The 72,089-nt window shown below is 38.6% G+C and overlaps 1 protein-coding gene across 5 annotated transcripts; it reads right to left on the minus strand.

Moving 5' to 3' along the window:
- Nucleotides 1-325: 325 nt before the first annotated feature.
- Nucleotides 326-25,238, minus strand: E2F8 (E2F transcription factor 8). Of its 5 annotated transcripts, none has more exons than XM_088145824.1 (14): nt 25,130-25,238; nt 23,204-23,308; nt 16,488-16,748; nt 16,098-16,254; nt 14,183-14,482; nt 12,797-12,958; nt 9,455-9,592; nt 8,957-9,157; nt 8,351-8,429; nt 7,571-8,063; nt 5,661-5,873; nt 4,353-4,446; nt 3,662-4,032; nt 326-1,939 (listed from the first exon to the last, which is right to left on the minus strand). In XM_088145824.1, the coding sequence occupies exons 2-14, from the start codon at nt 23,219-23,221 to the stop codon at nt 1,856-1,858; spliced, it is 2,571 nt and encodes an 856-aa protein (XP_088001950.1). In that variant the 5' UTR covers nt 23,222-23,308; nt 25,130-25,238; the 3' UTR covers nt 326-1,855. The 5 variants fall into 5 exon arrangements, with proteins under 5 accessions (XP_088001950.1, XP_007430551.1, XP_088001952.1 ...); XM_007430489.3 differs by lacking the exon at nt 25,130-25,238 and adding an exon at nt 24,887-24,976; XM_088145826.1 differs by lacking the exon at nt 25,130-25,238 and adding an exon at nt 24,941-24,960.
- Between the last annotated feature and the right edge of the window lie 46,851 nt (nt 25,239-72,089).

Genomic DNA, 72,089 nt, shown 5'->3' on the forward strand with positions numbered 1-72,089 from the left:
AGAATTAATGCTGGTTTGAAGGCAAAGGGTAGTCACACCAAATATTGATTTGATTTAGATTTTTCTTCTGCTTGCTCACTTTGCATTTTGTAAATTGATAAACATAAACAATTACAATATATATTTTTGAAAGCATTCTTTACAGCATTTTTTCATACCTGCCTAAAACGTTTGCATAGTACTGTATGTACCAAAACAAGTCCACTGGTTCCTAAACCCAGGTACATAGAATTGCAGCAAAGAATGGAAACCATATAACTATGTACATTTAAAAGTTATAATTTAAGTAGCTCAGGAGATATCTAGTAATGTATAGCAGACTTCTTTACAAACTTCTTTACATTTATGTAACTGTAACTTCTTTACATTTATCCATGAATACATGAGTACAGGACACTTATTCATCATATATTTTTCAAACTTGAAGGAATAGTGTATTCACCTGCATCATTGATATAATATTTCAGCTAGCAAACATGTACTATGCAAGTGATCAATGTATTACAATAAGAGTCACCAGAATATTACATACATCTTTTTCCCAAGTGAAACAGATAAGCACCTAAATAATGTAATCTATACTGTAGTCCTAAGTGGAAATGCAGACTTACTTAAAAAAATGATAGAAAGTGCAAGATGCAGTTATTTGAGTTAACCAAACATGCACACAACATATATCATATAAATGATTGAAAGCAGCATATCAAAAATGACTTCATCTGTCCTCAAAATGACTTCATTGGTCACAAGATCATGTATCTTCGTAAAGGAATTCAACCAAACTAGATAACTTATAATGTCACTTTCATGATAGGCAGCAGGAATTAAAAGCAAGGCAGAAATACGTATCACAAAAGTCATACAATATACAAATAGGGAAGGAATTGCAGGTGGCATTTCTGTTTAGGAATCAGAACCGGAATAGTAATCTACAAGGACATTCTTTTTGTTCTGTAGTTGATCTTATAAGTAGTATAACAAACACCAATTACTGTGGTTTTTTTCTCCAGAATAAGGAAAATTTGCAGGAGTTAAAGATGCAAGATATTTCATGAAATAAAGCAGAGGAGTAATTCATTAAGCTGTTGCATACTGTTGACATCCAACTACTTAAACCATGTTGAAAAAGGCACAAAGGATAGTTGACCAATTATACATGGAGTAGGCCCAAACCAAGGGAGACATTTCAAGCTGAAATTACAATTTTTCTTTGTGTCTAGAAACAAAATTTGGGGAGGTACTACAACAAACAAGACAGAAGATACTGATTATGAAATAATTAAATCTTTTATCATGAAAACTTTAAAAAATCAGATTCAATTTTTAATTTGAAGGAAATAGATTAAATAAACATTAAATTATCTATTGCATTTAAATTTACATTGACATGATTAAGATACCAACCTTACAACAAAGAATTACAATGGCATTTAAGACCTAAAGTAACTAGAACCTCTATACTTTTAAAAACATTGCATTCTATGCTTGGTATTTGGAATGTGCTGTTTGTGTATTGTTATTCACAAATAAAGAAAAGCTTTATATTTCATAAAATTATAATCAGATACCCAATGGAATTCTAAATTACTTATTTTACAATGTTGAGGTATATCCTTCATTAAAAAAAAAGAGTAGCTCAATAAACTAGATAAAAGTAAAAAAAAAAAAATCCAGCATGAAAAATCCATCCCTATGCCTAAAAATAATTTCAAAGTACAATTTTAAAGTATTGCAATTATATTTGTTTCAGGTGGGAATGCAATATTTTCTTCCAGAAAATATGTGTTCAGTTGATCCATCAAATTCTCTTCAGAATTAACGTCTCTTGGAAAATTCCTTCTGATTCACAAGAGGATCAATGAAAACCAGGATCTAGGCCTGGCTCACTCGGCGTTTCACTGCCTTTCTTAAAATCTTTGAATGTCACAGGAACAGTGGTCTAGATGAAAGGAAAACAACGTTATTTGCAAGCTAACTAGCTGAAGTAACTTACTTTCTTTAACGTGAAATAGACGAGAGGCATATCTAGTTTATTATTACTATTAGCATGCAGATCATCCTATATGGGACCTAATCAGCAGGCTGCTCTGTCTTTCTTTTTCACCACCAGGGAGATGTGGAATTTTTGAACAGTTGCTTGGATGCACGTGGGCAAACATCCTGATGCTTAGTCCAAATGAAATGCTGTGGACAGGTAACAGTCAGTCTTGGAAGGAGTTACAGCTGAAGAACCAAAGTCACGGCTACGAGTTCGGCTAGACTTCAAATTGTCTATGGTGTGCAGGTATCATTTGTATTTAATCACCTTTGTCTCTTTGTGAGAAGCTTAGAACTGTGCTCAGTTAGCCATCACTGATGTCATGCAGATTAGATTTGCAAAGGACTTTATGCAGGGCTGTCTTTAAAGACAGCTGGGAAATTTCAATTAGATCAGAATGCAGCCAAATGGATGCACGTTGTGGCCAAGTATTAGTAGTATATTACACAGGTATTTTATCAATTGCGTTAGGCTTTGCTGCATTTCCAGGATCAATGCCAGCTCATTGAAACAAAAAGCCTCAGGTTTGCTCCAGAACTGGGAAGTCTTGTGGACGTCTCTCCGGCATTGGTCTAGCAACTTTTCCTTACTACAAGGGAATAAATCCCCTTCAGAATAATGTTTAGGCTTATATATACTACAATTAAATAAAAGGAAAAACATTAAAAAGGAATAAATGAAAAGAACTGTATTTTTTTTATAATGCTCCCTCAGCAGAATCCATTCATACATTTGATCGCATGATCAATTTCTATTTTAATAACACTGGCTGTATAAGTTATATGCCAACTTAATTCTAAAAATCAAAACATGCCAGATAGGACTTGTAAAATTTCCAAGGATACCCAGGTAATCGGTTGGCTCACTTCCCTCCCTTAAAGTCTCCAATAAAAATGACTATAAATTATTAAGAGAACAGTGGTCTCATTTCCCTTGAAGCTAGTAAAATATTGTCAAATTTGGCAATAGTATAAGGAATTGTTTATGTGTTTTTTCAAACTCCTTTATAAAATCAAATATAACTGAACGTGAGGTAAATTATGGGCTTATACACAAGTATATACAGAATATACAAGTACTTTAAAAAGTATTACTGTATATACTTGTTATCTGTTGGGATGCAATGGGAAATGCTGTGCAGGCTTCCAATTATAAAACTGCAAAGCAATTAAAATCTTCAATTTTTCCAATGGCCTTCTTGTTGACTTTCTCAGAGTCTGATATGTTTTATATGGTTTTTATCAGATAATTTTTCTGAGACAAGTATTTCACATTCTAAGAGCCAAAACAAATGACCAGCCACTTAAAAGCTCAAGGAATACTCTAGTATTCTAGTATCATATATCAATTTATAGGATTCTGCAAATCTTCGGAATAAAGCTTGGATGTACTTTCTCATTTTCCAGGGAAAAAATAAAACTAACCGACTGTGCACATGTGCGCACACACACAAGCAGAGACAGCCAACAGCAATTTCCAAAACAGCTTTGCAAACCTGGAAAAGGATGTGGCTTTTAATTATTTAAAGAGAGGTGCTTTGTATGTGCTTCTCTATATTCAGAAATACCTCTTTGGAAGGATTTGCAGAGTCCCATTATTTAATTTTTTAAAAAATCCTCTTACCTCCTGAGTAGTAGTTGGAACCAACTCTTCAGGTAAGTCACGGTTATCCCTTCGTAAGGCATTCTTCAATACAGTCACTTGCTGCAATCCTACACTTACTGGGACAGGGCCAACATGTTCTGCTCCCTGACATATTAAAGCAGATCGATGTACGTGATCTGCAGACTTCTGTACATTGGCTGGCATTATTCCTAACTGTTGTAGCACAATGTTCAGAACTAAGGTGCTCTGAGACTGGGAAGGATTAACATGGACTGAAGCAACAGCACTACTATTCCCTGAGGTTGTGGTCTCTACAGAAGGTGGTGGTAGCATTAGGTTAAGAGGTGTTATGTGAAAAGTAGGGAAACTAGATGTCACTGGAATTCGACCTATGGCAAAGAAGAAAGAGAACACACTATTACAAGAGAACATACTTTATGCCATGGGACTTGTATGAATATGCAAAAAGCAATTTAGTACAGCCAAATACTGTGAATGTGGAGAAGGTGGCAATTAAGCATCAAGAAGCAACGGGTTTGAGAAGAGGTACTGACCAAGGCTGACCAAATTTCTCTGCAGCCAAAAAGCTTCATATGTAAATAATTATATCTGATTTCCATATCTCAAACCCTGCATTCCTTAACTGTTGATAGAAGATGTCAAAATGAATTCCCTCTGAGTAACTGTGGCGTGGTCAACATATACTTACTTAGAATAGAAGAATCATAGGATTTCTTTTCCATTGCACACAACTCAGTTTTCTCCTTACTGGACACAGCAACTTCACTGGAGACTTTAATGTCCTGAGGAAAAGGTAAGAGATAATATGGAGGAAACAAAATCTAACCCCCTGCCCTACCCCCACCCAGTATTATGTACTATATATCTACAGTCTAATCACTGTCATCATTTTTCACTTTTCCTCTGCAACCAATTGCTCATATCAGTGTTGTCCAAACTTGGCCACTTTAAGATGAGTGGACTTCAACTCCCAGAATTCCCCAGCCAGCATGGCTGGCTGGGGAATTCTGGGAGTTGAAGTCCACGCATCTTAAAGTGGCCAAGTTTGGACAACACTGGCTCATATCATACCTACCTGGTCTGCTGTTCGCCACTTTGAGAGAAGAACATTATCCCTGCATCCCACCAGTCCTAATCCATTTCAGCACTGCTGGAGATATTTTATACCAAGAAAAAAAATAATCACCTCTTGTTTGGCCCAAAGTATAATATATTTCCAGGGGCAACTATATTGCCTATAGTCCCTTTCCCACTCTTCATTAACAAATCAAAACATTTCTTTCATTAACACCCAGATACAGCAAAGATAATTGGGAATCTAGAATCAAATGAAAATGCCACGATTACTTTAGATAGATAAGGACAACAATTATACAACTTATAAGCAATTCTTGGTATCATTACAACAACTGCATAAACAATCATCTCATACTTGTGTCACATTTTTTTTATTTGCCTTGTTTCTTTCCTTCCATAGCCACAATAAGTGACAAAGGACTTGTGCATATGAAGCAAACAGCAGATAATGTACAGTATAATAATTGACCATAGACCATCTAATTAAGCAGAAATATTTGGGCGGGGAGTACTAGAGATAAAAGTAAAATGAAATATGTCTATGAACAATACAAAGGAGTGTTTTTGTTCTGAGGTGATACAGATCTTAAGGTAGTGGAATAAGAAGTCAGCAAAGACTTGTCTATCCATTTTACTATAAGTATCCCACATTACTTAAATGAAGCAAATACAACTAGTCTTCAAGATGTAAGCACAATCTGCATGCAATATACTGTAGTATAAAACCTGAGCAAGATTCCTAGAGAACCAAAATGAGAGTATCTATGGCTGCCAACATTGCTCTCTCCTACATTAATCTTGAAGTTACCTTCATATTTTAAGTTGGAATGAAAAGAAAAATCTTTTAAATGTGTATTATTAGACCACTGACCCTTTCAGAAGAGCAAGATATCAGTATAATGTTTGATAGGAAACATACCTTGGGTATAGGGGCTGCAAGTCCTGGAGGCATTTCCTGTGGTATGCTGACTTTATCATATTTAAAAACATCTCCCTGCTTCTTCTGTTCACATCTAAACTCCACTTCTGTGGGTACATGTTTATTTTGCTTCGTTACTGGTGAAATTAAGACTTCCTGATTTAGATGCAAAGCTACAGAAGCCTGGTGGTTTTTATTCTTATCAGACTCACCCTGAAAAATACAGAAATTTAAAATTCTGCTTTAGAAAGTTTAGAAACACTCTAAATATATAGTATTTTGGTTCATTTGTCACCAAGAAAGCTGCTTTCATGTGCAAGAAAAATTAATGCAAAGGAGAGTCAAACATAGTTTTCTTTATGTACAATCCTGTGCTCGTTCCTGAATAAAAACAATTCAAACCTTCTGTCTTATTCTACCCCACATGCTTTGGCGTTATCTAAAAAATTCCTATTTGTTTATGTTACATGTATCTTAAAACATTAAAACTGCTTATGCTAATATTAAAGTTGATATTTTCTTATTTTTATTTTCTCTTAGCAAAGTGCTATCAGGATGATAAAGCTAGCAAGGAACCCCAACAAGAGCAGTGGGGTGTGTGTGTGTGTGTGTGTGAAAATAAAAGCAGCACTTGGAGGTATTTGCTTGACCCCCAAACTTTTCCCTTCCATATTTCAGATTTCCCTCTTTTATTTAATATCCTTGCGTTTACTGGGTGGAGAGAGGGGCTATAACACAAGTATGTAATTGCAGCATTTGCATGATATGTCATTACATGCACGTCACCATTTCAGCATCAGGACGATTTGCTGCCAATGCCACTGAGAAGGGCAGGCTAAAAAGATACTCTTCATTCACTGGAGCATCTGTATTAAATTCACTTGATGAACATGAATCACTACTACATTCCTTTGTCATCATGAATATGCTTTTCCACCTAAGTAATTATGGAGTGTTGGATACAGGCTACGGTATTAGAAACTAATAGCTGCTTAGTGAAAACAGCAAGCATTTCTCAGTATCACAAATGAGACAACAGTTTCACATTTAGCATGCTAACAGCTAAGTTGGGCTTACTATTGCAATAGCTTAATATTTACAATTATTAGTGACTGAGAAATCAACAGACTTGATCCAGAACATACATTATAAATTATAACCCACAGTTCAGTAGCATTTAGTATAACATTGCATTGACTAAAGGCATAACCTTACTCCCACATCTGTAAAAGATTGCTTTTTGAAAGTGAAAGAATAAGAATTATCCATCCAGTCAGAGCAGCCAACTATGACAGTCTCTGTTCTATAGGTGGAAAGAAACATAACCAGAGTGGGACTAATTCTACAACTTTCAGAATCTATGAAGGTAATTAATGAAGGTAATTAGACAATCTAATTCAGACAGAAAACCGAATTACTTAGTAAAGAATGCCTGGAAAAGTTAAGGCCAGAGAAGCAAGTCATGTCCAAGCACAGAAAACAGCTTTATTATGGATAAAGCTGAGACAAAAATTGCTTCTATTTTTGGCAAATCTCAAGTTAGAGAATTCTTGAACAGGTGGCAACTTAGCTGTTGTATTGTTTGGTGTATTGTCATCAGATTCATGGCTGAACCTACCAATGACTTCTTTTTGTTTTTTTAAAAAGCTAATTTCCTGTATATTCAATTGAGGAGCCCATCATCTTTCCCCACAATGCCACCGAATCATACAATTTCCGAGGCTTTCTTGGGGAAATACAGAAACTCTAGTGATTGGGGCACCAGAACAGAGCAGCTGCCTTTATTAAAAACTTTCTTCTTCATGGGCTCTACTGTCATATGTAATTTAAGAATGACTTGTGAAATGTTCTCAGACTTTTCTGCAACACCCATTTAATACATGGAACAAGTACACTTCAAGACAGCTTACCAGCAGTGAATCTTGAAGCTCCACCTCTTCAGTCTTACATTTTTTAATTGGATTATCTTCTAATAATAGTTTAGATCTTTTAAAACATTTCCCAGGCATCAAGTCATCTGTTGTTCCATTTGGTTCCTTAGTTAGCCAGAGTTGCAGATCTTCAGCTTTTCCCCAATTATTAGAACTATCTTTAGTAAAGGTTCCAGCAGGAGCTACCTGTAAATTAGCTTTCACAGGAGACTTAATTTCAACCACATTACTAGTAGAAACAGGATGTACCATGTAATTTGGACGGTATGTTGTCACTACCTGTACTTGGGACGGATTCAGATATACTGCACATGGTACACTAGAAAGGACAGAAGGAAGTATTGCTGGAAACTTTGAGTTGGAGGTCAGGGATGAGGACATAACTTGAGAAGGCACCAAGCCTGCGCTGGACTTCAAACAAGATTCAGAAGGTGAAGTGTGTTCCAATTTCTTTTTTACCTTTTCAAATTCCCTAAGAAAAGAAATTCAGTGTTAAAAATCTTTAATCCAAATTTTCTCTGCTGAAAGACAGCACAACACAGTGGAATTAGATCTTTTTACTTAGGAAAAAACATCTGGCAAAGCATTATCAAGTGCATAAAAATCAAATGGACTTCAGATTTTAGAAACTGTAATGATATTACTCTGTGTCATAATTATGTTAACTGTTGGTATAAGCAAAAGCTATGAATTGCTGATTTCAACAGATAGTTTAATTTATATTAATTAGCAATCACCATGCCTTACATAGAAATATACCTTGATTGTTCATCTAATTGTTGTTTGCATATTGCTGCAAGTTGAGCCATCTTGTTTGGAAAAGTTGAAGGATTTGGACCTTTTTAAGAAAAGAAAAAAGGCATTTAACTTGGATATTATTTAAGACCTAGCAGCTCAGAATCAGCTGAATCTCCTAAAGTCCATCACTGATAGTGCTTACGTGATTCGGCTTATGGCCTATTCTTACGGTCTAGATCAGTGACACTGACCCAGCCTGTGCTATGAAAACATGACAGAAAACTGTTGTATTTATCTCCTTATAATCAGTTTATTTTATGTATGTACCTAAAACCATTAAGTTCTGGCTTTTCTGAACCTCCAAGTGCAATGTATACACATGAACTGGATTGTCATAAAACAAACAGTCAAAAAGACCACTCAAAAACAAGACAGCAGACTTGGAAATTGCACCCTCTGCTTATGAAACATATTTGTTTTATTTATTATTAAATTTATATGCCATGCATCTCCCCCCAAGATACTGCAGGATTTGTATCCTGCAGTAAGAGATGAAGTACAAATACCACCATTCCTTATTTGAATAGTTTCTCCAGAATTATATGAAACATTTTGTATCCTACATACCTGAATGTTTTTTGACAGGGCTGCTTGGAGCAGAACGACTCTTTCTCTGTTCATTTTGTTTACTCCTTGCCAGTTTTATCAGAGATGGATGCCGGGTGAAATTTTGTTTGTTACTAGTAGGGAAGAGATTCTTAGAACAATGTTCTTTACAAGATTTATCTTCCATAGGAGGTGATACTGCATCCAGTTTTGGCTGGGTATCTGTGATACAATCATACACAGAACTCTAACATTAATGTACTACATTCGTGTTCTTTGCTTTGATGGAATTGTCACTTTTAAACACTCTCTCAAAACAAGTAATTAGTACTCTAATTATGAATATGCAAGATATTATGTTAGTAGAGTGACAAATGAGCCAAAAGGAGAAATAAACCATCTTAACTCTGATATGGCTTTTATAGGTTGGGAGTACCACAAGTGAGCACAAATTAACATGAAATATAGTTCTAGCTCAAAAATAATCTAAGTCTAGTTCAAAAGTAATAATGTACCTACCTTTAATATCAGAAAAAACATCTGGTCCTATCCACTTAAATGCTGGTTTGCGGCTCTTTTCTTCTCTGATATGAACCTTCTCGATGAGCTCAAGGCTACTAAGGACATTAGCAATATCATATAGTCTTCGAATTTTAGCTGAAATAAGTTAAAAAGCTAATGAAAAATACAAAAACGGAAATTCAATATTGTTAAAGCTACAGTCTCTCCTCTCCTTCCTGCTATGCTGTTCTAAACGTAGATGCAACAGAAATGTTTCCATTTGAAGGATCTATGACACAAAGCATATAAACAGGTCAGGGTGGACATTAATATTTTGCATTCCTCTACCAAATCCCATATTTCATATTTTTAAAACACAATTGCTTTCCCCCCCTCCACAGATGTGGGGGGGGCGGGAATGTTTGATGGCAGTGATGATTTGTAAACAGAGAATTCAAATGATTCAATACAGGTTTTAGGAATATGGATCCTAAACATTCCTCCCAAGAATGACCTCTGGAAGATCACTCTCAGTTCAGGTTATAATGATTTGGATGCCATTTTTAAGCTAATATAGCATGCATCACTTCTGTTTTATTCAGTGAAAACTGGGAGGAGGACTGAAAGAATCAAAAAGAGCAGAGAAAGAAACAGTGCTGTGGGAAAGCTTTCTTCTTTGAAGCTAAGGGAAGCAACTTCAATAAGCAATCAAACACCTGTAATGATGGCCTGGACAGTTATGTCAATCAGTCAGAATTGCTGTGGAGTGCTGTCTCTGAGGTTTTGGTCAATTATCCTAGCGGTCTATCACAAAGAAAATGAGATGGCTTGGTATCATTTCTGCTGCTTGGAAAAAGAGCATCTTGGGGGAACAAGCAGATAGAGGGGAGCAGGTGGTTACAATAAAATGAACATTAGATACTTCAGGCAATTTTAGTAGGGTTTCATCCAGTCTGTAAGAAAAGATTTCTTAGAGATGATAATAGATAAGTTAAACCCAAAGAGGGATCTATTTTAAGATGAAGGCTTTCTGAGCAGTACAATTACTCCCATCACATTGACTGCAGTCACACATCTCATAATGCAGTTTGTTTTTTACCTCAACATGTTGTGAGAATGCAGCCACTGTTTTATGTAAAACCATGGTTTACCATGGCAGTCCACAATCCATATGCAGCCATAATTCATATACAGTTTTACCATGGCAGTCCATAATTCTCATGCAGCCCCTCAGCACCCTGCCACTGAAATCTGGCAACAAAATTCTGACCAGTTTTTCAGGTGAGAATGGAGAAGTTTGCTTCCTAGTAGGCAAGGAAGTTTCTTTGTATAAGCTTATGGCTCACTGTGACTTTTTTCGTCACATTAACTAATTCAGGTGTACAAGACAGCACTTTTCAGATGAAAACAGATGAATACAAAGACAAAGTTAGAGAACTACTAGACCCCACCACATACAGAAAACTAAAACGGGATCCAACCAGCAAAATCATGAAACAAACCAACACCCTGACGAGGAGCTCCTCCCTTCACCCCAACGTACTTCAACGCATATGCAAGACAGAAGCCCTTACACCCAGACTATACGGACTCCCCAAAATCCACAAAGACTCGATCCCACTCAGACCCATCGTAAGCGCCATTGGCTCCCCGACATATGAATTATCCAAACATCTGGCCACCCTTCTACAGACCCACGTTGGACAGACTCCAGCCCACATCAGAGACTCAGGACATTTCATCGACAAAATCAGCACCCTGAAACTCAACCCCATGGACAAACTGGTCAGCTTTGACGTGGTCTCCCTGTTCACCAAGGTACCAGTGAGGGACACCCTGGCACTCATCAAACAGATCTTCCCAGAAGACATAACAGCCTTATTTCAGCACTGCCTAACAACCAGTTACTTCCTATGGGATAATGAGTACTACGAACAGATGGACGGTGTCGCCATGGGAAGCCCCCTGAGCCCAGTCGTAGCAAATTTCTACATGGAACATTTTGAAAAACGGGCTTTAGAAACCGCACCCGCTACCCCAACAGTCTGGTTCCGATTTGTGGATGACACCTTTGCAATTTGGAGTCAGGATGAAGAAGACCTAGAGAAGTTCCTGAACCACCTAAACAGCGTCCACCCCAATATACAATTCACCATGGAAAAAGAAGTGGACGGTCAACTTCCATTTCTAGACACGTTGGTCATACGCAAACCAGACCTCAAATTAGGACACAAAGTCTACAGAAAACCCACCCACACAGACCGGTACCTACACAAAAACTCCAACCACCACCCACGTCAGAAAAGAGGCATTATCAAAACCCTCATGGATCGTGCCAATCGGATCTGTGAAACCCAATTCCTAAACTCTGAACTTAACCACCTTAATTGGGTCCTACAAGTGAATGGCTACTCCAAAAATGAAATAAAAAGAGCCATCAAACCAAGAAAGCAACATGCGACTGAAGAAGAAAAACAGCCACCCACCAACAAAGTATTTTTGCCCTATATCAAAGGGGTCACAGACCGCATGGGAAAACTGATGGAAAAACACAATTTCCAAACAATCTTCAGACCCACCAGAAAAGTACAAGAAGTGCTAAAATCAGCAAAAGACAAAAGGGATCCCCTCACCGCCGCAGGAGTATACCGCATACCATGCAGTTGCGGGCAAGTATACATCGGGACCACAAAACCCAGCATCCATACCAGGATAAAAGAACACGAAAGACACTGCAGACTACAGCAACCAGAAAAATCTGCAGTAGCTGAACATGCCCTCAAGCACACTGGACACAAAATCCTATTTGAAAACACAGAGATATTGGACAACACCAACAGCCACTATACCAGGCTATACCGGGAAGCCATTGAGATTCACAAACACCAGCACAGTTTCAATAAAAAAGAGGAGAGTCTAAAAATCAACAAAACCTGGCTACCAATCCTGAAAAATACAGCCTGCAAAAGGTCAACAAACTCAGCTCAACCACCAGGACATGTGAACAGTTCACACAATGAACTTGCTAATCACCCCCAGCAGCCCCTCGTTAACAATTCAATAGAAGAAAAAACCCTGCCTAATCCCCAGGAAGATACACACAGATGCTGACACCAAAACAAGCAGCCACTCAGTAACTCAACCCCCCACACACACCCAATCCCCCCCCCCCAGATCTCTATAAATACCCACAGAAGGGTCACATCACCCTGGGCACAGAGAGAACTGCTCCTGTCTGTGCTCCTGCACTCTGAAGATGCCGGTCACAGGTGCTGGTGAAACGTTAGGAAACAAAACTTCAAGAACACGGCCACACAGCCCGGAAGACCCACACCAGCTACAGCACTTTTCATTACTTACTTTTAAACTTGCTTTTATCCAATGATTCAAAATGGTCTTCGCCAATCAAACTTTTAGCAGCAACTTCAAGGCTCACAAGTTGGGGAGTTGACACAAGAAACAACATCACAAATTTCTGACTCATCACTCTTAAAGACTTGTCTTTACGACTGTTTACTGAAGCTGTTCAAAGAAAAGAGATAATAACCAAATGTAGAAGTAAATCCAAATCACTAATAACTGGAGATGGCATATTTCAGTAGGGCCTGATTTTGGTCAATTACTAGGATGTATTTTTACAGTAGTTTATCAATTAATTGCTGAAATTTGCATTAATACATTGCATACAGGTAGTCCTTGTTTAGCGACTGCCTTGGACAGTGAACGTTTGCAGTTATGATTGTGATGAAAACGTAACTTTGCGACCAATGCCCACATTTACAACCTCTGCAGCGTCTGTCATGTATTTGCCATTAGTCAGTCAGTATACATTGTCCTGTGCCAGAACTGTTTTTTTTCTTTTCCCCTCATTGCAAATAAATAAGCTTTCTCTTCCTGAGCTGCTTTTCTCAGTGTAGCAGGTCCCTAAAAAGTGATAACCACAAGTTAACAAGCTCAGCTTTGTGGCCTTAATTAATTGATTAGAACCCTCTGGCTTGCTGGCACTGCTTCCTGACACTGACAAAACCCTAATCAGTTTCACACTAAAGGCTTTCTTTTGCCTTCTAGCAAAACACTAGCCAACATTAGCACATTCCTTTCAATGTGTATTCCCCATTCGGTGCCTGCTTACTCTCTTGTAATCCCTTCCACTCCAATTAATGTAAACACAAACATCAATTCTCTTCTTGCAGCACCAGGGTGAGCATTCCAAAGGGTGGGGGAGTAGGGAAAAAGGGCTATCAGATTTGCCCTTCTACTTGGCTTCTGTGTGAGTTGAGTTCTGGAAACTTTCCCCGTCTGAACTCATATCCTTCTGATGCTGTAAAGCAAAGGAAAGCCAAAGTAAAATCATAAGCACAGTTGGGGGTCACATGATTTTTCATTTAGTGACTGCTTCAGTTAACGATGGAGTTGCCAGTCCCAATTGCTGTCACTAAACGAGGACTACCTGTATTCATTTTCAGCAAGATTATTTATTGATTTTGTAATATTTATATCCAATCTAGTTCCTAGCTGACTCTGGTTGGGGATCACACACCATACCAGATGTCATTTTAGAAAAGGCTCAAGGAGAAGGTGAACACCTTTTAGGATAGTTTTCCCATTAGCAATTTTTCTGCGTACTGGTAATAAATCGCTTTTAAAAATAGTTAATCTAATTAATGGATTACACCCACACCCTACATTTTAGCAGATGGAATCCCAGAACATATCCACCTAACAACATGCCTTTCCCAGAATTACCTGCTTGAAGCTCCGTCCCAGGAAGCTCCACAAAGTCTGGATGATAATTTGGCCTAGCATCCTTTGGCATCGATTCAAAGTTCTGGCCAGTATTTCCGGTCTCTGGTTTATTTTTTCCTTTTTTAACCAGTTCGATTTGTTGCAAATACTTGTTTTTCTCAGCTGCTTTTTTCAAAACCTGCAGTGTTTCTTTAAGATTATGACGCCCATGCCAGGAATACCTGTTTTTGGCAAGTCGGCTCACCATGTGAAGACTTTCTAATACATTCATTATGTCATAGATACGCCTACGCTCAATATCTGTAATGATGAAAACATGACAAATCATTTTCAGTTTCTTTTTCAATCTTATCAATTCCCTAAGGCTTGCAACTAAAATATTTTAACAATCAAAATAAATTACAGGGGTTCAATTATGGAAAATATAATCATTAATATTATTAACATTCAACACAATTTGAATGTAAGTTATTTGTGGGGAAGCAAAGGAGGAGAGATATTAGAATAGCCAGAAGTGCTAATCAGGTATCATTCCAGAATAGGAAAGTATATAGACATTGGTCCTGCTGCCAACATTATAACTAGACTCTTTTTAAGTACTTGGTCTCTATACATTGTCAAAGTCTGAAAATGATTTTTCCTTGATTGCCAGAACATATGAATACTGTTTTATTGGATCCCAGTTACTTCTATTGTGTTCAGTTAACATAAACATAAGTTCCTTTCAAATCACCCAGATGGGGTGGGACTGATACATTGTGCTCTAGAAGAATATGCTTTTTAAGAGATCACTAAGATCCCTGAAGAGAGTCTGGCCAGAACTTGTTAGATTTCTAATAAATATCCTAGATCAGGGTTCCCCAAAGTGGTAAATATCAACCCTCAAGGGTTGATGGGACTATCCAAGGGGTCAATTAATAGCTAGGGGTCAAAATGGGGTCAGTAAATGTCTGGGGATCAATAAGTGGTTGGTAAATGATGGGAGGTTGATTGGGGTCAATTAATCCTTTGGAGTCTCTGTAGAGCTGCATGCCAGTCCCTAGTCCTGAAGGTGAGGTGGCTAGCAGCAAGACAATGATACCCAGAGTTGGATGGTCAGCTGCCAGCGAGAGTGGCCTTGTCTTTATTATATTATTGTTATAATTTGTAGTACTATTAGTTGAAGTAGTATTTATTAAATTATTTTCATATGATGTTTGGTGGGGTCGATGAACAATCTGAAACTTCATGAAGAGGTCGAGCTGAAAAGTTTGGGGACCCCTGTCCTAGATCTTCTAGGAAGATTTTTTTTTTTAAAATGTATTTTGCTTGATGCTTTCTAGCTGTGTTTTCGCTTTTTTAATTGATGTACACTAGTTTCCAAGGCCCTATATCTTGGGCCTTTTTAATATGCATAAGAAAAAAACTGAAAAGGGAAAATGAAAAAAAATGATATTGACCTTCCTAAGAATTTTAAGATACCAGAGAACAAAATATACAGCTGATCTGTGGTTTGAAAGCCCAATTATATTTTCACTACTCTGCAATAAGCAAGTGGTAATTCTTTAGAGATATATATTTTAATTAAACCGTTTAGTGTATTTTACACACTAAACAGCATATAAAACAAAATACAATAAAATTATTACCATTTGAAATAAATCTAAAGAATAAAAAGTTGATGTTTGGAATGCTGCTTCATTTGATAAGTAAATCTTCCAGACATGATGCTATGGACAAAACAACCTTGTTTAGTACCACTTTCAAAAACTGAACTGCGCCAGAACAGCATGGCTGGGAAGAGATTCTGCACAGCATGGAGGGGGAATAGAACATTCTGTTCTTGAACTGGTAAATTTTGCACATCCGTATCACCTTTTAGTAGCTGTATGTTTTCTCCAGCACACACAAAAAAAAGACCCAAACCCAAACTTACTTAGATCTTCTGCTACCTCATCAAGACATATTTCATTATTTTTAGAAAAGTTGGGATAACTAGGATAGCGGGCTAAGAATTTATGACACAGCAATCCAAGGCTTTTCTCTTTACGGCTTAGTTGAGATTTTTCATATTCATCTTCTGACAAATGATCCTGCAGACAGAAAGGGGAAAAAAAGCTCTATGACAGCTCGTAGTCCTCAAAATTTAACCTGCACTCCAAATTTTAAGTGTAACACAGGAGAATTTATTAACTCAATACCTTGTCAAGCAATGTAGCTTCCAAATACATATTTAAAGATTGGCTATAATTTAGTCTTGTTTTTATATTTATAACAACCACCACAACAACTACTACTACAAAATGAAACAAGAACAATGTTTTACCTCAAGGCTTTCATTTTTGCTATCTGACCATTTTTTTTCCTGTTCTCGATTTCTAATCTCAGGACTAGCTGCACTAATCAGCATTTTAAGGTTAGCGGTCGGGGTCCATGGATCACCAGAAGAACTTTCATTGGGCTTTGGTGGTGTTGTCAGATGGTCAGAAGCAGTAGGCTGGACCTCTGCCAAAAGCCAATTGGGGGTAGCAGTTTGTTTCAGAGGTGTTTTCACTGGGCTTTCATGTGCTCCAAAACATTGATTTTCCTAAGCCAAGAAAGAAAAAAATGTGACTCAAAATTAGAACAAAGTTGAGCACTAAAATGTTGACTGAAAGCTTGATCATATTTAAAGACATACTTTTTGTCAAAATTGACACTTACTTATTTCTGCTGGATTTTACAGAATTCACTTTTATTTAAAACAGCTTAGCTACCTTCTTGGTCACCCTGAGCATTTATCAGAACCCTAAGCTTGGCCAAAGGTAATACAAAGATCAAGAACATACTTTTTTTTTTTTCAGATTTTTTATCATGCTTTTTCTTTTTTTGCTTAGCGTAATATATAAACAGCCCCATTATGACCTAGCTTTTCACTGCATACCCAATTATAAAAATTCCTGGATTGTTATATGCGAATGCAGCCAATGTTCTAAAGGAAAATGTAAAATGGACTACAGAATACTGCTGGTGAAAACGTAATATATTACGTCTCTTAGAATGAAAATGGATTGGTATACTGAATGCTCAGAGCGCATTTATATAAACTGTTTACAAGAGGACTTGGAGTTTCTATATTCATCCTCTGTCTGAACAGTAACAATGTTTATCAAAGGCACGGGACAAATTTGGAAGCAGCTGACATCAGTTCAAATAGTTAGACAAAGTTGCAGAAGTCAGCTGCAAGGCCATAAAGTATTATACAGTATAACTCTTTGAAACACTTAAGTTTCTATATAGCTGAAATTACTGACTTCACTCTTTTCCTCACTGTTATTATGAACATTGCAAAGGCCACTGTAGCATAGTTACTATGTTTGTTAACTGTTCCAATCAAACATATTGCGTTGTCAATGGTATAGAAAGATGAGATACCTGAATAAATAAAATTACATTGAAGAATACATACATCTGTTCTTAACTGCAATAATTTTTGATGTGGCAAAAACTGACATTTTGTTTCTACTAAGTATAAGATCTGCTACCGCCTTTTCCCCTACCTTCATAAATGGCTTGTCACTATCGGGCTGATTGACTGATTATGTGCCATCAAAATGTGTCGACCCTTAGCAACCATGCACACATACCTTCTCCAGGATGATCTGTCCCCAACCTGGCTGTTCCAGTCTTCTATCAGTGCATCCATAGCCACTATAATCAACTCCCCTCACCTTGCTGCTGGTCATCATCTTCTCTGTCTTTCCACTTTTCCTAACATTACAGACTTTTCAAGATAGGTCTTCACATGTATCCTAAATGTTATAAATTGAGCCTGGTCATTTCTGCCTTGAGTGAAAACTCTGGATGAAATTGTTCCATGATCCATTTGTTTGTTTTCTTGGCTACCCATATTATTCCCAGGAGTCTTCTCCAACACCAAAGTTCAAAAGTATCAATACATTTTATTCTGCTTCTTCAAAGTCCAACTCTTGCTTCCATAAACTATCACAGGGAAATCCATTCCCAGAATAATCATGATCTTTTAGTATAAACACATCATGATATTTAAATGTCTTTTCCAAGGTCTTACAGGTAGTCCTCACTTACCAACTACAATTGGAACTGGCAATTCCATCACTAAGTGGCGTAGTCATAAAGTGAAATGTCATGTGACTACAACTGTCTTATATCAGTTCTGGCTGTGGTTGTTAAGTGAATCACTTGCAGTCATTAAGCACAATGTCACACACTACTTGGAACTTCCAGCTGGCTTCCCCATTGACTTTGCTTGTCAGAAGCTGGCTGTGAAAGTCGCAAATGGCAACTGTGTAACCTGGGATGCTGTGACTGTCATAAATGTGGCTGGTTGCCAAGTGTCCAAATTGCGCTCATGTGACCACAGGGACACTGTGATGGCCGCAACTTTGAGGACCACTCGTAAGTTTCCTTTTTCAGTGCTGTCCTAACTTCAAACAGTTCCTAAACAAGTGGTTGGTAATTGAGAACTACCTGTATTTCTACCCTACCAAATGGTAGTCTTGACTGCTGGTTCACTTACTGTTGCTAGTTTATCATAAAAAGCAGCAGCTATCCACCACTTCAATATCTTCACTGTCAATTCTAAAACTGGTTGTTGTACCTGTTGTCATTAGTTTTGTTTTCTGAGTATTTAATCTTAGTCCTATTTTTTCATTGTGCACTTTGATTTTCATTACTAGAGCTTTCTATTATTGCATTTGCATTTTCAGCTATTAGTGTCTTAAGCATAACACAGATTAATCATGCTTCTTCCTTCAATTTTAATTTCATCTTCTTCCAACACAGCTTCCCTCCATATACAGTATATTCAGCATACAGATTGAATGAATGAGAGAATATATAGCCTTATCTCACTCCTTTGCTGACCTGCAGCCTCTCTGTTTTTCCATTTTGTGTCCGGACTACGGCTTCCTGTCCTGTATATATATTTCTCATGAGGACAATGAGATGTTCTGGAATTCCTGTTTCCCTAGTAGCTTGACAGGGTGAACATAATCAAAGGCCTTTCCATAATCAATGTAGCACATATTGACTTCTTGGTATTCTTTGCCTTTCACAATTATCCAGCAGATGTCAGCAATGTCTCTTACTCCTTGGCTTTTTCTAAAACCAGCTTGAACATTTAGCATCTCTCTTTTCATGCAGGCATGTAATACTCCAGGAAGTCTCAAAGAACCCCAGGATAACGTATAAGGAACTAAAAGCCTCTCTTGCATTGGTGAATGTTAAAGTTCATGAGACCACCATTAGGAGAACACTGAACAACAATGGTGTACATGGCAGGGCTGTAAGGAGAAAGCCACTACTCTCCAAAAAGAACATTGCTGCCCATCTACAGTTTGCAAAAGGCCATGTGGATAAGCCAGAAGGCTACTGGAAGAATGTTCTGTGGACGGATGAGACCAAAATAGAACTTTTTGGCTTGAATGAAAAGTGTTGTTTGGCAAAAGGCAAACACTGCATTCCAGCATAAGAACCTTATCCCATCTGTGAAACATGGTGGTGGCAGTATCATGGTTTGAGTCTGTTTTGCTGCCTCTGGACCAGGACAGCTTGCCATCATTGATGGAACTATGAAGTCTGAATTGTTCCAGCAAATTCTACAGGAAAATGTCAGGCTATCTGTCTATGAACTGAAGCTCAAGAGAAGGTGGGTCATGCAGCAAGACAACCATCCAAAACACACAAGTCATATGACCAAAGAATGGTTAAAGCAGAAGAAATTTAATGTTTGCAATGGCCAAGTCAAAGTCCTCATCTTAATCCTATAGAAATGTTGTGGAAGACCTGAAGCAGGCAGTCCATGTGAGGAAGCCCACCAACATCCCTGAGCTGAAGCTGTTCTGTATGGAGGAATAAGCTAAAATTCCTCCAAGCTAATGTGCAGGACTGATCCACAGTTATCAGAAACATTTAGTTGCAGTTATTGCTGCCCAAGGGGGGCACACCAGTTACTGAAAGTAAAGGTTCACACACTTTTGCCACAAACAAATACTGTATTTATCAGTGTATAACATGCACTTTTCCCCCTAAAATTTGGGGCTGAAATCCTAGCTGTATGTTATATGCCGATATTCAAGCGGCAGGGGTGGGAGAGTGGAGCCTTCATTTGAGCCAGGGCTGTAGCCAGGGCTGCAACCACAAGCTTCCCACCTCCTCCTCCAATTGATGGCACTTAAATCATGCCTCCTCTGTTTGCAGTCTTTAATAACATCACCTGCCTGGTCCGGCACTCAGTGTGTCCGAGCATCTTAATCCTATAGAAATGTTGTGGAAGGACATGAAGCAGGTAGTCCATGTGAGGAAGCCCACCAACATCCCTGAGCTGAAGCTGTTCTGGCTTTGCTCTGACTCATTACTACACGCCAGACCACACAGGTGATGTCACTAAAGTACTGCGAGCTTCCCTCCTCTCTTTGCAGCGTTCCAGCATGTAGTAATGACTCAGTGACACACTGAGTGCCAGACTGCGTGGGTGATGTGAAACACTACTTGTTTCAGTTTCTTAAAACTACCAGTATCCCTAATGGAATCAAAACAAAAGTGTTTAGCACAGGGGTCCCCAACCCCTGGGCCGCGGACCAGTATCAGTCCATAGCCTGTTAGGGACCGGGCTGCAGAGCAGGAGATGAGCGGCGGGTGAGCAAGCGAAAACCGCCACTCCCCATCGCTCGCGCTGCCACCTCTCTTCATTCAAAGAGGGGCTTTTTCTTTCATATTACGTATTTACCTTATAAGTGGTATAAATATTAATCAACAAAAAGTTCAGAGCTCCCTTTGTTTTGTTTCCAAGTCATTTATTTTAAATTTAAGTTTTTTTACTCAAACTTCCTTCTTAAAATTAAGGTGCATGTTATACGCTTGTGCGTGTTATATGCCAGTAAATACAGGTATGTAGTTTTGGACCATTTCCCTCAATAAATAAATGAACAAGTATAATGTTTTGAACTCATTTGTTTAACTGGGTTCTCTTTATCTAGTTTTAGGATTTGTGTGTAGAACAGATCACATTTTAGGTCATATTTATGCAGAAATATTGAAAATTCAAAAGGGTTCACAAACCTTTAAGCACTATTGTATATACAGATATCATTTAGGTTGTTTGAAGACTGTGTTAGCAATGAAGAAATCATTGTATTAGCAGAAACTGATAAATCATTCTCCTGCCTTATTCCTGTTTCCTAGGCCTTAAGAGTCCAACTATATTTTCCTCATTATTTCCAACATTGGCATTCCAGTCTCCAACCACAAGCAGCACATTTTGCTTGCATGTTCTATCTATTTCAAATTGAACTTGACAATAAACCTCATCAACCTCTTCCGCATCAGTGGTTGGAGCATAAACTTGTTATATTAAAGGATTGTCCACAAAGTCTAAATGATATTATTTGGTCATCGACTGCATTGTACCCAAGTACTGTTCTTGGTATATCCTTCCTGACTATGAAAGCCTTGCTGCTCCTTCGTTTTTTGTGTGCTAGTAGTAAATAGTATGATCTGCTGATGGAAACTGTCCAATTACAGACCATTTCAATTCACTGATGTCTAAGATGTTAATGGGTGGTTAATTTGTTTCATCTTTCACTGTGTTGAGCTTTCCCTTGTTCATGCTTCTCACATTCCATGTTCCCGCTGTAATTCTATCTTTGTAATGTTGGATTTTCTTTTCATGCATGGCAATATCAACAACTAGATGTCCCAAAGGCTTTAATTTAGCCACGCCATAAACACTATTAGTATTCTAAAAGCTTCTCAGCTCTTCCTCACTAGCATGTTGAGTGCCATCTAACCCAAGGGGCCCATCATCCAGCACTATATTGTTAATCATTTTATTTTTTCTATCCATGTAGCTTTCTTGATAAAATAAAAGAGTGGTATATTTTTATTTTATTTTATTTATAGAACGTATATGGGTGTCAATCTTATACACAATAATCCTAGGGAGCTCACAACAAAACCCATAAAACAGCAAAATCACTCTTACAAAGGAATATCATGCTCCCCAACATGGCATCATAACATCCCACCAGCTCTACATATGCTGGCTTATCCCCAACTAGCCCAATGCTTTGTGGGGGGGAGGGGGAGCCTGGTCTTTATGGCTTTCTGAAAGGCTAAAAGGGTAGGAGCCCTGTGATTCGCAGTTAGGAGACTGTTTCAAAGGACCAGGCAGCTATGGAGAAGGCACACCTCTGAGATCCCATCAGATAACAATGTGTAAAGGAAGGGGCCTGGAGTATGCCCACCTTATCCAGCCTGGTGGGATGAGCAGATGCTCTCTAGAAGTGGTACCCTTGCCTTTTCGTGCATAGTATGAAATTATGCCTTTGTTGTTGTCATTAATGTGATTTCCTGCTTTCATTCTTTTTTCAAAATTTTATTAAAAACTGTAATTACAATAGTGTGATTTTCTGCTTTCAGTATCACCACTGCTCAATATAGATACCTGCTTGCTTTAGCTGGACAGCTGTGTGACCTTCATGCCTTGGTGACCTTGCTGGGATTATATATTCTTGGCATACAGATCTGGCATTCTTTGCTCATCCCTCTCAGAAACACCTCCCATGATGAGGCAACCAAGCAGGACATGGGGGAGGGGGGCAGTTTCTCAATGCCTATTGCAAACCGTCTGCCTTGATTTCTGTGCACATATAGGTAGAGTGCAACTTCCTCTTTCCACAAGGAAATGACAATATGCAACTTTGAAGCACATTATACTTGACAATAATTGCTGTAAAATTGTCTTAAAATAGACATGGGCAAAAAAAAAAAAAAAAGACATGAGAGGGCACCATCAGATAGGGAGGGAAAAATGTTTGACTCTAGTAAGCTATTTCTTATCTCCTTCTTTTATGTCAAGAGTGACATAAAACCATATTGCTCAATCAAAACACAGGATATCTAAAACATAACAATGAATGACCCTTACTATTGCAACTTTAAATGCAAACAACTTTGGCCTATACTTTGAATATAAGTAAAAGAGATGATAAAGGATAGTTTGAAAAGGCTCTGATAAATTACCTTGTTTTCTTTATTCATATTGCCACTATTAGCTTCAGTCTAATATATATTTGTTTCAATTCAATTTAATATTGGCTTGGTTGGTGGGATACCATTTTTATCATTCTGAAAGAGAAAAGAAAGAAATATAGAGAAATTAGTTAACACATGAAGCTTTAACAAAGATATTAGAATAGGAAAGAAATCTGGACTTAAAATGACTATAGGTATCAACATTTTTGCATGCGGCATATAATAAAGGCTGGTATCTCTCTCTCTCTCTCTCTCTCTCTGATTTATATGGCCGCCCATCTCATGCAGGGTGACTCTGGGCAGTAACCTGGTCCACTCCTTCCCAAGTTTACTGAAAAGTATTATATAAAAGACTCATTTCATCATAGCCATAATGGGTGGTAGATGTTAATATTTATGGGCCTATGATATCCACGGTATGGAAGATTTTCTATGCTTTGCATAATGTTGCTTGCTCTGAAAGGCAATCGTGTGATGGTATACATATATGTATTCAGAATACAGTTTATATCACATTGAAGGAAGATCCTTCAAATGAAATGCTTTGGGCCATTCAGTGCATAATACAAGTGTGCACAACATTCAATCTGAAAACAAAACAGCCAGGTTCCAAAATTTTTATCTTCAAACTCACATCAAAACACAAGAATTTTATATTGAGCACCGGGTAAGACAAAGTAATTTCAAGTACATTATTCTGAGTGCTTAAAATGCTGTGATTGGCCTTGTGATTCTTAAGGCACTGTACAAGGTGCTTTATTCAAAATATCACCCTTCCAGTATAGTGAGTGCAAGATGATCATTCTGTCCCTGAAAAACATACCAAACAAAGACATTTTACTGATCAGACCAAGTATTTTTGCCTCTACTCAGGAAGCCAACAAGACAACATGGATTTAAAAGGAGAGCTGAATGCACAGGGTTCCTCAGTTGGGAAATAAATAAGGGCTATGATACTCTAAAATAAAATGCAACACTCTCAAAGAACAGTGTTGGCCATTTTGGCTCTTGAACAGGAGTTAGCATTTTTCCACATTTCATGGAAGATTTGTTGGGAGTGAATAGAAATGGCATCCCACAGAAGTACAAAACTGGATTGTAAGTGTACCGTAGGAGGAACTAAATTTAATTCAACAGACCTTGTATTACCTTTTGAGATCAATTTTACAAGGGTCTGTTTTTGTACAAGAGAAGCTGCCTTGAGTCTGTTGTATGACAAGCAGCTTAACAATACAGTAAAGCCGACAGGACTTATAATAACACAAACGTTTCCAGCGTGGTGCTGCTTCTGGAACAGTGCAGCTTTACATTCATGTCCATGACATTAAAGTGCATGCAATGTCACGTTTGGAGACGACGGTGGTCGTGCTTGATTTTGTATCTCCTGTCTGCAAGTGCCTCCACTACGCTATCTACATAAACACCGATTACACTGGCTGAGGCTACATTAACAAGAATCAGACAGCCCCGTGCACTAGCTAAAACAAGTCCACTAACAGCCACCGAGGCAAAACTCCACAGATTCATCTTCACTCTGTCCTCGCTGCTTTCTACATTGCCCGTATCAGCCCAACTTCTCAATGCTTCCACGAACGGTTTTGATATGCCAGTCGTGCCCAGCAATCCTCTGCTGCCGCGGTACCGCCCCTTCTCCAGAGCCCACTCACCTACCTGGGCGGACCAGCCCTCACACCCTCCACCAAACTGCCCTTCTTCGCTTCCAACCTGAGAACTCTACCCGCGCTGCATCGTTCGCGCTGGGCTCCTCCCCATTCTTCGCAATCTCACTTCCGATTGGCCCTTGAGAGAAGGGGGCGGAGGCACCTCGCCGCCCCGTTCAAAACATTTGGCGCCACCGGGCTCGTCAGCTGAATTTTCCCTAACGCTCCGCGATACCCGCTCTTCTCTATTTACCTTGCTCCGAGACACGAGAGCCTTAAAGGCACAGCTACCCCTATTCAGACCAAACGCGCGCCTTTCCTTCTACCTGACTGCTCTTCCGTCCCTTCCCGGGAGCGATTTGAATTCAACAGGCAGAAGAGTAGGGTGTGGAAGCGAGGGGGAGAAATGAAGTTCTCAGCCAATCAGAACCCAGAAGGTTTCCCGCCTTAGCCAATCAGTGTTCTTTCTTTTGGACTGGGAGGGAAAGGGGGGGAAGAGAATTGAGAACTCGTTCGGCGGCGCCTAGAAAGAGCGGGGAAGAAGCGTGACTTCGTGTAACTTAGGGAGTATTTTGCATTCCTCGGTCTTCCGGGTTGGCCCTTTGAAGGAAACTAAGGCTTTTAGGCTCAATACCGGGGACACAACTAAACAAGTACGGCTGAATACGTGTGAAGCGCTTCCTCTCCTTTCATGCAGAGAAAAAGGCAGATTTTTTTCATTAAGAGAGTCCTTAGTATCTCTCCCTGATTTCTTTTCTTTTTAAAAGGAGGAAAATGTTGGTACAGTAACATTGTTCCTCCTCCCCAAACGGGAGTGAAGTTCATAATATGCAGAAGCCCAACAAATGACGCTTTTCTGTCCCACTGTTCTTGTGGCATTTATTTATTTACTTTCGGTATGTCCCATAGTTTTTGAACTGAATGTGTAGGAGGAGAGAAGGATAGAAATACTGTAAATAAAGTATGCCAAACACAACACTTTTGTATCTTACTTTATGTATTCATTAGTTGATAGACTGTCAGTTGTAAAGAAAGACTGGATTTCAAATTCATAGTCTTGGGCTAATCATAATCCAGATCTACCTCTGGTTTGTTATGCTGATAAAATGAGTTAACCCTATCATTTATGCTTGATCTCTGGAGAAAGGGCTATAAATGAAGAAAGGGAAAAGGAAAAATAAGGTAGTAGCCTATCAATGCAAACAACAATTTTCTTGGTTTCCATTTAAGTTTTAAAACATCTGCACCAGGCAGGCATTTGAGAAATTCAGCTATCAACACAACATAAAGATACTAAATGAAAGCAAACACCATCCAAATAAAAATGTGTACCAAAATTTAATATGAATTCCTATCATATGGTGATGGCAGTTTTTCCCCCTTCTCTAGAAGGTGTTTTGGGAAGGGGAGTCAGTTTAGGACATCTCAGGATTTTATTTTGCACAAACTGAATTTAGACATATTCACAAGTTTCCAGACTGTATTGCATCAGTTCCTGTAAGTAGGTGAAACAGAATACGTACCTCAATTTTCTAGTCCATAATACTTTTACAGCCAGTAGTGAACTGCAAAGACAAATATTAAGAAAATGTAGTGAACAATCTGCTTCTGAGAGGTACAAAAGAAGCAATTTTGCCTCCTGAGACATTGGCAACTTCAGTTCTTACTCTTATCTTAAAAAAATATATATATATACTCCAAAACACTTGCACTTCTAAATGTTTTCAGCAGATGTAATAGTACAAATATAGTCACGGTGTCTCCAACATTTGAAAGAATGTATTGCTTTCAACACATCTGTGCTTCCTAGACATTTGGGCTCATGATCTGAAGCTATATTAGGTAAGGACTGTGCCTCCGTGCTGAGCCTACACCAAAAGTGTCATGTGCCTGCATGGGTGTGGGACAAATGATGATGAGTGTATCATGATACAAATGAAGCCATGTGCATACTTGTGTCAGATGATGTGACACAAGTACTAAGTTGTATGTTTTGTACAATAATGTGACACACATGAATATTTTGATTTCTTTGCAGCTTGTTTTGGATACCACTGGTGTCAGGTTTCAATAAAGTGAGCAGAGGAGCTGTCTTCCTTAGTCATAAAAATCAGTCTGGTTTGTTCCGTGGTTTATTCCAAAAAGATATGATCTCAGCTATCCGACATTCTTAGTTTTGACAGTCATTGGGTGATTTGGTTTGTTTTGGATTGTTTCAGTTCAACAAATTAAATGATTAACTAATGTTTTTAATGTATACAAATGTCACAATTGCTTCAGCATTATTAATATTTTTATCATTTGTTAAATTGTTAAATACATTTGTTTGTTTACTTGGAAAACATCCTGTAAAACTCAAATGAGCCCTATTAAACAGTAGTACATACGCATACATAAAACTGCACTATAAAAATGATATACTAAAAAGAAACCCTTACATTTGAATATAAGAATGTTTAATAGGATAGACCAATCTGAAGCAATTAAAATGTGTTGCGAGTGAGGATTTGTATGTAAACCGAATGACAGATCATTCTTGAAACGTACTCTGGCATTTGGTTTACTATGGTTTAGATGGTGCTATGTCATCAAATCTGCAATTTTGAAACATTTTTCCCGTGAAGTACATTTTGTTGGCTTTCTGTATAATAAATGAGCAGAAATGCAACTCTATACATGTTTATTTGGAAATAAATCTCACTGTTTTCAATGGAGCCTACTGTAGGATAATTTGCATAATTTCATATAGTACTTCAGAAACAGCATGGCAGGTCCTGAAAGTAATATGGTGAAGATTTTCTACAAATAAATGTTTTGCTTGCCCAATAATCATTCCCAAATTCACCTCCAAGATTAAGATCACAGCATCAGCTTTGTGATTCTAATTTAAAGTAGGTAGAACTATGCATGTTTAAAAAAAGGACTATCCTTTGGATCATGTTCATGTTGGCTTACCCCAGACAAGAAGTTACTGGAAAGTTACCACAAAAACTGGTTTATCTGGAAAAGACTGAGTTAAATTTAAGGTGGATTTTGCTAAAGTACACATTTTCCCTCCCTTTACAGACTGCTTTTTTAGGCATAGGAATGCTTTTAATATGTATGTGCTTTTATGGCTGTATTATTGAAATAATAATTTAGTTAGGAGATAATGTTGTAAGGTCTTTTTAGTGATAAGTGTTGTCTTGTGTGAGATAGATTATATACTATTAAGAAACTGGATATAAATGTAAACAAAAAAAGCTTTGATAAATGTTACAGATTATGGAAAAGTTCTGGACTTCCGGGGAAGCAATGGTGAACTGAAGATGGCTTCACTTTCAGCAGAGCTAATGACCGCAGGAGAACAAGGAGCTGAAAAACGGATCGGTGGCTCAAAATTTCTCCCTAGACAAAGGGGAGGAGTTGGGATCACCCATAGGGCTCCTTACAGAGGCTCCCTGTGACAGGACCAGAAAACAGCAGTCTCCAGCAGGTTTTAGAGCTCTGGAAGCTGGGAGAGTCAGATTGCCCAAGCCACAGTTAGGAGCCTTCAAAGAGATACCAGGTTCACCCACCTCCTTTCTTAATCACTTCTGTAAATGGCTTGTAAATCACTTTTTGGATACTTCAGAATGACAAGTTTTATTTCACTGGATGATTTTCCTTCAGTCCTCAATGAAAGAAGTTTCATGTAAGTTTAAGAACTTAAAGAAAAAAAATTATTTGGAAATAAGCAGCAAAAGGTGATTAGAACGTTGATTTTGGAAAATTATAAATGGACTAAGTGACTAGATTGCCTGAAAATAAGATTTTGAAATTAACTATAAGAATCCTTCCTGTGGTTTGTTTAAAATCCTATTAAAAATATATGAAGATCTTGAAGTCAAGTGTAAGAAATCTTTCCATGGGAAAATGGTGTGGCTTAGAGAAAAACATGATAAAAGGAGGTCTTGAAGGCTGGTTACTAGAGCAACCAGAAAGATTACAGTTAAAGGAGAAGACCCACTAATACAGAATGGAGAAAAGTATTTTAACTCTGGAAGATTTCAAGGATATTTAGCAACAATATACTCAGAACTTTCTCTTAAGATCGTCAGATACTATAAAAATGGGTTTTAAAGAGGAGACAGAGGGGGATACAACTGAGAATGGGGCTGTTTTGAATATGGATTTAAAAATGATAGAATACAAGAATGATATTGACAAAGATGCTACACAGGACTTACAAATGAAACTGGCTGATTTTTAATAGCTAAATGGGGCATACAAATTAAAAATCAGAAGAGTGACTTGGATGTGTGGATTTTAACACAGAAGAGTGACTTGGATAATTTTCTTATTTTGGACTTACAAAAGAGATGTGTTACACTTATGAAGGAGTTTCTGAGAAAAAATAAAGAGAGAATGAAAAAAATCAACTTTTGGGATATTACCTAAAAGGAATAAATATTAAGGCTTTTAAAATCAAAAAGAAGGATTATAAAGTTGGTTTGTTTGATCAGAGTTAAAATATATGATGTTTTTTCTTCTAGTAGTTTTTAACAGATTTTTCTTGACCAGGACTGAATGATGAGATCTTAAAGATTTGCCATTGGATAAGATATGGGGAGAAGAGTTTTTTTGTGGTATGATTAGAGAAAGTGATAGGTTATGATGTTAAAATTGAAAGAAAGTATTAAATTTGTGGAAGAATTTCCGAGAACAAAGAGAAAATGATAAGAAATTAATTTGTGGGATATTATTTGAAGGGTTTAAAGATAAAGATTTTCTGGTAGCTCTTAATAGATTTTTTAAAATTACGTTTGAACAATGAGTTTTATAGGTTGCTTATAGATATAAGATAAAATATGGGAAGAAGAGATTTTTGTTGTTGTATTTTTAGATAAAATGATAAGTTACTGTAGAAAGGAAAGAAAAGGAAATTGATTTACTGTTTAATGTTATATATATTGTTATTTCTGGTAAATCTTAATGGACTTTTACTGATTAAGATTGAATAATGAGATTTTATTATTTACTAATGGATAAAAGATGAGATACGGGATCTCATTTGGTTGAAATGCTAGAGAAGGTGATTAGTTACTGAAATTGTTTGTATTTGTCTTGTTGAAGGGGGAAGTCATTGCTTTAGAAATTCTTTTTTCTTTTTATATATATGTGTGTGTGTGTGTATACGTATATATATTTCTTTTTCCTCCCCCCTTTTTTTCTTCTTTTCCCTTTGAACTTTTTATTCTTTCTTTTTCCTTTTTATATTTTTCTTAGTTTGTATTAGTTTTTTATCTCTGTATTTTTAAACTTTAATAAAATTATTATTAAAAAATATGGAAAAGTTCTACGCATTTTACTGTGTAAAGCTGGGGTTTAGATTTTGAGGATAGAGTGCATAGTTGCTTACAGCAGATTGCAGTTCCTGGATGATCTTGAAGAAAGCTGTCCATGATCAGTTAGTACTTGGATGGGAAACTGCCAGAAAATTCCAAGGCTGAAGGCTGGAATGAGAAGTTGAAGAAAGCAACAACAATTCACCCGTGTATTGTTTCCAAGAAAATTCCATGAAGCCACCAGGAAACAAAGGAGAGCTAGTATGCTTTAGTAACTGAGGGAGACAGCTACAAATACAAATACAAAACACTAAAAACCATTAAAGACATACAACCGCATAGGTGGCCTGGACTAAAACAGTCAAACAATTACAAATCAAACCAAACCAGGGCCCCCACAAACACAGCAGCCCCAAGCCTGAGACCAAAACCAGGTCTTAAGTACTTCGGGGAACCCTAGGAGTGAGGGCACTGTCCATATCTCTGGAAGGATGCAGTTTCAGAGGGCCTACATTATTCTACAGGAAATAAAATGAAAGGAGCGCTTTCATCCAGACACCCTAGAAAAAGAATAATTGAACAACTAACATTCTTATATGGTCTGATCTTATACATATGTATTCCAAAGTCTGCTGAGCTTAGATAACTGCGTAGGATTGTAACCTTAAAAAAACAGAAAGGGGAACATGAAAACTCCAGTATTATTGCAAAATTGTTGTTGGGAAAATTTTGTTAGCAGAAAGAGACAGTGTTTGCTGCTACAGTAATACCTTGGTTCACGAATGCTTCTGTTCACGTACAATTCGGTTCACGAATAGCACCATTTGCAAAATTTTGCTTCCATTCGCAAACTCTGCATCAGGTGACGAACACGACCCGTGGCCATTTTTCCTGCTCTGACATGTGGTCGTGGCTTCCTGTAGGCGAGGGGGACTCTCCGTCCAAACAATAACTGCCTCCCCACCCGCCTTCCTGTCCTCCACGCCAGAAGTCGCCTCAAGCAAGGTTAGTGTTCTCTCTCTTCATACTGTACTTTGTTTCATATTTTTGTGGTTTAAAAAAAAATACATATGGTTCAGAACGGATTAACCATATTTACATTGAACCTTATGGGAAAATTTGATTCGGCTGGCGACCAAAATCGGTTGGCGACCACATTTGTAGGGGTCAGAATGGATTAACTGTATTTACATTGAACCTTATTGGAAAATTTGATTCGGTTCGCGACCAATTCGGTTTGCGACCAGAGTCGTGGAATGAATTAAGTTCGTGAACTGAGGTATCACTGTATATAATTAAAAAGCATTAATGTCTGAATTATTTATCAACTTAAATATTTGACCAACCAAAGATGTGCTGAAGAGTAAAATGCTACCTAATATTGTAAAAAACATGAACGTTATTAAGATAGCAAGACTGCTTTCATCATAATAGTTAACACTTGCACCAAAATAAATTGAATAATACAGCGAAATGATGGCCACATTTATATGTAATGTTAAATCATAGTTTAATTCATGTGTTCAAGCGGAAAGGAGCCCTTGCAAAACACCAGATTAGAATGTTATGTTTCTCCATCTCTTCCTATGTAGGTATTGTATTGTATTGTATTGTATTAACTTTATTACAGTCAATTAGACCCATACAATATTAAAAGAAAGGGAAAGACATGAAATATGTCCAATTCAAATAAGGGATTATATATCCAAAAGTATGGTAGTCAAGGTACTTGTCGGTTATAATTAAAAAATCATTTACAATAATTTATGCACCATGGCTTCAGTCGTCCTAAACTTACACATTATAAACCATTAAAATTAAGAGTTAATATCAGTTTTTGAGTACATAAATATAGAGACACAGAATGCTTATATCCTATGTAGGTAAAATAAAACAACATCCATTTTCAATTTTCCTGATGCCTAGCTTGTCTTTACATTCAAACCACGATCGGGAGTTAAATTATTTAAAAGTAAATTATAATTTGCTAAATGAACCAGTAACTCAGGGATTGTAGTTGGCTTGTCTAGCAATTGCCTAGAATTTATTTTAAGGTGTGTCTGCCCAAACAGCAAACCAGAAGCCACCCTGGGTTATTTTTTCTATTGCGGCAACAACACAAGAAGGAAAAGGGAATATATAAGCCCATGATTTTGCTTTGTTCTGCTCATATACTCAACCTGGCAGCATTGTTTAATATTACACATCAACTTTCCAAAGAAATGAACTGTTAAAATCTTAATGAGTAACTACAATTTTTAACCCTAGCTAAATATTCTGTGAATGTAAACAATGGATCAAACAAGTTTTTCCCTTTTTTTTTTTGTTACCTTGAACAGTGTAATTACTGAAAACATTAACAAAATTAAACCATCAAGTTTTTTCCCCCCAAACTAACATTTTAGAGGTAGCAGAAGCAAGTAATCAGGCAACTGTCATCAGTGATTCTAGCTGGGTTTTCCCCTACCTGTTGCTTCCCAGGTGTGTACAGGGCTATTTCTTCAAAACTCTATAGTTGGCATGACTGCTCATTGTAGCTACAAACATAGAGGGCAAAACTCTCTTAGACAATAGCCTTTACCACAAAAAACTGTTCCTGTTCCTTTTTAGGGAAGCCTGCAGTTATAGGGGATAACCTTCTGCTGCTAAGCTTGTCATTTACTGCTGTAGGGGAGCAGATACCAAACCTATGTTCACTCATAAGTGATATCATAATTAAAATGTTAAAAGTGAGCCACCAGCTACCTGATTTCATGATGTATCTGACAACATTTGATTAAAAATAGGTAGTCACTTTGTTTTTTGTTATTCTGGTCTTGTAAAAATATTTTAGAAGTGGTGATTGACAACAAGAAATACATGTAAAGGAGCTAATTAAATATATGTAATTACTTTGAAGAAGAAAGAAAAACTTAAACATTGTTTTGCTAGCTGAAGGAGCAAAAGGAGCAGGGCTTTGTATGATCAGAAGAACTGGGAATGGCATGCACACTATAAAGTTATGCCTGTGTTGTGAATTGACCTAGGAATATATGTGAAAGTAGCAATGTGGCCCAGCATTGCTGAACAGGGAATAACTACTGTTTGCCAAAGGCAATTCTAGAGCATTATGGAGGGAGAAATCATTACAGGCATGGCCTTTGGGATGATTCAGTACATGATCTGAGATAGCAGAATGCCTGTTGGCTTGTTATAAACGAATACACCTAGTACTTGGTGAAAAACAGATTTGGATGGTTTTTGACATGTTGCTTTACAGGAAATACCTGTCCTACTTAGTTCAGAGTTTCTTTTCCATTGTAAATCATTTTCCCTAAACATGAGAATTACTTTTACCTAGTTTTTTGTAGCTAAAGAAAGAGACAAGTACATATCTCTATATATTTGATTGGCATCTATATTTAAATATGTGCCATGTATTGAAATGAGCAAGAAATGAAGATGGTGAAAGATTGGTTCCACCATTTTTATTGCTTGCAAAAGACAAAGGTTCAAGCAATGTGCCAAGCATTATAGGATTTGTTTGGTTCTCACTTTAATATGTTGAATCAACCAGCCATTGTGATATATAGTATAGTGTTATATGTGAACCCAGTCAACTGTGATTCAAAAAATTGGCTAGACAATGAATTTAATCTGATTCCTTGATTAGGAGTCAAAAAAGGTATGGCCAAAATCTTTTGTTAAACATCTTGGCTACACATGTGTATCTGTATTACAAGCCCTGCTGATCAGATGAATCTTTATCTAAGTGTACATTTTAGTTGGTGTATTCCCCTTGCTCATTGTCCATAGCTAATATACATCTTTGCCAATCCAAACGACAAAATCAACAGTCTGTCCAGTTGCATGGACGCTTTCAATACATGAGTATCTCAAGGTCAGGATAGCTTGACAATACAGCAATGAATTGAGAACACTGAAATTCTTTAAGGTTTTCTCTAAGCAGTTAATGCAATTGAAGACTTGCATGTTTAAATATCATTGTTCAGTCTGAAATAAAAAAATGGGAAAGTTGTGCATTCATGTGTGCTAACTTTTTACGATCCTTTTTATTTTTCCCTGTACAAGTTTCATCTGAAGAAAGTTGGTAAGCTGTGTTTCAATCAAAATTGGAGTATAATAATTATATACAGAAATGTATATAATACTTTTGTGGCTATTATTTTCTGTATGGCCATGATTGGCAGCTTTTGAGTCATTTTCTTGTGGATTGCTCTAAGGTTTCTAGAATTAATTCCTTCTGTAATCTTGCCATACTTAGTTTTCATAAATCAATGTAAGACTTTACCAGATAGTTGTGTTTGAAACTGTTAAGCAAAACATAAAGGTATAATGGGGAAGGCCACATGCCATCTTTTGTAAATCATTCATTTTTTTCTAGATGAACCTCACTATGAATATGTGGAAACTTCTTGAGAAATAATGTCATATTGTTGGAAGCCAAAGCTATAGGACTATTAATGCTGCTATAGGTTACCTGTGAATACTTTTGTATGGCTGTCACACAACAGTTTACTTAGGGATATAAAGACTGTCCTAATGCAAAAACCGTTGGATTGACTCATATGTCTGAACTCACTAATAGCAGGATTCGTTGCAGTAATCTTCATTTATCTCTGACTCATCTCATTCCCCTTCAGAATCTTATCACTACTGATTTGTGTGTCACCTTGTCTTAGATTTTAAACTCTGCACGCGACAGAGTCTCATTTAACCTTGCTCTAAAAAATGCAAAACAGCTTCAAGTTACTTCAGTGACAATAAATAAGTATCCATTAATAGCTCTGAAAGACACCAAAAGCAAATACAAAACAGAAGCAGCCAGTAGGTGGCGCTGTGTGGTGCAGAGGCTGAATGTCCATTCGAGATTTGGAAAGCGTCTCATGTTTTATTCATGAGCATGGATAACATTAAATCACAAGCTGTCTGGTAGAAAGGACAGGTTTCGATCTTCTTTTAATTTCAGTTATTTGCTTTTAATTGTTACATAATTTGTAAATCAAATTAATTTGGCTCAGAGCTTTGCTTATGCTGGAACGTAGTAGTAAAGAGATGGAAGATCTGGATTCCTAAACAAATTAATACTTCCAGGGGTTAATAATTACATTTCTTCCAACAAAGCAAGAATTCTAATTAAAAGTTAATGCACACAGCTAGAAAGATGCTGAGAGAATGTTAAGGAGTTGGCATAAACAACAAAGCAAGCCAACCTGTACCGTTCTGCACTGTGGACCATGTGTACACTCTCACCTAATCTCAATAGACAGGGAAATAATAGTGGTAAAACTGGCCGACCCAGAATCAAATGATAATGGATGGAATTACAAGATGCCAGAAATTTTACTTTTTTATTTTTGAAGGCTAGAAGTAAATAATTAAAACATTACTTCTGAGTTGTTTTATGCTTCTCCCTCTGTTAATTTCATGAATGGGAGGAGCATGAGAAAGCAACGTTCAAACAGAATTAAAAATAAAATTAAAGTCTATATAGACTCATGTTATCTGCTTGAGTAGGATCTTGAGTTTCAAGACATGTGCAAAATTCATTGTGGACAGAATACTTTAAGAGAATTTTAGTGTCTGGTTTGGATATTGTTCTCTTCTTTGTTTCTCTGAAAAGCACTATCACATTTTAAGAAAATGTGAAGAAAAGGGAAAGCCACCTTGTTATGGAAGATGCTTATTTTGCCCAGTCCTTTACATTCTGTCTCTGATGTCATAGTCAGCAAATTGAAAGTGCTTTCTAGGCTAACTCTGCTTCCTAAGGACTCTATAGTTGAATGATGAAGATTCTAGCTAGTTTTCCTTGGTTGCTGATTGTATGGGAGAGGCATTGTGTGAAAAGGAAGAACGTCACCTAGCATGGGATATACTTACCAGATCCTCTAGGGGGCAGTATTGAGCCATATATTGATTATTGAGCACTCCACGAAGCAACTTTGTGAACATAATCCGCATTTTCTTACAATGGAATATGTGAGATTATGTATCTTAATCATGATCTAGCACTCACAAGGTCATCTGGCAAGTTGTCACCTCATTTTGTCTCACTGGGAGTCAGAACAATGATAGACATGGAGAAACTGTTGGAAAAACCTCATACTTTCATCCTTGTCATAGTAAGATCTCAGCTCCGTGTGGTGGCCCCTAATCTCATACTGCAGAGGCTCCTCCTAAATTCAGTCTAATGTCCCATTAGATTCTACCTTCTTCACTTGGGGAGAGAGATAACTGTATTTACATAGTGACTCCTTATCAAGAGCAATTGGTTCTGAAAAGATGGCTTGTCATATCGTTTGAATATGCGTAATTGAAGTACTCCTTCAAAACTCCACATAGCTGTAGTTATAGCCTTGTCTGCTAGTTAAAACAACTGCTCTTTCTTCTTTTTTAGAACAGACAGAGAAGTGTAGCAGCAATGTTTATGTTATCACTGGAGGGAGTGTCAGTGTTCTGTTGCATGTAACCCCTCCGTTATATATAAAAAAGATAAAATAGCAAAGTTAGGCTTGGGTCTTTAAATAGACTCCAGCGTGGAGCCTTTAAGTATCTATGGGCCTCTTGCTAGCATCTAAAATACACTTGCCTTTATCTATCTATCTATCTATCTATCTATCTATCTATCTATCTATCTATCTATCAAATTTATATGCCTGTCCACCTGACAAAAAGTGATTCTGGGCGGTGTACAATAGTTAATTAAAACAATAAATATTTCAATAGCCCCTTCTGAACTGACTTCCATAACCTAGTAATTCTGAAAAGGTTACTGCTGGCCTCAAAGCACAATTACTGTAGCTCATAAATGGTTGAATGCCCTGGAGTCAGAGTAAACATGAGCAGGGATTTCTCTGAATGCAAATAACTTTATTAACAATATGAGTGGCTAGATTCCAAGCTGGATGTGTTGTGTGCTTGATTTATAGTAAAGAATGTTGCTTGCTTTTGATACAAACAATACTATTCTTAAGGGAACAGATTTGGTTTTTTTGAGGAATTGCATCAGGGATTTATGTGGCTCAGAAAATGTTTCAGATTCCCCTGTATATCCTCCTAGAAAGCACTTGTAGTGTATGGCTATAGCAATGCTCAGTAGCGTCTTTTTTTCTGGTCTGCTTTTCAGTCGTATTTCTGAAAGCAGGTTTTCATTGTTCTTTGTCTTTAGCACTTCGTGCTTTGTTCAGTTTGGGCAGGTTTTCTTTTCTCTTCAAATATCCCTCTGCCTTTTATATCTAATGCCTCGCTGCTTCTTTCCAGAGTTCTTCCCCTTCCCACTTCATATCTAAGAATTAATTTGTTTCATACGTATCCTTCTTAGAACAACCTCGTAAGTATTGTTCCCCTTTTTTAAAATTGTGCAGGTTAAAACAGAACAAGATCCTCAGGCATAGCTTCAGGCTTATGGCCCACTTAGTAGAACTGGGATTGTTGGGGTTATATTAAATATTTGCAGAAATTAAGTTTCTTAACAAAATGTATCATGGTCTAACTGAACTAGTACATGCGTGAATATGCAAGGCCTTCCTTGATCACTTATGAATGTACCACAGTTTGGGAGAAAGTAGAAACTGGAGTGCTGCAATAGCCATCCTTGTTCAAATGCATAGCTGAATGTTAAATGTTCAGTAATTTGAGAGAAATTAAATTAACTGTATGGTCCTCTCATGACATTTCCTATAGCACCCCACATTAAGTATCTAAAAGGCATTCACACCTTTTGACTAATTACTGCTTATATCCTTCTCTGCTACCACTATGAAAGAAGGGTCAACGTTATCACTGCTGTTACTGAGGACCATATCCAAAATGGTGCCTATTTTCTCATACATATTTGCTAAGTTAATTGCCAAGTCACTGAATTAAACATTAATCACAAAAGTTGGGCTCATGTCCTCATATTTTAATAACATGCATGACTCAATAACCTGTGTTCACATGACATGCTTAACTGGATCATGGGTAAGGTTAGCACGTCATGTAAACAGTATAACTAGTCAACTAGAGGAGGTTAGGTTTATACCCAAACAGCCACAGGTTAAACTAGTCTCCCTAACAGTTTCATGAACAGAGTTAAAAGAATTAATCTTCTCTTTGCTTCCAGAACTGCCATGCAAAAAATAAGACCTTTTTAAGAACTCCATATTTCCATTTTCCTATTTAGTTTTTAAGTCATACAAGAGGGGAATGGCATGGGGCAAAAGTATTTGAAGGACCGCCTTACTCCCATTATTTCGATCTGTTCCTTTAGGTCGGGCAGAAGGGCCATGCTCCAGGTCCCATCTATTAGAGATTGTCATCTAGTGGGATCCAGGAAGTTGCCTTTTCCATAGCTATGCTTGCCCTCTGGAACACCATCCCACCTGAGGTTCAGCTAGCCCCCACTTTTCAGAAAGCCTTGAAGATCTTGCTATTTTCCCAGGCATGGGGGCTATGAGAGTAATTGAGCTCATGCTATTAGTGAATGGTGTTTTGGGGAGCCATATTGTGTTACTTGGTTAGGAACATGTTTTTTAAAGAAAATATATTGTATTTTAGTTCTTGTTAGTTGCCCTGAGTCATATTGGTGAGATGGGTGGCCATATAAATTGATATAAATAAATAAAATGAACATGAGAAGAAAGGGGTAAGGTGAATAAGTCTTCTCTGCTTTTGCTCATGGTAGGGTCAACCTTGATTGGGCCATCATAGGTTTCCTCTTATTTTCTTTATTTTTTTCCCCAAAAAGCTAAAGTTACATGGAATAACAGCCTTAAAGCAGCTGAGGTTTCCTATTGGACTGGGACACCCATGATTAAGAGCATTTCCCTGGGATAGCATCCCAACTGAGGTAACAGCCATGTTATCTGAAGATAGCTAACAGTGTCCCTAAAGTCTGTGGTTTTAGCAAGGCAGGAATTTGGAACAGAATCAGTGTGGTGCAGTGGTTAAGATGTTGTTGGACTAGGAATGGGGAGACCCAGGTTCTAGTCCACCCTGGAAACTTACTGGGTGACTTTGGGCTGGTTGCCAAACAAAATTACTAACTTAAATACTATTCCAAAGATGTCCTGAGTTCCATCCAGCAAAAATTAGCAGGAGGGACCAAATTTAATAGATCTGGATCACCACATTTTGAAATATGTGAAGTAATATATTACTATCTAAAGAAAGGGTGAGCCAATCCAGATTTGAAAATCACATATCTGTGTTAACTTTCCAGAAGTCCCTGATGCAATGGAAATAAAGGTATCAATGGCTACAATCACTATGACCATACTTTATCTCTAGTTTCAAAAGCAAGCCAGAATACCAGCTCCAGTGAAAAATGCATATTTAAACAGACTCTCCTTAGGCTAAACCGTTCTATAGTATGGGCACCACTGAATAAAACGCCTAGTTATTCATCACCCTCTTCTGCTCCACAAGGCAAAGTGATATTAAAAAAGGCATGAAGGCATGAGGGTCGGTTGATTGGAGTGAAGGCAATACATCTGATCTGAATCAGGGGAGGTTTAAAGTAAGAATTAGTGCCTTGAATTGAGATTGAATACTGAGAGAGCAGGTGCAATGCAGTCACCTGACTGGACTCCTATCAGCCTTGCTCCTACATTCTGTACTAATTACAGTTTCTGGATTTGTTACACACTGAGTGATTAAACAGGAAGAATAGCTCTTAAAAATTCATTAACCATCTCAATCCAGTGATCATGGTATCGTCTTCGTTATGTTAGGTTTTATGGCAGATTTCTGTGCTCTGTACTAATGTACTAATGTACAGAGCACAAATCCGGATGATTTTTTTCACTAGGAGTAATAGATTTATTCAGGAAGTTGTAATGCTGCAATGCAATAAAAAAGTGAAGTGAGTGTTTTGTGATACTGTCTCAGTGTGCTGAAATAGCATAACAATGAGCAACTTTGGGGAAATGCAGTATAGCTTCTTGCCAGATTTTTGCTCTTCAGTGTGTCACTGAGTGACATATGAATGTGAGAAAAAACAGTTTAGTGTATGTTTATAGCTTTAGGGAAAGTATCTAATAAAGTGAAGAGGCTTGAATTATGGATTGTGTTGTGTGAATATAGCACTGAAAGCTGGTTGCTGTGTGCAGCAAGACTACTAAATGAAGGAAGGAAAGAGAATAAATGGAATGCTAAACAAAAGCTTCAACATGCCTCAGGGAAGGAAAAAAGTTTGATATCTCCTTAATTGTTTAATGTATTTATCGATAACTACATAAGGAATGCTTGTATGTTGGTTGGGGACATGAATGTGTGTGTATTTCTGTATGCAGATAATGCTGTGTTGTTGGCTGAAAACCTAAATGATTTGCAGTGAATGACAGAAAGATTATATGATGCAATGAGCAATATGGATCTGAAAATGAATGTGTCAAAGACCAAGGTAGCTGTGTTTGACATGGGAAATGGAATGAATGATTGCAAATTATATATAAATAGTGAAAAAGTATAGCAAGTAGATAATTTTGTGTATTTTGGTATAATGTTTATTAAAGATGGACAGTGGGTAGCATGTGGTCTGGTCCAAGGAATGAATGCTTGTTGGAAGAAAAAAAATGGCTGTGTATTACAACATGCTTCTGCCAATTCTCTTATAAGGAAGTGACTTGGGTATGATAGGAGAAACATAAAATAAAGCTGAACACAATGGGAATGAGATAGTTAAGAAGTATGTGTAGTAAAACATGGGTAGAGTCAAGAATGAATGGGCAATGAGTTAATATGGGATGCATATAAAAATGAGTGATTAGTACAAAGTAAATTAGCTTTATCTGTGCCTTTAATTTCCTTGAGTTACTATTGCTTATTCCTTCTCTGCATTTGCATAGCATTGGTTATCCCAAAAAGCAACAGCATTATGAGTATACGCTGCCATCAAAAAAAGAAAACATCTTCTTTTATGTTTCTGTAGAGTAAAATTTTCAGCAGCTGGAAATTATGGTTACGTCTAGCTTTCAGTATGAATTTATATCTAGCCTTTTCCCCAATCCTGGCTTGTCAGTTGGGTATATAGCATTCTGAGAAGATTGCTACAGTTCCCCCTAAAGGCACTGACATTTGTTTATCTACAATAGAGAGTTGTCCATAAAAATGACAAGGGGTGGAGAGACACTCCACATACTCTGCTCGCCATACGAAGGATAATAGATTGTGCCAACCATCACGCTGACACCTTTGCAAGGGCCATTTGTTCTGAGAGCAGCACAATGCATCTTTGCAAATAAAAAACAGCATTTCATTGTGAAACTTAAGGAAAGGGAATCCATCGCCTTTATGTACTGCCATATTTCAAAGAAAGAAGGAGAATCTTGTTCCCAGGGAAAATCAAGACTGCTTAAGTTTAGCACTGGTGGTTCACTTTTGCTACACAGAAGGCTATTCTGCGTTATCTTATTGCACTACATGTAGAAAGTCAGTCTTGTACTCAGTTAAGGACAACTCAGTACAAGCACAGCCACGGTGGTATATTTCTCTGTGTTATACATACAGGCATAACTCTATTTTTCAAAGGAAGATTTCTGCCCAAAGCATTTCATAGCAATAAAGGGAGAGACAGATGGAACAACTGCTTTATTCTTTTTGTATTAGCCTTCCTTGGCATAAATTGACTAAATAAGACAAATCTAATCAGGGGAGGGGAGGAAGATTAACAATAATGGAACAAAACTATGAAATTTCAGCAGGCATGTTTACTCAGTTGGTGCTAAGCAGACCTTACCTTATATTGATGGTTTCTTTTTGATAGAAACTTTGCAACTGATCCAGCAAGGGGCAAAATATTTCCCTTATATTCTTTATCCTGGCATGGTTGACAGAACAATGATATTCCAGCTCCAAGCCTCTTCCCAGGTCCCAGCTGGGAGCACCTCATCCCTCCCCTGCCCCTTTGGTCTTTGTTTTCTACAGTATTAAAGCTTGACCCCATATCATGGCCTGGTGCAGGGCAGGGAAATGCCCAGTGAAATTGTTGTCAAGTATACACATGAGCGTAAACATATTAGCAATGAGGCCCAGAGAACGTATTACAGGCCTGCCATATTTGGCAGCAGCCCATGTTTTTGATTGTACATAGTTACCCCCTGAATCATGAGTTGTGAACACTTGTGCATAGCAGTTGTGGTCATAACTAAATAAGGGAGGAGAGAGGACTTACTCTGCTTGGGCTCAAGTTTCAGTTGAAGTAGTTTACACTGCTACATCTGCTGCTGTTGCTTAAGATAGTTGATAATCCTTGGGAAGAAATATTGCCATGCTGTCTACAGAGAAACATTGTTCTTTCTAATGCCAATCCTGCTCTCACTCCATGTGGAAGATAAAAGTATTTCACAGATCCAAAAAGCAGGCTGGGTTGGAAGAAAAAAATGAATATTGGCTGGAATTGTTAAACTTTAGAGCCTTGGATATGGATAAAAGCTTCCCAGAATCTGGATTAGATAGCATTCCATGTTCTGGCATGATTTCTTGGAAGAGATAGTCAGCTATTATATTTCTTCCTTGTATCCCAATCTGGAACATGGTAGTTCTTATCTGATCATAAATAACTAATTTGTTTTACAAACCTGCCCAACAGATCTCCTATAAGCATGAAATTACTCCATACAATATGTTAATCACTGAGCTTCTCATTGTCCCAGTCACCCTTGGGAAATCTGAGAGCATGTCCCACTAATGTACTTAGTTGTCATGATTGTCAGTTATCAATGTCTACTCAAATTATGATTGTAAACTTAAGAGAAGCAAAGCCCAGGGTGGTTTTTGTTCTACTAAACAAAATCTAGGCTTCTTGGGGAACAAACATCTCTTGGTCTCTTTTTTGCAGAAGTCAGAAACAGCAGAAGGAAATATGCAAATACAACTTAAATGTTCATAAGAGATGTGCTTTTATATGCAGTCTTTTCTGTTATGGTCCAGGATATTCTTTAGCAACCCTTTGACCAACAGGTTTCATAGTGCCTGAATCAGTAAGTCTTAGAGTTATAATAATAAGATTGAAAATCAGACAGACCAAGAGTAGGAGGAGGTAATACATCCACTATGTGGCTATTTTTGAGAGTCATTGGAAGTTTCAGCAAGTCCAGAAGGCAGCAAAAGGCAATTCATATTGTCCTATATGGACATGCTACATCTAACGTGCAGTGCTGATATTGGTTGCCAGTTCACTTCTGGACACAAATGAAAGCCTGAATTATTATCTTCCAAGTGCTTCCTTCTGTCCAGGGTTACCTTTTCACAAACCAACTGCCTGTTCCTTAAAATCAGAAGGAAAGGTTCCTTGCTCCCACTTTTCCTAGAAGCAGAAAATAGAACAGTGCAAGTTTTGCCCTTTAAAATATGGATGGGTCCCTCTTCGTTCATCTTTAGCCAGTTAGTGAAGAAATTTTTATTCTGGCAGGTTTCTGCTGTGCTAAAAGGCAAAAAAGGTTTGTTTATTAGAAGCATCTGCCTTTATTATATATTTAACTGAATGCACTGGTTGTGAGCTGCCCTAAGTAGTGTGCAAGCATTAGGGGGAAAAAAAGATAGTTGTTACTATATGCAATACATATATATCAAGTTAACAGGCTCTGAACTCAGGAAGGTAAATTCAGAATAGTGAAAATTGACTCAGGCCACAATGTAGTATTATCACACAGATGTCTAAGCACTGATGATGTTACTTAGTTGGATAATGAACTGTCTGCAAGCAAATGACCAAGCTCAGAGAACACCAAGGACTCCTCAGATCAACGCTGAGCTACAGATATCCTCTTCTCTTGGGACTTCTAAGCATCAGCTGAAATTATTCAACAGTTGTTTGTGCAAGGCTTTAAACAAAATTGCCAAGTAATCTCATCTTTGAAGCCAGACCCTGATGATTGTCTGATTCCATTTGAACATAGAGGGGTTTGGTTAAGCTTGGAACTGTTGGATCAGCACCTGCTTTATTTATGAACTGTTCCAAGTCCTGCAGCTGAGTCTCTTCATTGGCCTTCTGCTCTGGACATATTACCTGGAATGAAGAACTGTCTCTTGAGAAATCTCAACTCACAGATTAATAGAATTGTATGTTATCGAACAGATGCGCTTAATCAAGCAGATAAATAAATATCAGAATATCAGTTTTGATCAGTTGTTCTTATTTCATGGTACCTTTCTGTATTGCTGGGGTCATTTCTATATGGTTCATATATATATGCATATAATGAATTTAAAATGCAATGAAAACATGGGAACTACAAGAATTGGATGTGGTGCTTATGATATAACAAGGCAGTGGATAGCAATGAGTGAGAAGAAAGGGTGATGTCAGGAAGCAAGGTTGCAGAACAGTCTCATTCACACCTGCAGACTGTGTATATGTCTCCTTGTAAGCCTACTTCTCAGAGTTTCTGCCCCTCTCTAGAACTGAAGAAAAGGCAGAATTGTGATGGTGGCAAAGCCCTGGTTTTTTTTATATGATGTTATATTTCCCCCAAAAGATCTGAACTATCATGGATAGTTAAGAAAACAAACTAATGGATCATAGAACAAATCAATCCAAAGTTCTGACTCAAGGTACAAATGACCAGATAAAAAATTATTACATTTGGACACATTATACAAAGATTTAAGAAGTCTATAATCCTGGGAAAGGTGGAAGGAAAGAGAAGAAAAGGATGACCAGCAGCAAGGTGGATGGACTCAATTTCAGTGGCAACAGGTGCACCCTTGGAAGACCTGAAGGGCCAGGTTGGGGACAGATAATTCTGGGAAAAGTCTATCTATGTGCTTGATGCTGACTAGATGGCACATAATCAAGCTAGAACCAGGACATCATAAATAGAGCATTTCCTTGATTGGGCAAATTAATGGTCACCCCAAAGAGACTAAGATAACTGGGGATAAGAACTTAAAGAAGAGGGAAGGGAAAGAAGAAGGATAAAGGAGGAGGAGGAGGAGGAAGGCCTTCCTACAAGCATGCAAACAGAAGGCCCAGATAACATCTCTCTAGTGAACATGCATTGAAACCCAAGAGCTTATTCAAGAAGGTAATAAATAGCAGTTTGCTAGCCACTGTTTTATTTTGAATTTTGTGTGTGTGATTATTGCCTATGCTTTCCTCCCCCCCAACTCCTTTTTATATTTATCGATTTTATATTCCCTTATATTTATAAGGGAATTTCTCATTAAAATCTTCCCCATGTGTGAGATTGCATTGTTACTCAGCTACCTCTTGTGCTTCACAAGTAGCATAAGGTGTGCTAAATTTTGAATTGCTAGGCTTTGGGCAGGTCAATCCAAAGGATCTTCATATTTTCCTAGAACTGGGCTGAATGGAGGAACCCTGGTAAAATGGTTAAGAACTAGGGATTGTTAGGGAGATTTTAAATTATCCTCCCTCCTGGTTGGTAAGAGGAACTCTATTATTCACTTCCATCTAGATAGAGAAATAAGATGTAGTTGGCACTCCCTTCATATTTAGTACCTGTCTGACAAAACAGCTCTGATTTTCATTTACACTCTGCATAGAGTTTCTAACCTTTTGCCTCTGCAGCAGAGATTATACAAACTACTTTTAGCCATGCAGGAGAAAATTTACTAGCTTAACTTCGCAGCTTGGAGCCAGTTGAACTAGGGCCATAGCACATGGCAACAAGCTGAATCCCTTGCCTCACGGTGGCTCCTATCAAATGCCCTTAACCCTGTGGCTGTTCTTTGGGTTTGGGGAAATACTGGATTTTTCTAACACTTGATCTTTCTGTCTCTTACATCCTGATTCTAAGAGATGAGAATATATTAACAATCTGGGATTGTCAGTACTCACCTGGGGTGTTTAACACACACAAATTGGCAATTCTGAATTAATCTAATAAATATCTGAAATTTAGTATAATTCAGTGATTGCCAATGTTCACCATGATGATTATATGTCATGTGTACACACATGCAAACACAAGTTTTCATACATTCGCAGGATTAATCTAGAATAGTCAGTACACATGTGTTAATTCTGACACTTTCAGCTCTTAACTGAGAACTGAATTTCAGTTTTTTTGTTGAATTCAGTTGTTTGAAGAATTTCAGTTCTTTGTTGTATTGTACAGAAAATTCAAACTTTTTAATTAGGGAGAACCATTTGACTAGGGTGATCAAAGCCTTCCTATACAGGAACAAATATTAGACAATCAGTAGAGCTAGGAAGGAGATTGCACTCAGATTTATAGATATACTCTGAAGTTTGGGAAGAATGAGGGCTTCTAGATTTTAGATGAGCCAATGCTGGTATTGGTTTCAGTAAAACCAGGATTAGATCTGGAAATGTTGTTTTTGAAGATCAGGTATCTTTAAAAGGGCTTTTATCTCTATCTTATTATTCAATAACGTATTGAGTTATTGAAGTTGAAAATGAACAAAGCTAAGGAAAATGTCTGATGGTAAATTAAAACTGGCAGCCTATCACTTTGGAGATAATCATGCAGCTTATGCAATGTTTACTGAGAATCCTCCTGCTCTTTCCAAATCATTTTGCCTGGCAATCAGGGAGTCACAGAGCAAGATAAACACTTGTTCAGAGTCAATAATAACCTAATTCTTTATTTTAAAATTAAAGAGGGAGAAAGAGCTGGTTTTCTACATAGGATCAATAATATAATTTGAAAAGCAAAAGTAGCAAAATACATGGGGCCACTATTTTCAGTTAAGATTCGTTGCCAAGAGGAATTAATCTCTCTTTATAGCACAGAAGAAGGGAAAAACACTTCCAAAATGAGCTTTTCAGCAGGATTAGTTACAGGGAAGATGCCATGAACTTCAGTAGTTGGAAATATTTGCATTTTGGATTGAGGTGAGATCCATCTGAAGAGAAACGAAAGCTTCTTAACATAAGCTAAGGGAGGTAGAGAAGGAGGCTAAAACCTGTCTTGTGATTATGATCCCACTAGGTGAAATGCAACAGCCATTCTGGCATGTCTTCTTTCAATTATCAACTGCCCATAATAATAGGTGATTTCAGAATCCTTACTTATTAGCTCCTACAATATAATATCGCTGAAATAATAGATACAGATTTTCTTTATTTATTTAACATAAATAAATACGTTTGGAACAAGCGGCATGTAATCATCTTTAAGGCAGTTCTGTGACAAAGTAAGGAAGTTAAAGAAGCAACCAGTTTTCCCCATGGGCACCTCCCTCTAACTTTCCTTTCTGCTAGCACTGAAACTACCATTTCAGATTGAAAAATGCACTCCTAGTCTATTAAAGCGAGATCTCATTTCACAACCCATTTCCTTAAAAGGCTGTCAAAGCGGCAGCAAACGGAGGGATCAGTTAAGACCGGTGACAATAAAACTTCTATTGTTTGTTACACTTTTACATAGAAGAAGCTGAATGATTTCCATGCCAGTGAAGTTTCCTATACTTAAATTTCCCACCTGACACCGCTTTTATAATAGGCCATAGGAACAGGCGAGAGAGATTAGAGGTTTATCTTAGTGACACTGCAGTTATGTATCATATGAAGAGGCACTTCTGTTCAAAGCATCTATTTCCATGCACTTAGAACTACCTGAATACATTAACCTTTGGTATCATATTTATCCTTAATTTCTATGTAGAGAAACATCCTCTTAGTTTTACAAAAGATTCTACTGATATATGCTCTCTGAGTTATTTAGTGTGGAATCCTATTTGTGCCTACTAAGAGAGGTTTTTTGAGTTCAAGGGAACTGACTTATGGAAGTGGTATAGGATTCCAGCTAGAAACATGATCTTGAATCATGGATATGATTTGCAATTAAAAATTATGCAGAAGTTTCACACACACCTTACTTATAAAATAGAAAACCTTCTTTAGAAAAGATATATGTTCTCTTGTGAGAGCTGGAGTTAGCAAGGTGGGGAACAATTAAGTGGGATTCTTTGTAAACACAGGTCCAGTGCAACTAACAAGCCAAATAGTTTGCCACAACAGAGCTGGGGAAAGAAATTTAGCATTTAACCCTTGAGGCATATACTGTATATCAGTGTTTCTCAAGCTTGGCAACTTTAAGATGTCTGGAGTTCAACTCCCAGAATTCCCCAGCTCGCTGGGGAATTCTGGGAGTTGAACTCCAGACATCTTAAAGTTGCCAAGCTTGAGAAACACTGCTGTATATGTACCAAAATAAATACTTAGCTTTTATAGAAGCTGATCCTTATCATAACTAAAGTTGCTTGTATCTGGAATAAAGTATCTTATCTCCTCAAGAGCAGTTCTTGGCTTCCCATGAAAGCACTGAGCTCCTAAAACTGAACAAATGCAGAGCTCCGGGAGCAATCTTGAGACTTGGTGTAGTGGTGCTGCTTAGGGTTCAAGCTATACGTCAGAGACTGGAGAAGCAGATTCCATTTCCTTCCTGACCTGAGCACTGAGTCATAACAGACAGCCCAGACTTCTTATTCTCATCCCCCAACATCTCCTCCAAGGAAGATCCCAGGGCAGACCTAATAGTACTTTGAAACATTAGGCAAAGCCTTGCTTGAACAACCACCGTAACCCCTAGGACATACTGTAATTCTGATGGAAGAACCTGATTCCATTCTTAGCCAGTATGATTCACAATTCAGGCAATTGCCATCTGAGTTTTGGGGAAAGTTGGCCTAAATGTTGAACATAAGCTATTTATGCAAAAATGTAATATATTTCATTGGAACATCAGTTTGTCACAGTATTCGGTAGTAGCTAGTTGGCTTTCAGGCCTGATTAGTCTTTGGGTGGGAGTCTACCAAGAAATCCCAGGATTATATATTAGACAGATTTTTTAAAAAAAAGTCACACAGAAGAACACTGGCAAATCTCTTCTGTATTGTTGCGTAAAAAACAAAATGGGCATGCCCTTATAGGCATGAGTCAAGCTCAGATTGAGGAAGGGGTTGCTTTTAAGCTTCAGTTTGTTTTTATGCCAACAGGTTTCAAAATATTGCTGTAATTTTCTTGTTTTATTGATTCTGATTTTGAGTGTGCATGTGTGTATTATGGAGGAAAAATCTGGATCATTTTCAGTCAGGCTTCAGGCCAGACATAGTACGGAGACAGCACTGCTTGTACTTGTGCATAACCTTTGGGGTTGGTGCTACTTTCCTGGTTCTCCTTTATTTCTCTGGCTTTTAACAGCTTTGATCAAGGTATCCTACTGGACAAGCTACAGGAATTAGGGGTAGAGGGCACCATTTGATGGTGCTTCTTCTTTCTCTGGGAGTGGGTCAAGTCAATGTTGTTTGGGGAGAGGAGATTGAGGCTGAGGCCCTTAATTTGGGGGTGCTTCAGAGCTCATGAAATCATTGGATGAGGTAATCCATTGGTTGTATACCTCAACCCTGGGCCTCCCGAGTGATGCTGTCAAACTCTTGTCCTAATGACTGGAGGCTATGAGATCTGGATGAGGAGGAATAGATTCAGGCTCAACTGCAGCAAGCAAGTGGCTGTGGGTATTTGGATCCCCTGTTCTTAGAAATTCTCCATCTGTAGTCCTGGACAGGGTAGCATTTCCCCATTTGGGACTGGTGTGCAACTTGGAGGTTTTCCTGGACTTGCAGCTTCTGCTCAAAGAGTAGATGGCAGCTGTGGCCAGGAGGGCACTTGCATAGATTGATCTGGTGCATCAATGTGTCCATTCTTGGACCAGGGAGCCTCCTGATGGCCATTCATCCCCTAGTCACCTTGCGAGTAGACTACTGCAGTGCACTCTATGGGGCTTTCCATGAAGACCACTTGGAAGCTGAAGTGATCCAGAATGCTGCAATGCAGGCAATAATAGGCATGCCATAATATGCCCATATAACACTGTTGCTCTGCAAGCTGCACTGGTTGCCAGTTAGCTTCCAGGTGCAATTCAGGACATTGGTTACCAGCCATAAAGCCCTTCATGGCATAGAGTCTGGCTATCTGAGTTTCTGCTTACCCTATACAATCAGACAGACTAGGCATGCTCCAGATTCCACCAATAAAATAATGTCACCTGACAGGACCCAGGAAGTAGGTTTTCTCTGCAGCAGTATCTGCCCTCTGAAATTGCATCCCCTCTGAGATCTGTATAACCCCCCCCCCTCCACCCCCACACACCCTGATTATCTTTTAAAAGTCTAGGTCTTGGGTTAGGGTGGTAGCAAGCCCTTTTAGGATTTTAGACATTAGCTGAGTATTTTTTTCCCAGGACATGTATTGTTCTTTTCTCATTTTTGATTAGTTTCTACTGCTTTTAATGTTGTATGTCACTGAGTCTTTTGGAGTTAGATGGCCTTCTAGATTGAATAAACAAAACCCCCCAAAACAAATATTTCCTTTTATCTATGTTATATTTTATGATGAGATTGTTAGCCACATAGAGACTTTTGGAATGGCATTAAAATAAAATAAAAATAAAAATTGGGAATGGGCTCCTCTGGGAGGAAGAGCAGTGCAGAAATGAAATAAGAATGTCCCTTATTAATACTTTAGAATTTGAAATCATCCCAAACAATCACAAGTTGTATACTTTATAGAGTATATGTACACTGTAAATCTAATTTCAGTATTGTGGATTCTTAGACCTGTGTTCCATCAGTAGTTAAGGGTCTTTATTTTCAACCTTTTCAGAGAGCTACAATCATCCTGGCTCCTTGGGAGAATAATTTACAATTAAAGTGTTATTATTATCAAGTTCAAGTCTGCCAGACATATATACCTGCCTGCTCACTAGGAGCAGGGCTTCTCCTTATGCCAATGAATCCCTCTCTCTGAAGGCTTGGAAGTACCAGGAACTGAGTTCTCTATAGATGCAATGTGTTCTTGAATTGTGTGGTTTCAAGACAGTGGTGGCAAGGAGGTTTTATAGGCACTCAAAAGATATGAGGGACCACTAGGAATGCCACATAATGTGGGAAGCAACTTGTAAGCTTGTGAGGGCGTTGGGACAATTTCAAGACTCTAAAATGGTGGATCTTGCTACACATTAGATGAGAAACCCAGTGTTTGGAGTAGGAAATAGTGGTGCATGAATTATTACAAAGAACCAGTTTTAATCCCAAAGGTATGTGGGGCTGAAAGTAAAAGACATCTTGCTATAGGATACTGTTCACAGAATGATAGATCTAGGATTTCAGGTCAGACTCCTTTTAAGATAGGCGTTTCTTAGAGCAGTGGGGAAAAAAGATGACATTGAAAATACAATTCAGGAAAGATCAGAAGGAAAACTGTTTTTTTTCCTCTCTCCCCCCCCCCCCCCCCAGTTGTGTCTTTGTGTAAATGGAAATAGCTTGGTCAAGAGGGTTTTTTTTGCTTCACTGATTTTTTTAAAAAGATTCCCTACTCCCTGCTGTTAGATTATTTCCAAGAGACTGTCTCAGGTTAATAGGCTCAACAACCTTCCTCAGCTAACTCACTCTTGATACTTTCACTCTTCCTCTGATGCACAACTGGCCAAAGAGGGTATCCATGAATCCAAAGCTAAAACAATCGCTTTTACTGTATATATGTTCCTTTAAAATAGCAACTTGTTATACCATGTTAAGTACAACTGACTTTTCTTCAAAACTTCTGAATCCAGCTTCTACCTAGCTATCCTTAAATTTTGTCTAGAGAAAATTTACAAAGGGGGAGGGGAAAACCGAAGTCAGGTTTCAGGTTTTTTAAAACTTAGAATTACAATCAGAACGTATAAATTCTGGGCTATGATGATGCCTTCTTAAGCATAGATAGACATAAGCACTGGATTTTTTTGTATGTACTGATTTCACACAGGAGCTTTTAAAATAAAGAGAATATTCAGATTTCCAATATGACCAGATAAAACTTCCAGTACTCTCAAATGTTTATGTTAGGTCAGTCTCCTATGAAGTATAAGAATGAAATAAACCTTCCTGAAGTTCATGTCATTCATTTGGGAAATGACTGCTTCTTGGTGCCTAACTCCTATGTAGTTCTGTCAAAGGAATTAGCATGTGCACAAATATATAATGAGCTAATTTTAATAACAGATTGGTCTCATTAACACAAACTTAAAACATTCTGCCATTCAATTTTTATTTGCATTTAAGAGTGCTGGGCAAAACCACTGGAATTCTTTAATCAGTGTTTTCATGGGCCTTGGAGACAATATATTACTACATAGTTCCTGGTCTAGTGGTTAAGGCGCCAGGCTAGAAACCAGGAGACCCTGAGTAGTTCTAGTCCTGACTGAGGCACAAAGTCAGCTGGGTGACTTTGGGCCAATCACTGTCTCTCAGCCCTAAGAAGCAGGCAATGGCAAACCACTTCTGAAATTTTGCCAAGAAAACTGCAGGGACTTGTCCAGGCAGTTGCCAGGAGTCAAGACTGATCTGAAGGCATAAAAAGTACAGAGGAAAGGTCGGAGGATAATTTGAAAGCAGCATCAATTGATGGAAGCAAGCCATTAAATGAATATAATGTTAGTTGGGTCATGGAGCTTGGAGAATAAATATTTAACTTACTCTACTTTCTAGCACGATTCTCTAAACGCAATCGAAAGACACCAAAGCATGTTGCTTTCAGTTCTTTGATCCCATGGCCCCAATTCCCTGAGGTGGGTTATTTTGAGGAAATTCACTGAGAAAAATAATATTCTGAGTACCAGAAAAGAAGAGGAACTGCTGATTGTGATCTATATACAGCTATTGTCAGAAATTATTGCCTTTTATTTCAGTGGCACACAAATGCTTGCTGAGCTGATTCATCAGCAGATTTCTGGCGCGTGGCTATTTTATACTGAACTGCATTAGCTGCCCATTTTTTCCTGAGCACAGTTCAAAATGCTGGCTCTTCTTTATAACTCCCTACACACTTTGGAATGGCATATCTGAAACTTTACCCATATCAACTGCCTTTGCAAATGGGATCCTGTCTGTCATTAAGGATCTGTTTTAGAAGATCTTCAGACTGTCTAATTACTGGCACAGGCAATGTTGGTGGGAAGAGGGAATAGTACAGTACTGAAGGAAGTTTCAACTGACAAGCCATATCACTTCTGAACCAGGAATAGGAGAGACATCTTGTCATTTGCTTCAAGCAATGGAGTGTCTTGAATTGCGCTTGCTGTATCAAAACTTTTTTTTTCTTTTCCAAACAGGACAGGAACAGAGAGAAAGAGATAGAATTGCCACCATCTCTTTTTCTGTAGGATGTCTTCAGGATCTTTAAGTAAGTACTGTGTTATACTCCTGTCTCTACCTGCTGTGACACATCACCTCTTATGCTAAAATGAAGACATCAAAAGAGCTGAATCAGAATCACCTGGCCATTTTCTTAGGCTCACAGACTGTTATGGGCAATTTGGGGTTTTTACTCCAGAATGATCTTGCCTCAGTAATCATAATAATGTTGCAGGCCATTTATGGAATTTTGTAAAAAGTCCTGACATTGTAATTTTCCTTTTTTTATTTCCTTCCAATTCTTCCATCATTCTTATTGCCAGTGAAAAATGTTGAAGAAGGAAAGACAGAATGCAATGTCTTTTGATTGGTAGTCATCTGTCTGGAAGCATCCCAGTTACCACTTTAGCATTTTGTATAAATCCTAACATACTGACAAAGCTGAAGAAGTGATAAGGAATAATAAGGAACCATTCCAATTTAGGTGTGAAATATTTGATTTGTTGAAGGCATTTCACACTCTAGCGAAATAACTTAATGTTTTTATAGAAAAAAAAATGTTCAGAAACAAAGGCCTTTAGTTTTTTGAGCCAAACAATTTTAGCCATTATAACTTAGCCATTTTTTATGCAATTACTCTAAAATTTGGTCAGCATTTATAGATAATAAAGGAATCTTTCCATATTAAATTTAGTATCAGTAACACCAATCATTGCACTTTTGGAAGGAATAAAATTGCTCTTTATAATGGTGGAATGTTAAAAATCCATTCTAGTCTATTACTGAAATTCTGTAATATAATCCTTTTCATGTCAGCTAGGTACTGTGCACTGAAGAATATGTAATTACTATACAAAGTTTCTCAATATATTTGAGCTTTTTTGCTGAACAATATTCAATGCTAAGATATTTACTTTGTTCTAACTGTTCAAGAATGGGCAACCCATGTAAGGAAGATAGATTCCCAACACTATTTATAGCTATATAAATCTCTCTCTCTCTCTTTCTCTTTCTCTTTCTCTCTCTCTTTCTCTCTCTCTCTCCCTCCCTCCCTCCCTCCCTATCAAGAACCATCTATCGAAAAAAACCCATCTATTGAAAAACAACCCACACTAACCAAGTGCTCCATTACCAAAGTAACAACCCAGCCTCCCACAAGAGGAGCTGTGTAAGAACATTATTCAGACAAGTACAAACGCACTGCAGCAACCCAGAACAGCAGAAAAAGAAAACATCACCTATACAACATCTTCCAACAAAATGGATACCCACACAACTTTATCAAAAAGTGCCTGACCACTCAACCTACTACAACACAACCAACACAAGCTGTGAAAAGGATAACACTATTATACATCAGAAATGTCTCAGAAACTACCAACAGACTACTACAACCACACAGCATCTCTGTAGCACACAAACCAACTAAAGGCCTCCAAAACATCTTAAGTAAACCAAAAGACCCAGTAGCCCAAGAAGAAAAAACAGGAGTCTAGAACATACAGTGTAAGGACTGTAACAGCCACTATGTAGGACAGACAGGCAGAAAACTAGCAGAGCGCATCCATGAATACCAAGCAGCAGTCAGAAGACACAATAGAAATGCCTTATCTCACAACACATGGACAGACTCCACCATAGTTTCAACTGAACATCCTAGACCAAACTAAATCCAAAAACCCTGGGGAATTCCTGAAAGCTTGGTATTCAGACAAATCAGCCATCAATAGACACATAGAGATAAACCACATTTATACACCATGCAAAAGAGACAATAAAAAAGCTAAGAAGGAAACAAAAAGACCAGAACATATTCTCTCCAGCAGCCTACACCCAGTTAAGCAGGGATTAACACCAAACAATCAAGCAGAAAACAATACCCTAATCAAGAAACTACCAAGGAGAAAACCACACCCCCACCAACACTGGCCAGGCAAGCTACTGTATATAAACAGGGAGCAAGCCCCACACTCACCAGCACTGATGATGTTACCTAGTTGGGTAATGAAACATCTGCAAGCAAACAACCAAGCTCAGAAAGAACCAACGACTCTACATATGGGGTTTGTACTTAACTCCACTGTCTAATAAAGAAAATGAAATTTTGATATTTGGTTTTGCTTTAGACTTCAGTTTGGAAGAAACAGCTTACATCATTTTTTTCATGATAAAAAATGAGAGTGGATGGAAAGGTGAACATTTGGAGAGAAAGAAAAAAATGCAAAACTTCTTTCAATTTTGAACATGTGGAGGAGCCACAGCGTGGAGCATCAACCTGATCCTGCTTCATATTATAGGTGGTCAAATATAGGCAGAACTTTGCCCAAACCTTCAGGGATGGTGGTGGAGAGAAGCAAGCAGTAGTCTTCCCCACCTGTCCTCTCCATGTGCTGGCCTATAAAGATTCTTCACGGCCAATGTTCATGCAGGCTAAGGATAATTGGACTTTTAGTCCAACCCATCTGGAGACCACCAGGTTGGGAAAGACTGGCAGGTGGGAAAGGACTAGCTGGATAGGCAGTAATCTGTTACCCTGACTGTAATCTTGGAATGAGCAACAGTGGATTGGCCAAGAAAAAGTTGTAGTGACTTAGACTAACTATTCGAAACCTGACATTTGGATCTTTTGATAAGCTGGGTTCCCTTAGCCATTGCCACCTCCTTATGGGCTGTTCTCTTGGGTCCAAGTACCTTCAAATTTCCTTGTCTGAGGCATGAAACGTTACTCTCATATAATCTTGATGTCAGATAATCTCATAAATACAACACTTGTTGACAAAATATATAGAAGAGTTGATAACACTCTCCAAAGATGGACTATGGTATTTGATAATCTGCTGCAGCTCACAAAAGCTTATGCCTTGTAATAAAACTTGTTAATCAGAAAAGATGCTACCAGACTCTTAGATAAAATTGCTCATTCAAACCTAAGAAAGGCATTATCAAACCCACTAGCTTAATTTCTTTAAATCTAAAAAAATAATCAGAAGTGATAATTTTGTCAACAACTCACTTCAAGCATTATGTTGATGCATAGCAAAGAGAACCTTACTGCTGGATTATACTCAATATTTGATGCTGCTTGTGACACTGGGGTTGTCACTTTAAATTCAGTATTATTTCCCTAAATGCATCTGAAGTGAGCAAAATGTTTTCTCTTTGTATGCCTCTTCACTTTTGTAATCAACTACAACTTTTGAAATAGATGTCCCGGCCATAATTTGTAGTTATAGGCAGATAAAAATCCTATTATATCCAAAAGCTAACAATTTAATTTAGGACAGAAAAGTGTGTTTCTGCTTAAAAATCTACTTCAAATACAGACAAATACAGTTGGTCCTGCTAGTATCCAGTCTTTCCTGGATTTCTATACATTTTGTGAATCTAGTTTTTAAAAAAAATATTTAATTCACATATTGTAATTTGCTTGCTATTTTGAATTAGTGTTTCTCAAATCATGTAGAGTTAAACTATTTAATAAAAACATTTTCTGGTTTTTAACAAAATAAACCAACTGGAAAGAAAAGAAGGAAGGAAGGAAGGAAGGAAGGAAGGAAGGAAGGAAGGAAGGAAGGAAGGAAGGAAGGAAGGAAGGAAGGAAGGAAGGAAGGCAGGCAGGCAGGCAGGCAGGCAGGCAGGCAGGCAGGCAGGCAGGCAGGCAAACTAATACGAGACAGAGAAATTGAGCTGCTTACAGAATAGCACCAAGGAGGGTGATAAATTAAAAATCCAGACAAAGGCATTGGAAGAAAGCCCAAATTATAGCTATGTTTCTAAGTTTCTTAAAAATGTGTTGTTTCTCATGTAAGAATGAAAATGTTTTTCTATTATTGTTTTGTATTCCCAGGAACAGATGGCAAAGAAAACACATTGTCATGTACTGTATATGGAGATTGTCTTGTGCCAAGCAAAGACAATTGTATTTTCTTAAGTCTTTTAAAAAATTAATGTGCTAATTTTACATCTATATGCTGCACACATTCTTAAAGTACTCTTAAAATGTATATGGAGCTTTTATTGGCTATTTTCTTGTGCATATTAACCATATTCAGAAGTCTTATGTTGTGATTTTAATATATTGCAAACTTTTGTTAAAAATAAATAAATATTGGTAGCAACTTCTGCCCCCCAGCCAATGACATTTCTGATGAATTTCAACATGAAGTATTACTTTGACTCTAATCTGAAAAACACATCTTGCCCTCCTGTGTTGGTGACTGGCCAGTCTGTTGCCATACCCTGGATATTGTCAGTTAGATGACACAATATTTGGTGCTCCCAAAATATGAATGAAGAATGCAGCTCTTTACTTCTTCATTGGCTTATTCTGTCTCACTTAGGGCAGATCCACACTTCCTGCTTGCCCAGGACAAGGATGGACCAGCTACCATTTCAGGAGGAGATGACATCATCCTCACGCCCCACTCCTGGGAAGGCAACCTCCACGTGACGGTTTTTTTTGCTCTGCATCAAAAGTAATACCTCCTCCCTTGCTGGCCTAAGTAGGCTGATCTAGTCCACCCCCTGTGGTTCATTTCATCTTATTGAAATGCTTCTGTTCCAATTGGCTGGCTCATGTGCTGGCAGGGGACATGCCTCCCGTTCCCTTCCCTGCCCTCAGTGGCCATTTTGTGCTGGTCTGCCTACCATGAAAGGCTGGGCCTTTGTATTTATTTTTAATAGGTTCAGCAGAGGAAGGTTGAAATGCTTGCTTGCTCTTCTTTTTTCCTTCCTATCAATAGCAGAATCCTGAAATGCTGGCTGTTTTCTTTGTCTTTTTTTTTTTAAACCGATTCAGCAGAGGAAGGGGAAAATCCTCAACCTTTCTTTCTTTCTGAGTAAAATGTATAAAAGTTCCACAAAGTTTCTCTTTCTAACCCAACAGGAAGAACTGTAAATCTATTGTCCTTATTTTTTTTCTATGAGTCCTCAAAAGATACGTCTTCAGAAGGGCTGGATAGGAAAGAATGAAACAGTGGAATAATAATAATAATAATAATAATAATAATAATAATTATTATTATTATTATTATTATTATTATTATACAAAATTTCCATCTATCAGTTACAAAAGGCCACACTGCTTGAATCCGCATATATACTACACTGATATATTACGACGTCCTAAGTTCTTAGGAAGAATTTGATGCGAATGAAGGCCAACACCAGCTAAAGAACTGGCAGCTGTGATTTCACATCGTTGTGTATAGGAGTAGTAGTGGTAGGAGTAGTAGTAGTAGTAGACGACATACCTGGAGACAGCAGAATAGAAGAGAAAGAACTGGAGAAAATCAGAAAATATAAAGATCTGCAAATAGAAGTAGAATGACTGTGGCAAAAGAAAGCAAAGATAGTACCAATAGTTATAGGCACCTTGGGTGCAATCCCAAAACATCTGGAGCACCACTTGAACACCATTGGCATTGGCAAAATCACCATCAGTCAATTGCCAAAGGCAGCTTTACTTGGAACAGCTTCCATCCTGCGACGATGCCTTTAACACCATCAGTCAACAACATCTGCCTATCCCAGGTCCTTGGGAAGGACTTGATAGGTGGATAAAAAAGCCAAATCCAGTTTAAACATCTGGTTGACTGTGCAACCAACCATAATAACAATAAATAATTTAACCTAACAATCAGAATCTGTGTCAAAAGTGGTTAGGACAGAATAGCTTCCCTCCACTTTGGCCACTGTGGAGGAAGGGATGAAATCCAGAAAGAGATTTCTGAATTGATTTCACTTCCACCTGTTATATACATGGAAGACAAGCAAATGAAGGGTGAAATGCAGAAAAACTCTTGGTTTCATAGCTACAAACTCTGAGCTTAAATTGTAAATACTGATTAAAATATAATTTTGCAGGGTTTGATTTGGCAAAGGGAAGGCAAAGAGGAGGACCTCCGCAGGAAAGGCATTACTTGCATTTTATACAGATTTGACTTCTGCTATAAAAAACACCCTGGGCATCAAGAGAAGCCTCATTACATGGATATGATACAGTACATGGGATAAAGCACAGATACATGCTTACCTGTTTCAGTCATGAAGTTCACAAAAAGTGTGACTAAAGAGCAAAGTGGAACTGTGACAACTGGAACTTCAAAGAGAAATATTAATGCTGTTTGCAACGAAGGAGGAAAAACTCAGAGGGGCTTGAGTTTTCCTGATTTTTCTATTATTTTATGAGCTTTGGTATTGGGCAACAATGTCTTACTTCTGGAAGACATAATGCCACTGGCACCAACGATATTTATTTGCTTAACAGGGTTATACCTCACTCCCATCAGATGACTCTGGGCAATTAATTTTTGCATAATAATAACTCACTCTTTGATGCATACCATTAAATCGTGATCATAATGGGAAAAACGCCTACTGAATATTTTGCTTGCCAAAATTAGTTTGGAGGAAAAAAATCAGGCATGGTCAGATTAGTTCACTCGCTTACTATGAATAAAATTCTGATCTAATCCTTTGAAAGAGTCAGTATATTTTGTGTTGGGGTGAACCTACTATAAAAGAATAATAATCACCCTGGCATAATTATTTTAGTACTCAAAATACTAGTAAAGATACTGGAATGCTGGGGTTTTGAAGACTGTTAAGATGCGAGTAGAAACCACTTATCTTCTCCATATGATCCAATAAATTGTGGGACCCATTTTCCCTACCTCCTCCTATTGGATTGCCCTGGTCTGAGGCTTTGGAGATTTGATGCTAAGGCTATAGAAAATATTCTCTTTCCTGCCCATATTCTTTTTCTGATAGAAACATGGAAGCCTATTAGGAATGCAGCCCCCTGTGACTGAGAGTTCAAGAACATATAGTTGTGCAATCCCCACAGCTCAAGGGAGAATTATTATTATTACCCAGTGGATTGAGATAATGGTAGGAGAGATGGTATTTAATTCACTTTTGAGAATTTTATGAAAGGAGATGGGAGATTTCTTCAGTTTAATGGAGTTATGGCTGAAAGTGTCTAGAGATGAAGATAACTTCTCTTCCAGAACAAAGAGTTTTGCTATAGTTTTTTCATCACTATTTAAAATGTTTCTAAAGTACTTGGAATAGAGAAATCCACAAACAGCTTATAGAAAGCTACTATGAAATACAATGTTGTTGTTCAAAAGAATTATAATTTAAGTAGCCAATTTCAATTTTTTCAAACAAGTTTTACTGGGTGATTTACTACTTGAATGTTCACACTAGGATCTCAGAACAGCTTTTGATAACTGGATTTTGAGTCTATTTAAAACCTGTATCAGTGGGCCACTTTTGGAGGCCCAACACATAAAAGTGGAGCCTGGCTAGCAGTACATTCACCACACACACACAAAATCAAGTTTGGAGATGTTTTCCCAAGGACATCACTGCCAGGATAAGGGGAATGCAGATGATGGAGCATTTATGGGTATGTTTTCTCTTGATATTCTTTTTATAACTGTTTAACTTCCATCTCTGTTGACTTTTAAAGCTGGACTTTAGATGGTAAGAAAAAACTAATACAAACTGGCAGAGGATTCAGTGGATATGTGAAGAGTTGATGTATAGGAGCATAGAGATGACCCTGGAGAACAGTATGTGACTCCTGATCTTAGCCCAGGAGAACATGAAAGCATGAAAGAGAAATTAAATATTGCTCCATTTGGTAAAAATGGGAGGGAAGGGGAAATTCTGTCAGACTTTCAAGATTGATATCAGTCCTTTATAGTAGGCCAGATCAAAAAACAGATTCCATAAGAAATACTAGATTTCTCTTGATACATGCTATAATAACCGAATCCTGAAAGCTTGAGAGTTTTTGCTCTTCCTTTTATACCAAGGGCGGGCAATCTTGAGTTTCTTTCTCACACTTCATTGTTTTCCTGGGCTAAGTTCATGTTTTACTAACAGCTACTGTATACCTTCTCCAAGGTCATCTCTGTACTCCTCTACAGTACAGTATCTTATACTTGTACTGTTAGGCTTATGCCTTCTATTTTGAGAATCCTGAACATGTGTTCTTTCAGTTGAAGAAAGGTTGGAGATACAAGCGCATGCTGAAATAGAGGGGGGAAGCATTTCAAAGCACAGTGCACAGGTCATTCAGGAAGATTGGGTGTTTGGATCATCTTTACTCTTGGCTGGGTTCAGACACATTGTGCTAAACTATAAAGGGATTTGTTTGCTTCACTTAATACATTGTGTGAGGCCAGACGCTGAGGTTTAGAAACCATAGTTTTTAGTTTAGCATGTTGTGTGAACTGCAGCCAAAGCACAGCAAAGCTTGGTCAAAATAACCAGCTTAGCACAATATGGGCTAAGATCCAGTCTTCATTCCAGCACCAGAAAGCAGATCATAGTTGTGGCTTTACATTAAAAGCCAATGTATTTCTAAAATCCTCCCTGATGACCAACCCCCATTCTTTCATGCACAGAATAAGAATCCTTTTTGCTCTGTTGGCAGTCCTGACTAGCAATTCTGGGAATTGTGTTCCTAGAGATTTGGAGTGAAGCAGACAATACAATAAGCCCAGGGAGAAGAATCAAAAAGAGAAGGAGGTCAAATAAGGGGGCTTTATTTCCATAAAGTCACAAAAGATGGGAACACCTATGGACCTTGAGCAGCACCAGATGTAGCTAGTACTTGGATGAAAGACCACCAGGAAATCCCAGATGTAGACTAAATGAGGTAGTTGAAAAAACATCCCAGAAGGAGGCAAGGGCCAGCCATTTCCATATTCATCCTCTTTCCCCCCCTCCCCCTACTGTTCCAGTGATGCTCCCTGGCTGACTCCAACTTCTGGCTTGCTGTCAGCCCTTTAAAGTAGGCCAGGTCAAGAAACAGACACAGGAAAGATTCCAGGAATGATGTTTATTGTAGTAAGGTTGAATTATAGAATTTTGAAAGTCTGTCCAAGTTTTTCTCTGTCCCATCTTATACTGAACAAAATCAAGGTGAGGTTACTTTGAGTTTCTCTCTCACCCTTCCATCTTTCTCAGGATTGTCTAATCTTTGCTGCAAGTCCTCACTTAATGGCTTGCTCACTCCTTTCCTATCCCCAAGGTCAACTCTACTTTCCTTTACAGTTGCCTTAGATTGAGAAGATAATGTTTTGCCCTCCCTGTACCAGCAGCCAGGGATAAAATGCTTGATGGAGCGGACTCCCTGTCTGAAGCTCCATATTATAGCTGTTTGAGGAATTCATGTCAGTGACTGAAAATGGAGCACTTCCCAGTTGTTGGTAACTCCTGGAAGTTTGGAGGGCTGCTGTGAGCGGCCTCTGTGTCCAAAAAGCAGGGATTGGCAAAGTTCTGCTGTGCCCTTTCCCAAAGCATTGGAATAAGGAGCAAAAAGAAATTTCCTTTGTGGAATAGAGACCAATCTACACAAAACTAAATATCTCTTCTTCCTCCATGATATTTTCATTTTATATAGAGCTTGCCTCTGGCAAATTCAACAATGATTCAAATTGGGTGTAAAAGCCAAAATGAACAGCTCTCCCTGCCTCTTGTTCCAAGACTGTTTTGTTTGGACTACTTGAGAAAGAAAAAAACTAATTTCAACGGTAGTCCACATTTCTCTGAAACAAGTGGCTTTCACTTTAGGCTCCGCTGTTGGGGGATGCACATCCCTACCAAACCCTTCTTTGCATGTTGACTATCAGGAGGCCATCATCTCCACAGTTCTCAACAATCAGTGCTTGGAAAAGACTCAGGTATATAACATAGTCAAGCCCTTCATCCAAAGCTAAGCAGTGCAAAAAAGGAAGTCCAGGTGCTGTCAAATGTATATCTATCTCCTAGCTGAGCCTGGAAACCATAACCTTTTGATCTAATGCAATTTTAGTAGGCATTATGGCAAAATCCTGCCCAAATCTGGGTCTGGCTATCTAATAATATATCTGCATCCCTATCAAAGTGTTTTAGTTTATAACATTTATGCAGTGCAGATATAATAGCTCTTGGGGGGTGGGGAGAGATCTCCCAGATTGACCTAAAAAGTCTCAGTAAATCCTTGAGGAAATGCTGGCTTGCAGAGTCTGAAGATCAAAGGAGAACTTGTCAATCAATCAATCAATCAATCAACTTTATTGATTTAGTCTATCGACCATATCAAGTGAGAACTTGTCCAAAGTGAAATGATTCAAATTCTTGAGATAATGGATTGTATGGAGTTCTTAAATGAGTTTGTTTACTAATTATGGTATTTATTTAATACTTGATCTCATATTAAAACAAAGCAAAAACACCTGGAGTATTAGCAGCGCAGTTGGTGTCACCTCCAGATTAATTAGGTTTTGATTTATATGCTAATGTTATCTCTTTCCGTATATTAGATTTTATATGAAAAAGGTCAGATTCTGCAATGATGATGATGATGACATGGGCAGGAAGTTTATTGAATTGCCTTCATTACCCAAAAGCTCAGCTGTATGTGCACAGCCGAGCTAAAAGTCTAGTATGACTTTCAGCACTCTTTATCTGGCTTTGCACCAGTTCGTATTTATGTACTAGCAGATTGGGAAAATGGAAAGCTAAATGTAACATTGTATGCAACTTTTTGTGGACTATTAGAATTGCTTCACAACCATTAACTCAGTAACCTTTGAGACAGTCTTACAATTGATTGCACATTGCACAGAAGATCTGTGTTGGAGATTGTTTATTTACATGATTTATTTCTAAACTTTGTTAATCCTGTGATAGCACCTCTCACAGCAACATACAATAAAAGCACTAAAAACAATCAACTGATCAGTTAAGACAGTGCTTGAGAGATGCCTTTAACAATGCTAAGGTCATATACATATCCTCTAGCATTGGCTTGAAAATGCCTCACTAGCATATGCTGCAGCCTTCCTTTCATCCCCAAATCAGAGCCCAGAGGGGCTCATTTAGGATTTATCTGAACCAATGGGGAAGTGGTATTTTTTATCTTCTGCCAACACAAGCATTGCTATTTGCCTGATGGGTGGTGCTTTAGCAAAGTTTTTGGCAATGATGTGGGGTGTGCCAACCTCCTATTAGTCCCTTTCAGCACCAGTGTATCTGCTCCCTGCTGTCCATTCTTGTATGTGCTTCTGTAGAGGCAGCCACGGGACAGAAGGAAGAGCAGCAGCAATCACCATGAAGATCACTCCCACTGTTGCATGAAGTGGGAGCAGGAGTGGACACTGAGACTTTCATGGCAGTCTTGTTTTTGATCTATGCAAGGAATGGAGGAAGTGAGGAGGTGAGAGAAGAGACACAGAGGCATCCCAAGGAGGGAGGGCATGTAGCACAGAGGAGGAAGAGGAGAAGAGAGATGGAGTTGTCTTCAGCAGAATGAGACTTCCCATCCTTTCCACTGTTTCTCCTGGGAACTGTGCCCACTGCCAATCCAGTTATATTAATTACAGGGGGAAAACTAAAATGTTCAGCTTTCTTTGATATTGTTATTGAGTGTTGCAAACTGCAGGTAAGGAAGTTGTGCAGGGAATCTGGGAAGGGAGATGTTCCTCCCAGAATGTTTTGGGTGGCATGATGGCAGGCATATCAGAAGACACATTAAACATATCTGAGAAGATGCTAGAATGATATGGATGAAATGCACATGTAAAAGCCTTGCTGGTGTAATGTAATTGTAGATGACAAAGCAGACACCTTCTGTGAGCTGCATAACTAAAGCTGACAGAGGCTGCCTCTGTGCTGCTGGGAACTTGGTATAAACATTTCCCAAGCAGTAACACTCAGTACAGCTACATGGTTCCTCTTTATTCTCTAGCAATCTTGGTAGAAGCAGCAGTGATCTCAATGTGATGTTCACAGCTTCCACGGCTAGATCACAGAGATAACTCCAGCTTTTAAGAATGGGCAGACGTGTAAAATGCACAATGTTATTTCTCCATGTTAATTTTACCACCCAAAGCAATCTGAAAAAAGTCTAGCACAGTGACATATTCTTGCTGTCATTTCCTTCTTTTCCACTCTGATGCTCAGGGATGAGTTGCCCAGTGAAGCTATGAATAAGAAGAAACACCTTGTTTTTTTAGCCTTATTATTCTTATTATCTATCAGAAATCTCAGCTAAATTTTGACAAAAATCTGTTTCCCTTTTGGGAAGGGAAGTCTGTAACCAAATTTAAAAATGTGATCTCACACAAATTAGAACAGCCATGTGATTGTAAAATTGCTAATTCAACAAGCAAGATTAATATCCCCATTATTTCCAAATTAACAAGACCCCAAAGGAATCTGTTCTAAAAATCATGTGGTGAAATGTTGGAAGTTAATAACATAATGGATCTATAGACCCAATCAAATTTGACTAACTGGTGACGTCAGCAAAGGCTAATGAAGTTATATTGCCCATTTTCCCCAGGCCTTATTGTTCTGTAATAATGTGCCCTAATGCCTGAGTTTTAAAACAATGTATTAATGAACAGAATTGCCTGCATTAAAATATCCACCCATCTCTGAAACAAGAGATCCATTTGCCCTTTTGAGTGGACTTTCCTCCTAGTCTGTGACATTTTCATATATGCTTCCTTTGTGGACCTCAGTAATGTGGATTGTATCTCTTCCTTGCTTCCACTTTACATCCATAATGTACCTTATGATGCACAGTGGGACTTTGAGAGTTAATGACTGGCCCCTGGTTTCCCATTCAGCTCATTGGGATTTGAGCCCAGGCCTTTCCAGTCCTGATATAACTCTAGCCACTATATCAGAAGTGGGAAACCTTTTGTTCTCTGAGAGCTACACAAGTGTAGGACAGGCTCTCAGAGGCCATACAGGTTTGTGCCCATTTCTCTGCAGTTTTCTTACACGCAAACACATACTGCCCCCCGCAAAGTTCCCCTTCTATAGAAGAGGAATTCAGTTTTTGTTGCCAGTGGCAGGGGAAGTGCAATGATTTTCAGTTTTTTGCTTGGAAAAAGTGGGAAATGGAAGTGTTTTGTTGATTTCTAAATGGCTATTGGAATACATTATATGTGATCCTCCCTGAGCAAGAATAATGGTAAGAAAATAGCTGATTGAATCTCAATCAGGGGCATGAAAAACAGAAACAAAGATAATGGAAGCTCAACTCTTATCAAAAAAGGTAATCAGAAAGGTAGCTGTTGGAAATTGTAAGAATGGGCATGCATCACATGGGTACTGCATCAAATACATATAATTAGCCATTTGATTGGCATTTCATGCAAATTGTTACTCAGCTTCAGGAACCTGAAATATGCCATTATTAGTCATTGCAGACCAGATTTGAGATCTTGGAACACTCCCCTTCTCACCTCAGTGAGAGCTCTTGGGGATAGTGATATATAGCACGGACTGATCTTCTGGATGTGGGCAATTATTGCATTTCATTCCGTTGCATTTCTCTTCTGGATTAAGGGAATCTCAGAGAAACTTTGGATATGTAATTCAATTATTAGGTAAGAAATAATGGAACAAAAGGGAATAGTCACTCTCTCACTAGGGAAGTGTTATAAAATAGGATTAAATTCCGCATACACAGCATTTCAAGGTTATACTTCTATGCCTTGTGTTTTGAGACAAGCATATGTGCTGTTCCTTAGGTATCACAGAACAAGTTTTAATTAAATTTAGTGCAACGCCTTGCACAGTGAAGCGTATCTCTAGAATCTTAGAATCAGAAGGGTCTTAGAGGCCATGTAATCAAATTTTGTGCTTGATGCCAGTCTGAACCTGCCAAACAGAAGACACCCCAGCCTTGGTTCTCTCTTTCTGTGGCCATGTATATTTTCTTTCCAAGTGTGCTATCATGACAAAATAGAAAGATAGATTATTTTTTACATGTTACCCTCCATACACCAAGATTGTTTTAAACAGCAAAACAGTCAACTGCAAAGCAGTCCAGGAACACAGATCCATATTTTTGCATGAATACCTAGAAACCTTCTTGAATAATACTTGTCCACTGTTCTTTACAGCTTCCTTCTCTGCTTCAAGTGGTATTCAGCAATAGTTCTAATTTATTCCTACTTGTTCCAAAGAGTTCTGGCTGGTTTACATGGAATATCTTATTTATTTGTATATTAACGCTGGGAGCAAGCTCAGCTGAGTGATTTGCTTAACACATTTCATTTTAATTTGGTTTTCTGGGCACAGGTTCAACACACTAGCTACTGCAGGGTGCTGAAGTGGATAAAATGATGAACAGAACCCATATTTGATATCAAGCTTGAGGTGCTGTGTTTTATTCCCAAGGGATAATTACTGAGGGCATGAATGTAGTTCCTTCCAAATCTACAATTCAATTAACCTCGAGGTGGGGGATATACCACTCTTGAAATAGTGGAAAGGATGTCACACAGAAAGTTGACTGATTTTCATAGTCGACTGTAGTCTTCCAATGGGCCAGCCACAAGTATTTCAGTGAACAGCTAGACTAAGCCACAATCACTCCAGGGACAGCAGAATAACCAACAATCGGGCCACAACTTCCTTTGCGCACTAACATTTAGTTCATATTGCATGTGCCTAAAAAGATAACCAAGGTTGGATCTAGTGGGTACTTGGATGGAAAATGACTTGTCAGTCTAAGGATTGTAGGCTCCTGGAAGGAAGAAGTGGATGGAAATGACTTCTCTATTGCTGCCAAGAAAACTACACGAAGGTATCCAGGAGTCAAGTTCGACTGGACCGAGTCTTTACCTCCTTTCTCTTTGTAATAGAAAATGGTGTTGCTATTTCACTTTGATTCCACAAAGAGGCGCTGTAGCTCCGTGCAGCTTCCCAACGGCTTACTGGAGATTTTCCTTGGTCCGGATTCGCTACCCCGGTTTCATGTAAAAGATCGGAACAAGCACGCTTCCCCTTCCCCTTCTGCATCCGCTCCAAAAAGGGATCGCTGCCACTCTCCGTGCAATAGCTCTTTTTCTCAGGCTCGTCGCCTCTCATTACACCCCTTTTTTCGTCCGTGCAGCGCCACCCTAACCATATTTACAGGACTCGACAATAAGCCACAGTTAGGACACGTTTATTAGCTTTCCAGATGCCACCAAACTTTTTATTGCTTTTATTGGCAGCAGGAATGCGTCTTAAGATCCGAGTCCCCAGAAGAGCAACTTTCTTTTCCTCCCGGGAAAAATACTGCGAGTCCCTTCCCCCAGATTCTGGCGCTGACACGCGCAACCGTTGCAACTCTGCCGCAAACTCCCCACTTCCCCCTGATCAGCTCGCGCTTCAGTCCCGGGTCCCGACTTGAAAGGGGCTCTTCAGGTCCCGCAGCGCGCGCGGCGCCAGCGCGATTGGCCGCCGTGCGGGCACGTGCGCGCCCGGAGGGTTGGGCTGGTTGGCTGGCCGGTTGCTAAGGCAACCGGGAAGAGCGGAGAGCAGCCTCAGCCCTGGAAAACCCCCGCCTCCTCGTATAGCTGGGATTCAAGGACGGTGTCCCTCCGCGACCCAGGGGTTATGGAGAGCCCTGGGGTGCTGGAGGCGCAGCGGCAGGTCAAATCGGGACTGGCAGCAGCTCTGGAAGGACGCGCGCCTGGAGGGACAGGTAAGACGCAGCTTGTAGCGCGAGCTACGGAGTAGGTGCTGCTTGCCGGCTTTTGCAGAAGAATGCGGAAAGTTTTGTAGCCTTTGCTCGCGAGCAAGAAGGAGGGAAGATTGCCGGCGTGACCGCGGTCCTTATGCACGGTTCATCGGCAGTCCGGGATCGCGAGGAAAGAGTTGACGGAGGACCTGCTCCGTAGGTCTCCTGGGCGCCCCATCCCCACTGGCAGATAAAGCATCTTGCTACGGAGGGGCTGGAGGGGGATGCGGCTTTTTCTCAGCGGGGAAGGGTGGAGGGCAAAGGGCGCGGAAGCTGAAGCAGCCCCAAGTGCCCAAAAGGGCCCCGGCTGCTTCCAGTCGTGCTCTCAGGGAGGGCGGTAGAAGACGGGAGGAGGAGGAGGAGGAGGCGGGCGGAGAGGCAGACGCCGCTCCCGCTCCCGGCTGCCAGGTTCTCCTCAGCTGGGGCTGCTGTTGCTCCCTGCGTGAAAAGGGCAACAGCAGCCGCCTCGCCTGGGAGGACGAGCTGAGGGGGGCTTCCAAAGGAAGCTCGCCGGCCAGCCAAGCAGTCGGCAGCATTGGCGAGATAGACGGTGCGGGCGGCCGCTCGGGAGGTGTCGGAGGCTTCAAACCAGAAGAAGCGCGGCAGCGGCAGCGGCGGCGGCAGCAGCAGCAGCAGCGACTGCAGAGGCATCCCGCTTCATCTTCTCATCCCTGCCCTCCACGATTTGGGTGGCGTTTCTTCGTTTTGTTTTTTAACCGTACCTGTCAGTTTTTGCCTTCCAGTCAAAGGTGAAGGGAGAACAGGGCCTCGTTGACACGAGAGGTAAATGAGTTCTAATGGAAACACCGGATCTGCTAGAAAATGAGATTTGCATAGCTCCTGCATCCATTCATGCCTTCTTTTTCAAACTTTGGTTGCCAGTTTTGAATTTGCAAAGAGAACACCCAAGCATTTAAACAGATACTTGATCCTGTAATTAAGACAGAATTTGTATTGTAGCACAATGAGGAGGCATGAATACATTTTCTGAATGTATTCTGCTAAATAATGGTTCTCAGGCAAAATTGCTGGTGAGCAGGAAGTAAACTCTAGTCTTTCAGTGTGCTGTGGACTTACTTCTTAGTGCCTGCTGGTTGCTGGGATCCTTGTAAAGAACATTGGTTGAATGGGAACTCAATCTGATCCATCCAGGTCAGCTAACCCAGGTTGGTTTTATATTTCACCTGTCAAGAAATCTTGTATGTGCGCTTGCTTCCTACTGTAAAAATACATTAGTAACCACAAGGATTCTGGGGTGTTGGTGGTGAAGATGGAATAGATCACCCAAGACTGAAATCAGTCCACTCCTGTTTTAAGACATTCATGCTTAAAAGAAAGAGTGTCTTCTTCCACCCCCCATTTTCTTGCTGGGGGTTGTATTTCATGATAAACTCTGAAATCTACATCTTTTTTTGAACACAGTTTATGTTGGAATGATGTGCATTTTATTTCTTTGTCTAGTCTAGCTGGGCATTAGAATTAGAATTCTGGTCAGAAATAGTTTGGAAGGTAATTTCTCTGGCTGGTTTCATGCTTCAGGGGACGTCTGTATTAGTGGATTGTTAAGATTCTAGGCCTAGAGCCAGAAAGTGAGACCTCGTGTGCAGCCTTCTGTATACAGGGAAAGGTGTTGTTCGGCGTGGATGTAATAAGCAGTGTTTGCCAGTATAACTGCTGGTTCTTGCCCCTGTGAAAATCTAATTGCATGCTTAACTTCGATAAGTGTCTCTGTACCTGGGTTATGATATTATCAGCCAAGGAGTGACTAAAGAGCTGCCTCAGTGTTGCTTTGTACCACCTATACATTATTGGGGTCTTCAGTGTTCAGCTCCATGCAAGGACAGAATGTGAGTCTAAGCAAAATTACCTGGCGTTGGTGGGAATTACTTGTGGTGTACTACATGAATACATTCAGCCCCATTCAATGTGCAGTCATATTGTAACGGTGGAGTTTTTATCCATCTTGTTCAGTGTATAGATAATTTATATTTAGCCTTTAGATCTTTGCAGGATTTTTCTAACCTTAAGGTTTTCATATACAGGCCATATGAAAAGCACATTTAGAGTGAACATGACACAGTATAGCAGATTGAGTATCATATTTAATCTGGGAAACATGGTTTGAAATCCTGATTTATCCTTCGAGTCCAGTTGTTGATTTTGGGATGATTGTTTTTTCTCATTGCTCCACAAGTTTGATTATCCCATATGGATAAAATAGAAGGAAACCATTGGATCTTCACAAATATGATTATATTTTAGCTGATGATAATATAAAAATCTAACACTAGTTCATTGGGATGTGGCATTACACTTTTGTGTCATGACAGAAGAAGAAAGTTTCATTTGAAAATCAGAATTTTCTTGTCACCTTATTGGTAATAAAAGTCTTAAAGGAGTTTTTGCAACTGTGCTCATTTCTTTGCCGCACAAGGATATAAGCAGAGCCTTGAAGCTTGTCTGTGGACTCCCATTTCTGCTCATGCATGTCCTGAGATTAATCTGTAGGGGTGTTGATGTGGTCACAAAACTGAAAACTGTAATACAAAGAGACTCCAAGGGAGAAAGAAAGAAGGACTGCGCTTTTTCTGCTTCAGAGGTTTGTTCACATTGTCCTTATTTGCACTTGGTTATGTCATGCTGTTGCAACAGGGCATAACTTGATGTGACTGATGCAGTCTCATGCGCCGCATTGTAGTGAGGTCGCTGTATGGCCATGGCAGATTGTGGGAGATTGTAGAAAATTTGCAAAAATTAGCTTGTGCCGATATGATATTCTGCTGCATTAATTTCATGTACTTCCGTCTTTCTACATAGATATCTCAGTGAGTTAAACTGCATTGCACGGTTTATTATTATTATTTGGCGCAGAAAGCAACAGTGTAATCATGGCGTTTCAATGGTAATGAGTAAAGTTGCCTTGATTTTCTTGGTAGTTCTTGTTCCATTTCTGATATGATGATATATTAGCTGATCGGTGTAATGGTGGAGTTTCTATCAATCTTGTTCAGTGTATAGATAATTTATATTTAACCTTTAGATGTTTGCAGGATTTGTTCCCCAATCGTATGCCTTTGTAGATGTCATTACCAGTGACAGCTTTATAGTAGTGGAAGTGCTTGTATGAACAACAAAAGGCAAAGATCAGGTTCTACCCTGTATCAGTTCTCCCCTACTTTAGCCCTCTGTATCATATTCTTGGGCACAGTTTGGCTGCATATCACTCATGGGTGCCAAGGATCCCATAATATCCTCAAATTATGTCTCTGCAATACCTAAATTAAATTTTTAAA

This window comes from Python bivittatus, unplaced genomic scaffold, assembly GCF_059951505.1.
Source record: "Python bivittatus isolate LINGU-HERP-01145 unplaced genomic scaffold, Pbiv_v1 ctg000480_np1212, whole genome shotgun sequence".
Lineage (NCBI taxonomy): Eukaryota > Metazoa > Chordata > Lepidosauria > Squamata > Pythonidae > Python > Python bivittatus.

What these genes read in the sequence shown, in the direction of transcription:
- E2F8 (XM_088145822.1), bottom strand. Translation starts at nt 17,889, where the DNA reads ATGATGACCAGCAGCAAGGTGAGGGGAGTTGATTATAGTGGCTATGGA. An exon ending in GCAAAAATGAAAGCCTTGAG is followed by an intron (nt 16,255 to 16,487) that starts GTAAAACATTGT and finishes TTCTGTCTGCAG; the next exon opens with GATCATTTGTCAGAAGATGA. An exon ending in TGGGACGGAGCTTCAAGCAG is followed by an intron (nt 12,959 to 14,182) that starts GTAATTCTGGGA and finishes TTCTTTGAACAG; the next exon opens with CTTCAGTAAACAGTCGTAAA.